This window comes from Prionailurus viverrinus, chromosome E2 (genome assembly GCF_022837055.1).
Source record: "Prionailurus viverrinus isolate Anna chromosome E2, UM_Priviv_1.0, whole genome shotgun sequence".
Taxonomy (NCBI): domain Eukaryota; kingdom Metazoa; phylum Chordata; class Mammalia; order Carnivora; family Felidae; genus Prionailurus; species Prionailurus viverrinus.
The window spans coordinates 34,123,726-34,192,751 of record NC_062575.1 but is presented as its reverse complement, the minus strand read 5'-3'; the positions used below and the strand labels follow the sequence as shown (position 1 = coordinate 34,192,751).

At 52.0% G+C, this 69,026-nt stretch overlaps 2 protein-coding genes across 19 annotated transcripts; one reads left to right on the top strand and one right to left on the bottom strand.

Moving 5' to 3' along the window:
• Positions 1–14,303: 14,303 nt before the first annotated feature.
• On the bottom strand, positions 14,304–24,725 carry SNX20 (sorting nexin 20). Of its 12 annotated transcripts, none has more exons than XM_047836668.1 (7): positions 24,625–24,725; positions 23,787–23,899; positions 22,565–22,692; positions 20,047–20,189; positions 19,174–19,254; positions 18,466–18,617; positions 14,304–16,363 (listed from the first exon to the last, which is right to left on the bottom strand). In XM_047836668.1, the coding sequence occupies exons 4-7, from the start codon at positions 20,174–20,176 to the stop codon at positions 15,695–15,697; spliced, it is 1,032 nt and encodes a 343-aa protein (XP_047692624.1). In that variant the 5' UTR covers positions 20,177–20,189; positions 22,565–22,692; positions 23,787–23,899; positions 24,625–24,725; the 3' UTR covers positions 14,304–15,694. The 12 variants fall into 12 exon arrangements, with proteins under 12 accessions (XP_047692624.1, XP_047692625.1, XP_047692622.1 ...); XM_047836669.1 differs by having other exon boundaries at positions 20,047–20,186; XM_047836666.1 differs by lacking the exon at positions 22,565–22,692 and having other exon boundaries at positions 24,625–24,724.
• Positions 24,726–29,648: 4,923 nt separating this feature from the next.
• Positions 29,649–68,727, top strand: NOD2 (nucleotide binding oligomerization domain containing 2). 7 transcript variants are annotated; one of them, XM_047836112.1, is made up of 13 exons: positions 29,649–29,740; positions 31,065–31,141; positions 39,097–39,563; positions 45,364–45,469; positions 48,329–50,147; positions 54,322–54,405; positions 54,616–54,699; positions 57,172–57,255; positions 59,100–59,183; positions 59,925–60,008; positions 62,231–62,314; positions 65,659–65,742; positions 67,403–68,727. In XM_047836112.1, the coding sequence occupies exons 3-13, from the start codon at positions 39,105–39,107 to the stop codon at positions 67,473–67,475; spliced, it is 3,045 nt and encodes a 1,014-aa protein (XP_047692068.1). In that variant the 5' UTR covers positions 29,649–29,740; positions 31,065–31,141; positions 39,097–39,104; the 3' UTR covers positions 67,476–68,727. The 7 variants fall into 7 exon arrangements, with proteins under 7 accessions (XP_047692068.1, XP_047692064.1, XP_047692067.1 ...); XM_047836108.1 differs by lacking the exon at positions 29,649–29,740 and adding an exon at positions 37,703–37,767 and having other exon boundaries at positions 31,089–31,141; XM_047836109.1 differs by lacking the exons at positions 29,649–29,740; positions 31,065–31,141 and adding exons at positions 32,635–32,705; positions 37,703–37,767.
• The last annotated feature ends 299 nt before the right edge of the window (positions 68,728–69,026 follow it).

The following is a 69,026-nucleotide window of genomic DNA, read 5'->3' as shown; positions in this document are numbered from 1 at the left end:
TTGGGGGGCAGGTGTTCTATCATGTCCATTTTACAGATGAGGAAGGCGAGGCTCTCTCTCCCCCGCCTCCGCCCCTTCCCCCCGGCCCCCACTGATTTAAATCCAGTCCAGACCCTGGCTCCAGCTTGACCAGCCGTCCCGGGCTCACTTCCACCACCGTTCTTGGTGGCCTCAGACAACCCAGTGGAATTCTCTGGAAGCCCGCAGTGGCTTCCCATATCATGGTGGAAGGTGGGGTGGGCGGTGGGGAGGGGGTGGGGGCTGTCGAGACGGCCAGAGGACAGGCAGGCCTTCCCATAAACGGCCAAGGATCCTGTGCCAACCCGCCAACGTTGGTGGGGGGGGGGGGGGGGCGCGCTTCAGATGCAAGGATTATGGAAAGCGAGAATACAATTTCCTGATAAAATAGAAGAGGCGATTAAGTTAATGAAGGATCATTTTGCTGGTTTGAAAACTATAATTAATAGGCATTAATTGTATATTTAGAAGTTTAGCGTGGCGTGGGCTCGGGGAGCCATCGTCAAACACAATGACGCCGTAGGTGCTGCATAATAAAGACAGGGCCCAGATGGTCCTCAAAGCCCCTAACGAGAGCTTTGCGAGGGGCTGCTATAATGATAAAAGATGCCACTCGCTGTTCTGCTCTTCCTTTAACGACATCCTTTCCGAGATGATGCTTATCATTGGTACTTTCATCTTCAGTTAAATAGCATATGGCCCCGGCTGATTAAAACCCCCTCCTGGTTTTAATCAGCGACTCGGGATCAGGTTTCTAATGGTGGCCGTGGTGGCCTTGCTGGTCCCGTGGTACGCTTTTCAACTACATCTACGTCTGGAGAAAGGGGGGGGGGGGTGCGTGGAGCTGGCCCTGTCCGCGTCCTGGGTGGCAGGACAGTCGCTCGGGCCCTCCTGGAATGACCTGAGCCGGGAGCCAGTTCCACGGATGCCTCAGAGATCAGGCTGGGCTGGCTCAAGCGGTCTTCAGGGGACCGGGTTGGCTGGAGGCCGGGCCCGGTTACCCTCGGCTGTGGCAGGGAGGTGGGCTGTCAGATCCCCTCATTCTTATAGAAAGCTTAAAAGGTTGAGAGAAACTGTAGGGGCTGCTGACCCCAGGAGGAAGAGGAAGAACCACTTAGGGGACTCGAAGATGAGAATCAGACGGATGGCATCCGAATCCCAGCCCCACTGCCCAGAGCTGTGAGCACCCACCAATCTCAGACTCACTCTTCTCACTGCTGTTGGATGATTTCTGTTAGTCTCTTATTAACCCCATTGCATAGATGGCAAAACTGAGCCTCAATCAAGGGTTGAAAGCTGACAAAACTTAGTTGGTGAGTCAGGAAGGAGGGGGGTCTGGAGAACATTCAGGAGGATCTGTCTGTTCTTCCACCATGCCGCCCTCCATCCATGAGCCCCCGAAGGACTGGGACCATGTCTGTCCTGCTCATGTCTGCCCACTCCAGGCACAGTGTCTACCTCTGTCAATCCTTAGTCGGTGTTTGGAGGAAACGAGGGATCCCACTGGAGGGGGCAGAGTGGACATCTGCCATGGGTATTTGGCAGGTAGGCAGGAGAGACTTCCATCGATCACCAACACTCTACATGCTTCCCCTGGGTCCCAGCCCCCTCGAAGTTTCTTGGGGCCACAAGATTAGTTTTGGCCAATGGACTACACATGGGAGCGACTTGGGTGGAAGTGTTAAGAGCCTTTGCTTGTCTTTCCAGTTCTTTCTGCCCCTGAAGGCTTGTACTGAGACAGCAGAGCCGCAAGAGCAAAGCGGCCTGGTCTGCTGAGACATCGCGTTGTCCTGGAAAGTCACCCGACTTGCTCTGGACTTCGTGACAGCCAGGAAGCCATGGAGATGTCAGATAAGTTTGTTACTGCCGCATAACACAGCCTTATACTGACTACCTTGGGGCAGAGTTACTGAACTTGAGTCCAGGGCAGGGCTGCAGTCAAGGATCTGGCCAGCATGGGATCCTCGCTTGTCAGGGTAAAGTCACCTGGTCAACCTCTGCCCGCCTCTTGCCTGGCTCTCTTGCCTGGTGTGGGCCCGTGGAAGAGGCATGGAGATCACTGTACCAGCCTCTGTAGCTCCTGAAGTCCCGAGAGACTTGTGAACAGGAAATATCAATAGATAATGATTGATATCTATCCAGGCTCTGGGCTCCCCACATCGCTTAAGAGTAAATACTGTACTCTCCTCACCGAGTATACTTAACTTACTTAAATGTCTAAACCAGTGGTGTTCAAATTGTATTCAGCATCAGAATCACCTGGAAGGCTTGTGAAATCACAGATCGCTGGCCCTCCATCCAGGTTCTGATGCAGTAAGTCTGAGGCAGAGCCTGAGAATATGCATTTCTGACAAGTTCCCAGGTGCCCCTGAAGCTGCTGGTCCAGAGACCACACTTTGAGAACCATTGGTCTGGGGCATCTATGGCCCTGTTCCTGGAAGACCAGGCCCTCTCCCAGGGGCATTTTGCCCTGGCATTTGTGTCCGTCCTATGCATGCTGGTTCCTACCCTGTTTCCACATTGCCAACCTTCACTCCCATGGCTTCCAGGAGCTCTCACCCACCTAGATAACTGAGGAGGTCTATGGAATGCTTGAGCTTTCTATGACGGATCTTCCTGACCTCTGGGGGATGACTGGGTATGGTTGTTTTGCTTTGTCCCATGACACGTGGCCCCTCAGAAACTCGAATGCAGCTATATAATCAGGATTCTTTTGGTTGCAAGTGAAAAATCCTGAAAGAAATCTTGAAGGAAGATATTGGCTCTCGAAAGATCCAAGAGCTAGCTCTAGGGCCAGGCATGGCTGGATCCAGGAGCACAATCAATGCTGTCGGTGCTCAGTCTCCCTCTCTCCTGGCTGCAAGGTGAAGTGTGTCAAAATAAGGAGATGGGAGTGGGAATATCACGTGTTCCTTGTCCCTTCTGCCTCAGTCCCTGAGCCTATAAAATGGGACTGTTAAGTCCAGGGAGAGTGATATCGGTTGCAGGAGTCCCAGGGCTATGAGGACTTTTGATCCATTTCTAGGCTGTCTCTTGGGTGGGAAGATACCCAGGCAGAGACAACCCCAGAGGTGCGACTTATCCTAGGAACTCTCTGTGTGGTACCCCACTGGAGCGAGCCTCCGTTTCCCCGTCTGAACCTGTGCCCTCCAACAGGGACTCTTCCATTGCTGGTGTGCAATGAGCCTGGATTAGTCAGAAGGGCTGTCCTCTCTTCTAGCACTGGGTCCTTTTGGAGGCCCCCAAGATTCCTTCTCTGTGGTTCTGATTGGCTCACGTACCCATCTCAAAACCAATCACCATGGCCAAAAGAATATAAGATTCCACCGGGCCAGGTCTGAGTCACATGCACAGCCCATAGCTGGGCCCAGAGCTACACCTAGTAAACCAGATGATGGTGGAGGAAAAGGTGATTATTCGAAAGCAAGATTGGGATGCTCTGCCCAGCAGAAGGGGAAATGCATGCTGGGGGGCCCACTCAACTGATGTCAACCACTGGCGCCAAATTATCAGCCTGCCTGAGACCCCCTCCTTCACCCCTGCCCCAGCCGCTACCCTTATCTCTCCCCTGCTTAAATCCTAAAGCCACCCAGCCCAAGACGCTCTGCCCTGTGATCCTCCTTCTTCCCGGAGAAAGGAAGGGGGCGGCAACCACATTCTCTCATTAGTCTTTCTGACATCTTTTGTCACCTATCAGGGGAACAAGCAAGTCCTTTGATCACAGCAAAAGGAGAAAGAGTATTTAAAACACGGCCTGTGAAGATTTGCTGAGCAGAAGGTGGGAAAGGCAGTCAGTGGCAGTTTTCAAAGCAGAAACATGATTTCCAGCCTCCAGACTTGCTTGTCTGAGGATTGCTAAGGAGGATTCGCCCGCAGCCTGGGTCTTTAAATGGGCCAAGGAGCCCTGATGTCGGGGGCGGGGGTCCCCGAGGGACTTGGTGAAGGGGGTTTCTGGGAGGAAAGTGGGAGGCCAGACTTTGATTCATCATGAATCACAGACGTTAAGGCTGAATGGTCAGCTGGGGGAGAGCACTGGCCTGGGGACCTGGAGAACTGGCGTCACCACTGGCCCTGTGTGGGACTCCGGACACGTCCCCTCCCCGCTCGGAGCCTCAGTGCCCTTTCTGTATGAGGGCCGGGACCTAGTTCAGAATTCCCCCCTTTCTCTCAGGATCCCCTACCCTTGCCGTCCCATCTACCATCGCCTTGCCGTAATTTACAAAGATTCCCTTTTCCCAACTTAATTTAATCAGGAACATTTATGTCACCAGCATAAATGGGGAACCAAGGAAGGAACATCAGGTCCGTAATAAGAAAGATAACCATGAAAATAAACACGATGGAGAGCAGCATGGCATTAAATTCCAGCTAGATCATGTTTTGACGATTCCGGGAGCGACAAAAGGAGAAGAGCTCCCTCTGTAAAAATCAGAGATCGGCAAGAGGGAGGTGGCTTTCCGGGGAGGCTTTCTCCTGGCCACGCTTAGGAGAGAAAGGGGCCGACATCTCACTCTGGGGTTCAGGTGGTCTAAGGAATGAAGTCACCGGGTGGGCTGCACCCTACTCTGGGCTAAACTGGACCCGATGAGCTGGAGGCCCCTCCCAGCGCTGGTCGTGCAGGCAGGCGCCTGGCCATCCAGGCGTGCCCTGCAGAACGAGTGAGTTCGTCCTGACGGTTCCTCAGGGGCCAGAGGGAACATCAGGGAGGTTCCCGCAGCCTGTCGCCTCCTCCCCTGGCCCCACAGCCCCCTCCTGCTTGCAGGGCTCTGCTACTGCTGTTTCTCAGGTGTCTTCGGGGACCCAGGGACAGAGGCAGTGATTCAAAGGGTTGGCTTTGTCTCCTTCTCTGTTCCCTACTCCATCCTCCCCAGAAATCTCTCCCTTTCTGTTTCTCTGCTTGAGCTCGGGTAGGGTCTAGGCCCAGCCTCTCAGAAGGAGATGGGGGGTGGGCAGGGCACAAAGTCTGCTCTCTACCCACCCCCCCCCCCTTCACCAAGGGATACCTGTGACACCATTCAATAATTATCTATTGAGTACATTCTATCTACCATCCACTGGGAGAGGCTATGTAATTTGTAAGGCCTGGTGCAAAATGAAAATATGGGACCCTTGTTCAAAAAGTACTGAGAATTCTGGGGTGTCTGCATGGCTCAGTTAAGCCTCTAAGTCCTGATTTCCACTCAGGTCATGACCTCAAGGTCGTGAGGTCAGGCCCTACGTGGGGCTCTGTGTTGAGCATGAAGCCTGCCTGGGATTCTCTCTCTCTCTCTCTCTCTCTCTCAAAAAAAAAAAAAATGTATATATATATATATATATATATATATATATATAGGTTCAAAGCTCTGTTGCCACTGTGAGAATTCTCACTGTATATATATATATATATATATATATATAAAATTTTTTTTTTTGAGAGAGGCAATTAGTGAGAATTTAGTGAGAATTCTGACAGTGGGAACAGAGCCTTGAACCAAGGCTGGGGCCCTTCTAGGTAGGGGCCTGTGGGATTGCAGAGGTCAACCACCTATGACACAGGTCCTCTAGGTACCAAGGGCAAATGCCTGGTGAGCTGTGTGCTAGAGGGTCTCACAACGGAGAGAGAGAGACAGTGAGCAGACTCCAAGCTGATTTCCCAAGGGGATACGGGCCTCTAAAGAAGTAAGTGGTAGATCAGCGGGGTCTCAAGACAAAGGGGTAGACTTGGAGCCGGGAGGTGAGATGATCCGTTTCCGTTTGGAAAGTTCTCTCCGATGGCTGGGTGCAGAGAGCGCAGGGGCAGGGGTGGGTGGGGGGAGGCAAGTCAGAAATCCAGAAGGTGCCAGAGGTGTCGGGGGGCTGCTGGGGCCAGGCAGGAATTGTGGGGGCAGAGCAGGGGTGGGGTCCAGGGCATGTTTGGAGGGCCAACCAAAAGGATTCCCAGATAGATTCAAGGCCCGCCGTCCGCTCGCTCACCCCCCAGGAGTGGCCGCGGGTGCCCAGGGTGAGACAAGGAGGAGACAGAACCATCCCCACCACCGAAGAGAACAGTGTAAAGGACTAGAAACCTGCTTTTAGGGGGGCCCATGCAGGGTGCTGTGGGGTTCCGCGATAGGACCAGAGGGGATGACGGTGATAAACTGTCATTTGGTTCAGTCCTGGACACATTCTTTCACAACATCCCGGCTGCCACCACCCAGTGTGCACACAACCCACTCGTGCTGGGGGTTGAGCTGTGTCCCCTGTAAAGATCTGTTCCAGTCCTAAGCCCCGGTACCTGGGAACACGCCCTTGTTCAGAAACTGGGTCTTTGCAGATGTGACCAAGTTGAGATGAGTATATCCTGGATGGAATGTGCCAGAATCCGATGACTGGTGTCCTTCTAAGAAGAGGGGGCATTGGGACACAGACACACACGGAAGGGACAGGGCCACGGAAGGATGGAGACACAGATTGGAGTGGCGTATCTATAAACCAAGGAACCCCAAAGATTGCCACGGGAAGCCAGGAGACAGGCATTGTGCGGGTCCCTCCCTACAGCCTCAGAGGGAGTGTGGCCCCGCTGACGCGTCGATTTCAGACTTCTGGCCTCCAGAACTACAAGAGAATCAATTTCTGTTGTTTTTACCCTCTAGTTTGTGGTGATTTGTTATAGCATCCTTAGGAAGTGAATACAACTTACAAGCGGAGAAACTGAACCCCAATAAATGGAGGAGGGGGCTCAGGGCAGCCGGTGCTCCAGCCCCTCCCAACGACATGGGCTGGAATCCGGGAGGGGCCGCTCCCCAGAGGAGAAGAACCAGCTGCTGTTTCCAGAAGGAGCCAGGAGGCGAAACCCAGAAACACCCAATGCCCGACTCCCACGCCTGGACTTCTCTGGCTCCCTCTGGAGCATCGTGTCACATCTGCAGACACCTGCATCCCATCTGTCACCCTAGGAGGTAGAGGAGGCTGTGAAGACGCCAGGGAAAACTGCTGGGGTGGGGGGAAGAGGGGGGAGCAGCTCTGCAGGAAGCTAGCCACACGAGGACTGTGCAGTGAGGTGAGAGGGCAAGAGTCAAGGGAGATGATCCCAGGGAAAAGAGTCCAGGGTCCCAGTGGACCCCCAGCTAAACACAGCAAATTGATAAACACGGTCTGGAAATCTAATGACTGAACAATCCTATCCTAGTGGCTAGGTGAGAAGCCAAGAGCACCATTTTGAAAAATGGACGTTAAAAAACATCAGGTTTATGCCTTCTTTTAAAAAAAAATTTTTTTTAGTGTTTATTTATTTTTGAGAGAGAACAGAGACAGAACATGGGCGGGGGGAGGGACAGAGAGAGAGGGAGACACAGAATCCGAAGCAGGCTTCAGGCTCTGAGCTGTCAGCACAGAGCCCCATGTGGGGCCCGAACCCACAAACTGGGAGGCCATGAGCTGAGGCGAAGTCAGATGGTTAACTAACTGGCTGAGCCAGCCGGGCGCCCCAGGTTTCTGCCTTCTTTTTGGAATGAGTGTTTTTTTACTCATCTGAGTTTTTTACTCATTTTTTCACTCCTTGAGCAAGCCCAGGGATGGGAGGCAGGAGATCTGGGTTCAAGGCTTGGCTCTTCTACGTGAGGGCTCTGTGACCTTGAGATTATATCCCATCAGCAAAATGACCTGACCAGCTCAGCAAAGCAGTTCTCAAATAGTGCTCCTTGGAGCCCCAGGGGTACCTTAGCGGAAGAGGTACCTGAGGCAGAGGAAGAGGTATCTGAGCCCCCTGGCCTCCCGGCCTGAAAAGCTTGGCTCTGGTCTTTCCTGTGCATTGGGTTTCTGTATCAAATTTCATCTGAAAAAGACTCAGCGGCTTTAAAAGACTCTGAAACCTGAACTGGATTCGCTCTGGAGTCCCTTCCAACCCAAATATTCCAAGAGTCTCTGTCAAAATGACAAACTCTATTCCCATGCACTTCATTCTGTTTAGGAGTTATTGCAAAGCATCCCTTCTGCTGACTGCTTCCTGTCGTCTGGCATCTCGTTCATCCATAGGAACCATGTGCTTCTGGGACACGCTTGCTACTGAACGTGGTCTTCAGGCTGGGGAACTGGGTGGCCCTGAGGGAGAGGAGGAGGCAAGCAGAGGGCTAAAGCGAGGGTGATAATAGCACCTACCTCATAAGGCTGTTGTAAGGGGTAAGTGTGTAAGGGGATAGGTGTGTAAGGTGCTACACCGAGGGCCTGGCATGAGCGCTGTCTGCATACTATGCATCAGTAGCCTCAGCAGCAACAGTGACGTGGAGACTGCTTGGAACCTGAAAAGGAATCCAGCAAAGGCCAGGGTGTGGGGCAGACTGGCGTTGCTCACTTCCCAGCCTGGGCCTCTCCTTTCAGGAAATTCTTCCAGCAAGTCCCCAGAACACCCCCCCCCCCACCCCCCACCAGCTATCTACAGGCAGTGTATCAGCTAGCTACTTCTACGTAACAAACAGCACCCAAATTCAGTGGTTTAAAACAACGATTTGTTATTCAAGTTCACAAATCACATGTCTGAGGGTTGGCTGATCTCGACTGAGTTTGCCCACCTGTCTGGGAGCAGCTGGCTGTCATTTGGTCTCGGCTGCCCTTGGCTCTGCATCTTGAATCTTGCAGCCTCCAGTAAGATACCCTAAGCATATTCTTCTAATGACAACAGCAGAAGCTCAAAAGCACAAGTGAAACACCCAAGGTCTCTTGAGGCCAAGGCTTGGAACTGGCACACTGTCCCTTGTGCCACATCATATTGGCCAGAGCAAGTGTCTGAGACAGCCCAGGCTCAAAGGCTGGGGAAATAGACCCTGCGTCTGCAGTGAGGACAGCTGCAATGTCACATGGTAATGGCATGGAGACAGGGAGAGGGGAAGAACTGGCACCATCTCAATGTATCAAGCACGATTATTTTAACGAGGCACCCGTAGGGACCTCTCTGCCCCCCTGGCTGATCGTTATTCCTGAGTATCCACCTTTCACAACTCCTCCCTGTGGTTTCGGGAAAGTGTGGACCTAAGGTCAGAGTGCCACGCTAGCTGGGTGGGTGTAAAGTGTCTTAGTCTGCACCGTTCACTAGTCGGAGCCCTGAAGTTCAAGTAATCACCCCACCCCCTACTCCGTGCCCAGTGGTTTAGCACAGGCTGGGGGCCGGAGCCTTGCGTTCAAATTCCAGCCCTGAGTGCCACCACACGTGGTGCATAATAAACCCTGAATTCCTATTTGCTGCATCTAACCATTCTTTTATTGAAATCCTTTTACTGTGAAATATAACGCAAAGCCCAGAGATATAAGTGCACAGCTTAACCAATTATCACAAAGCAAATACCCTTGTAACCATGTGGCTCGGCCCCTGAGGGTACCTGCGCCCCCTCCTTCGATACTTGTGAAAGGGCCCTGCCCCCATACCGAGGGAGACTGACTCCAGCCCCCTCCCTCAGAAGCCAGCAGGTTAAAGGTCTGACCACAGGAGGCGGGACCCTGGGCCCGCCAGCTCCTGGAGCTTCTTCATGCCCGCCCTTTATTTTGTGCGCCTTGTTTGCAGTTATTGTGTTTGCCTGCTTCCTTCTGATAGCCCCTGGAGGTGGGGGGTGGGGGGATGCGGCTACAAGTAGACCTCCTTCCGCCCCTATGCGTCTCGGTGCTGCGGGGCGAGGATGCGGGAACAGAAACGAGAAGTGAGGTCCTGAACTCCAAGCCCCCCCCCCCCCCCCGGGGACCTCCCAACAAACATCGGCGGAGCGGAGCGGGGCGGGGCGGGGCGGGGCGGGGCGGGGGGGGGGGGCAGTAAAGGAGGCAGCGAAACGTCGGCGCCTTCCCAGCTCACCACTTGCTTAGCGTTATTTCAAGCCCCTTTGAACAGTTTTTCAAAGTTTTTTTTTTTTTTTTTTTTTTTTCCTTTTTGGAGAAATGCTCAATTTCTCTTTGGTTTCATTCCTCTTCTCCAGCACCGCGCGGAAGCTCTCGGAGCCGTCAGGGTGGCAGCGCCATCTGCCGGCCGCTTTGTAAATTGCGGGATTCGGTCCCGCCTCCCTCCGGAAGAGTGTGATGCAAAGCGGGGGGGAAAGAACATTTCAATAACCTCCAGTACAATACGAGTGAGCAATAAGCCCATGAAAAGTGTTCATACTTACTAAGAACAATTAAGCCACGGATACCTCTTCTCATCTTTCACACCGGAAATAGTTTAAAACTGCTAACGTCCCAATGCTGTGCGGAGTGCGTTAGCACAGACTCTCTGGAGGGAATGTAATATTATCAAAACCATTAAAAGTGCTTATGATTCAGAAACGCCACAGTCAGAAATTGCCTTAGGAGCGTACAAATACGAAAAGACATTGGACCCGGGCACATGCTGCAGTATTGCCTTTAGTGAGGAAAATTTGGAACATTTCAAGATGGTTAAAATAAATTAAAAATAACGTGGAAGAATATGATATATTCCAGGAAAATGCTCATGATAGACCGACAAAATTTAATCATACTGCAACCATGCTTTAATTTTAAGATACATGTCCATGGTGGTTACATTTGTCTCACCCCCTGGAAAGCGCAACACCAAGAGTGAGCCCTGGTGAAAACTGTGGGCTCTGGGTGATCATGATGTGTTCACGCAGGCTCATCAGTTGTCACACATGTACCACTCTGGTGAAGGATGTGACCACGGGGGAGGCTCTGCGTGTGTGGGGACAGGGGCTCTATGGAAAATCTCTGTATCTGCCACTCAGTTTTGCTGTGAAAAGAAAACTGATCTAAAAAAAAACAAAGTCTATTTTAAAATTTGGAAAACAGATTACAAAACAATATGTTAAGACTTATTTCTGTTGAAGGCTGGGCAAGCTAATTGTGGTCGTGGCACTTGGGGACAGGATCTGCCCTGCCTGGCTCCTCAGGAAAGGACATGTGGGTGTTTCGTCCATATCCTACCGGCCAGGGACTTCACAAGGCCCTGGAGGGGGATCCACTGGGATTGCCCAGAGGGAAGCATATGAGCCTGGTGTCGCTCCAGCCATCCTGTCACCAGGAGGAGAGCCCAAGGGAGAGGCAAAGCAGGGGAAGCAGAAGGAAGAGAGACAGAAAGTGAAAGTTAGAGAGAGACCAGATGACGAGCTTTGATTGTTGGGATCCAACTTGGCTTGAAGCTAGTCTATTCCTGGATTTTTTGGATAATAAATTCCTCCCCTGCTAAATTACCCAGGGTTTCTGTTGCTTGTAACCAAAAGGGTCTGTGCGTCCTAAACACAAGCTCCCAGCTTGTCCACTTTGCAATGAGCCAGTCACTGGAGGTGGATAATGGCACAGATGTGGCTTGCCAGGCATATTTGTCAGCACTTGGAGCCCTTCCTCGAAGTGGGTACCACCAGGGTGGTGCATCGGAGAAAGGGCATCTCGGGCCCTTTCTGGGCCCAGGCCTCAACCAAGGGTCCCCAGGGATGGAGTTTCCTGCCTCGAGGGTGCTTCTGCTTTTCTTCTGCCTAAAATTCTCCCCTCCCTACCCTGTAGTGCCTCCTTAGCTTCTCCTGTGGCTCCCTTAAATACCTCTTCCTCTGAGAAGCCTTCCCTGACTATCTGGCTGAGGGAGATTATTTGGTCTCAGGTTCCATTTGCTCTGTGAGTGACTCCCTTCTAACCTCAGTGTGGTTAGAGACTGGGGCTGTGCCCTTCACTGCTGTGTCCCCAGGTCTTGGCAGGGTCTGGCAAATAGTGGGAGCATTGTCAATCACTGTTTACTGAGAAAATGAGAATGTGCACAGATAGATGGATAAGGCTGGTGGGAACCTATTCTGGGAGCAGACTATGAGGCCAGGGCTCTGTGCAGGGCCTCTTTGGGGGAACAGCATTTTCTTGCTCATACTGGGGGGCAGGGCACAGCGACACGAACCAGAGGACGTGTTGCAGATCTGAGTTTTGACTGAGCTAGAATTTTCCTTCCAATTGAGGGTCTTACCTGAAATCAGGTATGAAGCCAGGACCTGAAGCCTAGGTACCACCTCCCAAGTGGGGTGTTGAAAGCCAAGGATGTCAACCAAAGTCAAAACCAGGCCCACGACTGAGTTGCTGGGGAGCCAGCAGGGCTGAATACAGGGCTGAGGGTGGGGGACCAAGGCCATAGGCCAGGCAGCGGGGAGTAGGACCCCAGATGGTAGGGGACCATGCACAGACAACATCGAACGATCCAGCCTACGTGGTCGGAAACTTACTTCCGTTGGCAGGATTTTCCAGTTCTTCTGAGTAAATCGAAGAGAAGTCTCAACCTGGTGTCTCTGTCTCTTTTCACAAAGAGCCTCTGGCGGCCTCACATTCAAGGCCTGTCTCAGACAAAGGCCTGTGAAGTGTATTAACAGCAATAGGTTTCACTGTGTTTATTTTTACGCTACCTTTCTAATTATAGCAAGCGATTCTGATTTTCCATTTATAGCGGTAATAAGAAGTTTCTTTTTCAGGCAAATTTACATAAGTAAAAGGAGACTGCTAAAAGGAAAATGGTAAGCGAATGTTAGAACAGGTGGTGGCATTGTGGGGCCCCAAAGAGGGGGGTGTGCGGGGCCGAGCAGGAGGATTCTGGGAAGGCAGCTCTTTGCAGTTGCTGCAGGAGGGACAGGAAGCATCTGGAGAGCCCCTGAGCAGGTGCCCCTCCCCCACCAGCAGGTGGCATGGGAACTGGCCTTGCAGCTCCAGGGCAGAGTTGCAGCCAAGCGGACATCCAGGGCCAAGGCCACGTGGACCAGAGCCTACTCTGACCTGAGCCTCCCGGCCGGCCGGCCCCCGGCCCAAGCCTCAAGACTGGCCCTGCGCCCCCAGGTTCAGCTGGGTGACCCCCAAGGGCCTCTTCGAAGGGATCGTTCTCTCTGCCCTGCCTGCCAGACCATATGACTTTGATGTGGACACCCCAGGTCTGGTCCCGGAGCTATCCCTGTCTCACTGTGTGACCTTGAGTGAGCCAGATTCTCCAGGCTGTGTCCCACCTAGAAACAGAGGTGAGTGAAATGACCTTTAAGGGTCCTTAAGGATAAGAGGACCAGGGACATATCCCTACCGTCTCTTCTCACTGCTCCCCTCTGAAGTAGGGCTCAGTGGGGAACAGGCCTGAGTTTAATTTCCTGCTGTACCTGTCATTAGTGGTGGGACCTTGGGCAAGTCACTTAAGCTATGTGTCTGTGTGCTCATGTGTAAAATGGGATAAGAATATCTCCGGGGCAGAGCCGGACCGGCAGTGCTGAGGAAAGCCTTGGACACACAGTCGGGCTCCAAAAATGCTCTGCTTTTTAGCCCATGGGCAGCCATTAGAGATGCCATCTTCCCAGCCTGGCTTGGGGCAGGGTAAGACACCTGCTGCCTTCCCAAGCAGCCTGACCCCTGCGGATGGGAGGGAGGGGCTGCTGGAGCAGGCTTCCGTGGGAATGAGCCCCCAGCCCACTCAGGCTTAGGGGCCGAGTGCCCAGAATGGGTTCCTGGGTGTGGGTGAGGCTGGCATGATGCTCCCACCGGGAGCTCCCTGAGTCCTGGGACTGTGTCCAGGGGGAAGACAGGTGGGGTTCATGGTCTTGTAAGTTCCTTCCACCCCATATAGGCTTTAGAAAAATTTGCAGGGCACCTGGGTGGCTCAGTCGGTGAAGGGTCCGACTTCAGCTCCGGTCATGATCTCGCGGTTCGTGGGTTCGAGCCCCACGTCGGGCTCTGTGCTGACAGCTCGGAGCCTGGAGCCTGCTTCGGATTCTGCGTCTCCCTCTCTCTCTGCCCCTCCCCCACTGCACTCTGTCTCTCTCTGTCTCTCAAATATAAATAAAACGTTAAAAAATTTTTTTTTCAATTTCTCCGTCTATACTACACACATATATATGTGATTTTGAGACACATTCTGCCCCCCATCCCACATTTCAGCACCTCTGGTCAATGGCACCTTACACTCTCTGTTGGCCTGACTCGATGTTGACTTCCCTCAGAGAGAACCTGCTTTCTGAGGTGTCGGGGACCTAGAGCACCTGCCTCTGAGGCCACTTCACGGTGACCTCTCTGCATGAAGTATTTTGGACCACACTGTATGTGTTCAGACCCTAACGCTCACAGTTCAAGTTCTAGGAGGAAGACTGCCACCCCCCACCTGGTGCCAAATTTGATTCTCGCATTTCCTGATCGTCCTTTCTCCCTAGAAGATTTCTTACATTGGGAGCTAAGTCTTTGCTCTCCCAGCTTCTTGCTGGAAACTCCTATCACACTCCCCGTGTTGGCCATATTTTCCTTCTGAGTGAATATCTGGTGCACCTTATAGTTGATGGCATTTCCCATTGGATGAAATGACTCACGACATCAGTACGGTCTTCTTCACCACAACAAGTAGAGTCACGGCCCTTTGTATTTCCACTTAACACTGTAATTTCCCACACGCCCAGATTTTCAAGAAGCCTGGCATCTCCCATTCAAAGTGTCCTCCCTGCGTAAATTGAGGGACTTGAAGCTTTCTCTGTCCCCAGGTATCATCAGATGTTTCTAGCCTCGAGGCCAGAGCCTGATCGGGCCGCTACAGCTGCCGCCACACGGTGTCGCGGTTGAACACGTTCCGGTGCAGCTTGGCGGATGCCCGTCCACGGCCACTGTGATCCCCGTGCTGAGCCAGATCCTCACACAGGCCAGGCTGGTGCCCCACATTACGGGTCCAGGTTACAGCCTCTTTATTTTGCTCTGATAAGTTCAAGCAGATGGTTTAGGTCTCCAGGGACTTCTAGCCGCAAACACACATTGGCCCAAACCAGCCTGCACCATCAGCTTCAGGACCAGTGTCGAGCCTGGGTTATGGGTCCAGACTCCCCTCAACTCTGGGCTCTCGGTGTCCTTTCCTGAAAGCAGACTTCGGCCAAGGGCATCCCCATCCGGCACAGAGGTTCCAAGAACATTGTTCCTCAATGCGGAGGTGTTAAGCATTCAATCAGTGTCCTACCCAGAGGTCCCACCGTGTATCACCCCACCTCCCTTCAGGGCTGTGTCTACATAACTCAGGGAGCCTATTTGGGGGCCAGCTGCCCATAAATGAAAACCCAACCCGGCAATGAGTTGCGTAATCCTAACCAGAGAATCGTGGGCAACTTCCCTTCCTAAAAATGCCTCGTTTCACAGAATCTTATGACATGATTATGTTCTAGCCCAGTGTCCCTCCGCCCTTCAAAGGGTCCCATACACCCCATCTTAGGGACAAAGTTGGCCTTGAGGAGCAGCGGATGAGCTTTTGTTTTGCCGAGTCAGGTTTACACGCTAAGAGGGAAGAGCTGGAATATTTAGGATAACGGTGGGGATATCTGCAGGCAAGGTCAAGGGAGAAGGAGCAGAGAGGAAAGAGAGGACGGCTGGAGAGAGCTGTCTGTACGAGATGGGTTAAGCTCTGTCCGTGGCGTGCAATGTCAACCTCCCCTCCAGCCACCTGCAAAAACACCAGAAAGATGGATCTCACTCTCTGGCATTTTGGCAGCTGGGTTCGTGGTTTTGAGATGAGGTGAACCTGGCATCGAAGGGACACAGGACTCGAGCGGAGGCTTCCAAGGATGCCCCGAGGGACCTCTGTTCAACAGAGATGGGGAAACGGAGGGCCAGAGGAAGGACTTGTCCAGGGTCACCCAGCAACCTAGGGTCCAACGTGGCTCTGCCCACTAAACGTGAACCCCAAACCGCCCACCGAGCAGCGGTGACCCCAAGTCTCCAGCCCGCCTGCCAGAGGGGCTCAGTACAGATATTCCCGCACGGCGAGTTCCTTCAGGGTGAGGCCCCAGGGGGTGGGCTTCCGGAGCTGGCTCTCCTGCAGCCTTTTCTGCAGCGAAACGAAGTCTCTGCCCAGCGTGTAGGCCAGGCGGATCATGGCGTCCAGCAGGGGGGCGTAGTAGCGATGGCCCTCCCGGGCTTGCAGGCACTGGAGGGCCCTCTCACCCACCGCAAAGGCTTCAGCAGGGCGTTCAAGGTCACGGTGGCACACCAGCATGGCACAGAGGGCGGGGACCACCATTACGGGGCAGTGGGCCGTCAGCTTCTCCTGCAGGGGCACCACGCGCACCAGGATGTCCAGGGCCCTGGTGTACTGGCCGCCTCGCAGGCAGCCAAAGGCCTCCCTGAGCTCCGGCCGGGTTAGGAAATCGATGAACTCGCGGGACCGCCGCACACAGCGGATGGCGTAGAGCAGGCTCAGGTACTCCTTGAAGGCCAACTTGCGCTCGGAGATCATCTCCTCCGTGAAGTTGCCCATCAGGTGCTTCTTGGGGAAGACGACATCCTCGATCTCTTCCCTGAACGTCTTGAGGAGGTTTTTCTGGAGCGTCTCAAAGTCTGAATAGCGCCGCTCCAGCACGGCCTTGTTGCTGTCAAAACTCCCTGTCTGGATGACGACGATTTGGTACATCTACGGCGCAAAGAGAGAGAGAGTGTTTGACTACCTCTGAACAGGAGGTTTTAACTGACAGAGTGAGCCCCGGCAAATAAAAAATAATGATGATCACAATTTCAAGCATACCCTGAAAATGGGTTATCGTTATACGCAATTCTGTTTTCAATTGCCATCAGCATCTGCTGAGCTATAAAAGCGAATCATGACAAGAGTCAACCCGAGAATAACAAACACGGCAGCATGGAGGCGTCTTGTGGGACAAAGAGCACAGGAAATGGGGGGGGGGGAGGGGGAGGGGACAGGGAGCCTGGGGGTGCTCCCCACCCATATCGTCAAAACCCGGCCCCAGGTTCCTAAACCGGGGAGCCTGGATTAGATCCACTTGAGAGGTGGTTTTAGGCGGTATGCTGGCGGTGATGTTATACGGTAAGAAAATTACTGCTTCTCGATTCTCTCTCGTTCAGCTAGAGCATACTGATTAAGGGCACAGGCTGCCTGGGTTGCAAACCCAGCTCCACCGCGCTCTAGCTGTGTGGTCTTAGGTAGGTACTTGACCCTCTCTCTCCAAGCCTCAGTTTTCCCATGCATGAAACGAGGATAGTGGTAGCGCCTCCCTCGCTGGGTGAGGATGAAATGAGTTAATGCACTGCAGGGACGGGGGCCTGTGTTCAACACTCAGTCAGTGCTCAGTGTCCCCGTTGTTATTATCCCAGTCCCAATTAAGGGGGCAAGACAGGGAGAAGGGTTGAATATGGCTCCTACTTGGACACTAACGTAGCCCCCAACACAGGCAAAAACTCCATTTTATTTATTTATTTATTTATTTATTTATTTATTTATTTATCTATTAAAATTTTTTTTCTTAATGTTTATTCATTTTTTTGACAGAGAGAGACAGAGCGAGAGTGGGGGAGGGGCAGAGAGAGAGGGAGACACAGAATCCAAAGCAGGCTCCAGGCTCTGAGCCATCAGCACAGAGCCTGATGCGGGTCTCAAACTCGTGAACCGTGAGATCATGACCTGAGCCAAAGTCAGACGCTTAACCAACTGAGCCACCCAGGCGCCCCTTATTTATCTAGTTTAATGTTTTGTTTTATTTTTGAGAGAGAGAGACAGAGAGTGTGTGTGTGTGCGTGTGTGTGTAGGTGCAAGTGGGGGAGGGGCAGAAAGAGGGGGGCAGAGGATCCCAAGCAGGCTCTGTACTGACAGCAGTGAGCCTGATGTGGGAGTCGAACTCACCAACCTCGAGATCGTGACCCGAGCTCAAGTCGGACACTTAACCGACTGAGCCACCCGGGCGCCCCTAAAATTCCATTTTAACAAAACGAGCAACAACCCCTAACCCCAGAGCCTCCCGCCAGCCATGGCATGACCAGCTAGAATCTAATAATAGCACTTAGCTCTCCTTGTAGTTACTTTTATAATTATCTTTTCTTTATGCTAGGTGATATTGGTTCCCCTTTGAAAGCTATTTAGTGGTTTTTAAACAAAATTTAAATTTATTTTAGAGAGAGAGAGAGAGCAAGCCCAGAGAAGGGCACAGAGAGACGGAGGGAGAGAATCCCAAGCAGGTTCCACACTCAGTGCAGAGCCCTATGGGGGGCTTGATCCCAGAACTCTGGATCATGATCTGAGCTGAAATCAAGAGCCGGGCCACCCAGGCGCCCCTTGTTTAGTGTTTTTAAAAAGTAATCTAATTTAAAGAAAATAGAGTAATTACGATGATGATATATCATTATTTTATAGGATATACAATTATTAATAATACACCTAGTTATTAATAATAACATAAATGACGGGGGTGGGGAGCCAAGACTGGCGAAGAGACACAGGTGGTTAGTTGTGGGCGGCACGGCCTTAATCTGGGCCAGTTCCTCCTCAGGATCAGGAACCGTGACTCACATCTACAGTTCTCACACTTCTGAGCACAATGCTGAGCGCAAGATCTGGCTCTTTGCCCCCCCCCCCCACCCCCCCACCCCTTAGAACCCTGTGAGTCAAAGTGCGAGGGCCCATTTCATCCTCGGGAGAGTTGAGGCCCCACCGACTTGCGCGGGGGCCGGGAAGGAGGTGGTGAAAGGCGGGCCGTCGCTGCCGGATCTCGGAGGTGCACTTACCACGAACTTGGAGACTTTTCTCTCCTCGATGCGGGCCGACGCGACCTCAAAGAGCAGCTTGACGCGCCTCCAGCCGCGCTTCTCCTTCCGCCAGTACTCCTGCAGCTCCCCGGTGGTCATGCTGGAGTTGGGGCTGGGGCCGCCGGGGGTGTCTGGAGGGACGGCACCCTTAAGCACTTGCACCGGCTCGGTGCACTGTGGGGAGATGGCTGGGTCTGTCTGGGGTGGGATGTCCGAATCCGGAAGAGAGAGCCCTGTGCATCCCCCTCCCCGGCCCCCCCTGCCCAGACTCCGGGCCCACCCCGGCTGCGTCCAGCCCGCCCCCCCCCCCAGCCTGACACGGCACCCCTCCTCCTCCCCCCACCCGCACCGCCAGCTGGTGTCTCCGTTGTGAAACGGCACGCTTCCGTTGCACCATCCACTTCCCGCCTGCAGGTTGGCTACGGGCGCCCGAGGCCCTTGCTCCTGACAAGCAGGGACAGTGGCTTGTTGGCTTCTGCACTCCCTCCAGCGCTGACGCCCGTGCAGTTGCCCCGGCCCCTGAGCTCACACTGGGCGACCAGCGGAGGGAGCGATTGAGGATGCCGGGCTCCAGGCTCAGCCCGGTGGGCCGCTCCAGACTCTTCCCTCTCTGGCTTCCCACATTCCGCGCCTTTGCTTGCACCTGCCACTCCTTCCGCCTGACAAGCAACCCTCCCGTTTGCCTACCTGCAAACCGAACAGTGTGTCTTCGACCTCCCTTGGGCGGTGAGCCCTTCTGAGGATCTTGGGAACGATGAGAATCCTTCCCTGCCGAGATGCACAGATCGCTGTGCATTTTATTTCAAGGGATATGGGGCTCCGGTGCCCTTCAAGACCCAGCCCAGATGTCACTTCAGCTGTCCCCTTGCATCAGAGTAAGAGCCTCCCACCTCGTCCCTACAGCCTATTTTGGTGACATCTCAAATTATTTTTCACAGATCTGTTTCCCTACCACACTGGAGGGCTTGCGGTGCTTGATTCGCTCTTGTTTTCCCCAGGGCCCCGCACAGGGCCAAGGACAGGGCAGACGGTCCATGGGTGCATACTGAGGGAATGCACGAGTGAGTAAATAAATTTGCTCCAGGACATGACACTATAGCGGTGCTGGGCACTCACTGTTCCAGAATGTCCCACTGGCTTCTACTGGAAGCACCTAGGACTCTCACACTGAGGGCTTCCTTCAGCTAAAGCGGTATGTTCTGGAACTTTCCTTGGCTGATGAAGGATGGGACTGGTCCCCTCACCTCTTGGATGGGATGACTCTGAGATGTGTTCCATATGTCTTGCAGAGGACCCCCTCTGGGACTGAGCCCAGTTGCCTCCAGCAGTAATCTCTCCATCAACATCCTGTCCTGGCTTCCTGCCCTTCCTTTCCTCAGTTTACCGCTCCCCTGCTATGACTCCTGGAACCATCTCCCAGAAAGATGACTGGCACCAAATTCTTGTTGTCAACCTAGGAAAGCTGCCCCCTCTCCCGCGGCATCTGTCGAAGGGCCCACATTTGTATTTCAGATGTCTTCAGACCTCTATCTCTGATCAAGCCCCAAGCCTCAAGCTCACCTAAGTGTTCATCGGGTCCTGGACATGGGAGGTCTGGGCCAGTGGCTGCTGCTTCCTGCTCGGTCCCTGTGGCGCACTGGGCGATGGGTCCCATCCATCCAGGGCTTCCAGGGTGCTCAGGACTGGCCATGACTCCAAGGCTGCTAGGGGGACAAAGAGGGCAGTGAGTTCCCACTCGTGTTGGGGTTCCTAGTGGGCCCTGGGGTGCTATGATCTGTGGCATAGTCCCCACTGCCCACCCAGCTGTCCACCCAGCTGCCACATGAGAGGCCTGGGTCTGCCCCTTTGCTGAACTGATTGGTCCAAGCCCTCTCTTGTTGTCACGATGCTTCCATTATCGAGCTGCTCTGAATCTGATTTCAAGCAAAGTCAGGATTACTTGGGAGCAAGATGCTGTCTTGTCCGGAAGCACATCCCCATACTCCATTTTCTGTTCATTTGTAACTAGAATTGCAGCGTCCAAAGCAGGGATACTGGTATGTATCCCTCCCATCTCTCTCTCCCTCCGTCTCTAGACACACACTTAGGACTTACGGAACACGCTTCGTATGCTCCTAACTTCTTCACATCCACTTACTTAACGCCCACAAAAATCTGTCGTGACTCCCAGTAACAGAAGAGGAAACTGAGGTTTAGCCCAAGGTTCTGCGGCTGGTGAGCGTACCCAACGAGCAAAGCTGAATGTTTTGTGACGGGCCAGGTCGAGTGCTCTGTACTCAACACCCACTCTCTCACTTAACTGATTCTGTGTGCAGAAGGAGTTTAAGCTGCATTTTCTGATAAAGGAACTGAGAGAGTTGCCTACGATCAAGGCTAGTATGTGGTGGGCAGGACCCAGATGCCTCTCCACCTTCTTCAGGGCGTGGGGGCGGGCAGACAGTGGGAGTGCTGGGGGCTAGTTTACGCAGTAAGATCTGTGACTCAGATCAGTGAACAAGATGACCTCGTGCCTGGACTTCTCTGTGCCTCAGTTTCCTATAAATCGGGTATAAGAGCAGAGCTTGGCTTCACGATGCTGGTGTGAGGGTTAAGTCAACAGCTCAGGGCTCCCCACATACCTGGCCCTGCATAATAGTCCCTGTTATTTATTATTATCATCATTTTAGAGTTTATTTATTTGAGAGAGAGAGAGAGCACACATGTGAGCAGGGGAGGGGCAGAGAGAGGGAGAGAGGGAATCCTAAGCAGGCTCCCCACGGTCTGTGCAGATGCAGGGCTCCAGCTCACAAACTGTGAGATCATGACCTGAGCCAAAACCAAGAGTTAGCCGCTCAACCACCTGAGCCATCCAGGTGCCCCTATTTTTTAAAAGATTTAAAAAAAATTTTTTTTAACATTTATTTATTTTTGAGAGACAGAGACAGAGCATGAGTGGAGGAGGGGCAGAGAGAGAGGGAACCACAATCCGAAGCAGGCTCCAGGCTCTGAGCTGTCAGCACAGATGGGGGGCCTGAACTCACGAACTGTGAGCCGAAGTCAGACGCTTAACTGAGCCACCCAGGTACCCCTAAAGATTTTATTTTTAAGTAATCTCTACATCCAACATGGGGCTTGAACTCATGACCCTGAGATCAAGAGATGCACGCTCTACCAACGGAGCCAGCCAGGCACCCAAGTCCCTGTTATGAATATCTGACACATGATAATACTTTGAAAAATATTTGGAAAGTCAATGACTCTAAATTGAAATGTAAGTTGGAATAGAATTTAACATGTCTGAGACAAACTAGAAAAAAGAGGACTAAAACATTAGCTCAGATGGAGCGAGGAGCTGGGCCACCACTTTGGCACAGAGATCCAAAATCAGAAGGGTGCAAGTAACCTTACCTCCTTCTTCCCAAGATCTGAGGGAGCTGTAAGGGGCACATGGGGACGAGACTCTGGTCTGCGTTCCGGGCCCCGTGTCTGAATCCTCACACTGATTATGGCCTAGAGAGGGGTGGGGTTACAGCTTTTTCCCCGCAAGTGGCCAGAGCCCATCCTGACTCCAGGGCTGAAGGCCTTCTGGAAAGGCCTGGCCTGGGGAGACCTGAGGTCATCTGGGGCCGGGGTGGGGAGCCCTCCTTCGGGGGGCAACTCTTCTCCAGTTAGATGGAAGGAATTCTGGTCCATTCTCCAGGTGGCTCTGTGCAGTTGCCCAGTGAATGTCTCTCCAGGACCCTCTGTCCAACCTTACCTTATATGGTGGGAAACTGAGGCACAGAGCAAGGGCATGGCTTGCGCCTGCCAGAGCCTGCACACCTCATTTGCCTCTTCTCCCCTTAAGGAGACAGGCCTTCTATCATGACCAATTGTGGGTCTGAATGCAAATTGTTTACTATCTCTAGGCCTCAGTTTCCCCACCTCAGAAGTGTGGCCACAAGCCCTGTCCTGCTGACAAGAACACCGATGGTGAAGGACGGACTCTCTATATTCTCGCAGGTGCCCAGGCAAGGTGGTGAGTGGTCTCCATGTTTTCTTAGTGGACTCTGGGTCCACCCTGGGAAGCCCAGTATTTCCTGTGGGCGCTCCTACGTACCTGCCTCAGTTAGCTCCTCGGTAAAGCGGGTGATGGCAAGCCTCAATGGCTCCAGCCCTTCCAGCCCTGCTGTCCTGATCAGGCAGCTGGCACCAGGTCAAAAGCAGGACACGATTTGCCCAGAGACCCTGTGAGAGCCCAGAAATAATGGCCTTGGCTGAACACGTCCATGAAGACCCGGGAAAGCTGAGCATGAACCCAGGGCTTTGAATAAAAATCAAATTCAGCAAGCAAAGCCAGTTCCCTTATGTTTTCTCTTATAGGGTTGGCTGGGAGTCACTATGAGAGGAGTGAGAAGGAGAAAGTCAGGCATTGGTGCGTGTGCAAGGAGTCTTGGACAGCTTCCCGGTCCTCTCCAGGCCTCAGTTTCCTCATCTGTGAAATGGGGAAAGCAGCCTGTCACTCCCAAAGCTCTGTGGGGACAACCATGCATGGGGTTCTCTGGGGGCTTCTCTCCCGTCCCCATCCCCTGTCTAGCAAAGATTTCTCGATTTTATAAGAAAACCCTGCAAAAGCTGGTGCCGGTGGCTTGGGGTCCTGTGCTTGGCTGAGGGGGTGCAGAACAGCTTCCAAGCCCCCGCCCCGTCCAGCTGTGTGTGCAGCCATTCTCCTGCATCCCTCCCAGGCCCTGAGTACCACTCCTCCCTCCGAGGGCTGCCCCGTCCTATCCAGGCCTTCTTCTGCTGGCTACAGTGGGCCACCTTCAGAGCCCGTGCTGCCTCCCTGAGGAGCTGCAGAGGACTTTCCATCGGACTGAGGCTCCAATACAGCAGGGTAAAGCCCGACCCAGGGGACAGAGGGTCCTGGACGTTGGGTGGGCACACTCACATTTGGCAATCTCCCAGGGGGACGGGTGGGGGTCCGGGGAGCCTGTAACAGCAGGTTTCCTGGTTCTTCCCATCAGAGAGTCCCTTCCGGCAGGCTTGGGGGTAGGCCCTGGCTTCTGCATTTTGCCCCAGTCCTCAAGGTTGCCTGGCACCACTTTCTGTGTGGTGACTTATTCTCCAGGCTCAAGACGGGCTGTAGAGGTACCTCAAAAGAATGGGGGTGGTGGAGGGTTGGGGATCTGCTTCCTGTTCTACCCCAATGAGCTAAGGGGAGCCCCACACGTAGAGGCTCTGCCCCACACTGCCCCCAGCAGGTACTGGGGGAGGCCCATAGGAGGAGGGGGCTCAGGCCACAGGAGGGCAGAGCCCCACCGAGGTGGGGATCAAGCACTGACCTGAGGCCTCTGGTTCCTGTGTGGGTCCAGGGGGGCCAGGAGGAGTGTCACATGGTCCCCTTCAGCTCTCCTCTGTTCTAGGCTCTAGCGAGGCCGCCGCATCTGAGTTCCCCCTTAGAAAACAGGAAATAGGCTGTGTGACCTACTCCTGGTCGCCCCAGCCCATTGGCTGATGACAGATAGTATATTGAACCCCGCTGACAGGCAGCCCCGCAGGGAAGGGGCGAGCAGGACAAGGCGAGGCAGGGCCAGCCTTGAGGGATCTACTTCTGAGGGATCTAGCTGGGCCTCACACAGCCTTGCAGCGGGCTGGGCTGTCCCTCAGAGCCCCAGATAATCTCTGGCATTCAAGCAGCACTTCCCACTTAACATTCCTTATTCTAGCCTATGAGCCAGGCCTGGTGGGCGCCACTGTGCCCCATTAACAGATGGGGAAAGTGAGGCTTGGAGCACAGAGCTGGTGGGATGCAGGGCCAATGCCTGACATGGAAGGGAAATGGGGTAAATTCACAGTTCTGTCTGGGGCCTTCCTCTGGGCAAAGCTGCATCCGACACTCCCGACAGAAAGTACAGGGGAAGGCAGACCTGTGGCTGTGATGTGATTCATGGCCACTAGCACTTGTGGCCTCGGGGGCAAGAGACGGGGACAAAACCAAGAGAATAGAGCCTCACCAGTCCCCAAGGAGGCCACCACGTGTCTCTTCCCAGCTATGATCCCCTCCTTCCCCATTAGAAATCGTCACACTCCTAATTCTGAGGAGGGTCACTTCTTTGCTTTTCTTTGCAAATTTAGCACCTATGAATAGACCCCAAAACAATAGAGCTTCATTTTACCTACTTTGGAATTTTATGTAAATCGAGCCATGCGCGCGCGCGGTTTGTCTGCTTTGGTGTTTTGCTTCCTTTATTCAACATTTCTGTGTATTGCAGTCATCAATTTGTGTGTGTGTGGCTGCAGCCTTTTCATTTTTTGTTGTTGTGTCGCTACATTATTTGAATACCTCATTGTTTCTCTCTCTCTCTCTCTTTTTTTATCTGTCAACACACATTGAGGTTGTTTCTAGTTTGGGCCACTGTGGCCCGTGCAGCTGGGCATATTCTTGCACATTCATCCAAGTGCACACGCACACGTGAGATGAAATCCCCGGGTTTTAGAGAACGAACAGCCGAAGAGCTTCATCTGGGCTGGATTATAGCAAACATGCCCCCAAGTGGCTGTGTCTCTTTGTGCCCCCACCCACCACCCGCAGGGCGCATGAGTCCTAGGTGCTCCACATTGATGCGGTTGGTATATTTTTATTGCCATCATTCCAGTGGGGAGCGGGCTCTCATGGTTTTACATTGCATTTCCTAAGGAGAAGTGATGTGGAGCATCTTTTCATGGGATGATTTTCTACCCATATAGCCTCCGTTCAAGTCCATTGCTTGTTTTCTTGTTTGTTTGTTTGTTTGTTTGTTTGTTTTTTTGATTGGCTTATTTTCTGAGTGGTTTGTAGGGGCTCTTCATGAGTTCGTTTGGGTCTTTGTGCTTTCCAATATTCTTTCCAACCCTGCGGTTTGCATTGTACTCTCTAAAAATAGGGTGTTCAGGGGGCGCTGGGGTCATTCAGTCGGTTAAGCGCCTGACTTCAGCTTAGGACATGATCTTGTGGTCCGTGAGTTCAAGCCCCGCATCGGGCTCTGTGCTGATGGCTGAGAACCTGGAGCCTGCTTGAGATTCTATGTCTCCCTCTGTCTCTCTGCCCCTCCTCTGCTCATGCTCCGTCTCTCTGAAAAGTAAATAACAAAATAAAAAAAATAAAAAAAATAAAAATAGGGTGTTTGGATGAATAGAAGTTGCCAAGCTTAAAGTAGTCAACCCTATCAATCTTGGCTTTCACAGCCCATGTCGTACATTAAGACCACAGAGATTTCTCTGTTATTGTTCTTTCTCGCTGCTTCTGCAACAACTTTGCCAGCCACTGTGAGGCTGAAACTGAGTTAACATGTGCAAAACACATAGAACAGCGCTGGTCCCTCATAAGCACTGCACAAGTGCTGGCAGTCCCCGCTGTTCTCAACACCTTTCCAGTTTGCCATTCTTCTCTGGGATTCTCTAATGCCCTTACAGTCGATTTTCACATACGGTGTGAGGTAGGGGACCCAGTGTTTTCTCCCTAAGTGTCTGCCTACTGGTCTTGTTTATTGAAGCGGTCATCCAATGCCATGGCACAGTCATGCTGTCATTGTTAAAAGAGAACGTCAGGGTCTTGGGACCTTGAGGGGAACACCCCAAACAGTGTGCTTCTGGCCTGCCGGCCAGTGAGAACCCATAACCCATTCACCTCCACCCCACACTGCCCTGCAGAGGGCCTGGCATGGCTGGAGATGCTGGCTCTATGTTGAGTGAGGCTGGAAGTCCCCCTCCCATCCTTTCCCTAGGTCCCTTCTGCAGCTTTCCAGTTTTCTCCCTGTCTCTATCTAGGCCTAGAGTCTTTGAGACACCGGTGTAGACTCTATGCCTCTCACCCAGCAGCCAGCGCATGGGGGGATGGGTACGTGGAAGCTACTGCTTCCTCTTCTGGGGGTAGGAGGTGATCTTTGGAAACCCCCGAACATGCAGGGGTGTCTAGCTGGTGCGGGAAGGACCTAGATGGACCAGAGTGGCTATGGATGGCCACCTGCCAGGACTTGGCTTTTCTTTGCAACACAGAGCTGTGTATGGTAGGAGAGAACAGGCAAGGACAGGCAAGGCCCCGCTGACGTGGGAGGCACAGGCTGGGTGTCCCTACGCTGCCGGGGTGAAACCACAGGGTGAGCGGTGGGCACCAAGAGGCCTCGGAGAGTCAGAAAGGGAAATGTTGGCATCTTTGAGTCTGGTGTCTGTTCTAGAATTCAAATGGCTGGGACCTTTCAGTGACTTCCTCCTTCTCCTCCTGCCCCCAGCACAGTCAGAGTAAGTCCAGACTCCCTCGGGAGGCCTCCTGTCCAGCCGCCAGCTGCCTCCCTCACCTCACTCTTGGACTCGCCCGCCAGCCTGGGCTGCTTTCTATGCCTCCGCCTGCCTCACGGCCTGTGCTCATAGTCTCTTCAACCGGCAACGCCTTTACCTTGGTTCTTTCCACAACTGGCTCTCTCTCATCCTGCAGCTTGGCTGTCTGTCCTCAGTGTGGCCCTCCCCGGCCCCTCTGTTGACACCTATCATGGTTTTGCTTACTTGTTTACTTGTTCACTGCCAGTCTCAAATGCCGCCACGACAGGGACCTTGCCTGGGTCAGCATTCTGTCCCCGCTGCCTACCACCGTACCTGCCCCAGAGCGGGTGCTCGGCAATCGTGCGGTGCGCTATTGAGGGGGTGAACGCAGAAGAAGTGCCGATTGGGCGCACGACTCACTGTGTGACCTGGGCAGGCCGCCGCCCCTCTCTGAATCTTGGTTTCCCCAATTGCAACATGAGACTAAGTCAAGGATCCTCCGAGCACCCCCAGGCAAATAGCTGAACGCTGCAAACGACCGCTCACCGCCACTCTGGGTGTCTTTCAAGCCTGAGACTCCAACGCTGACACACTTCCTGTGATACATTCAAGAATTGATCACTCACAGGTATGTCCCCACAAGGGTGGCAAAGAAAACCCAAACTGGCGAGGTGTGTTTGTTCGTAGGTGATGCAAAACCTGGTCGTTGTCGATCTTGTTTTTCCACAGCTGGGTGTATACACGTAAACCTTTTAAAACTCTCAAAGGTCCTGCTACGGTATGATCCAGCAAGCCCACTCCTGGGTATTTATCTGAAGACAGTGCAAACACGGGCTTAAAAAAATATTTGAACGCCCATGTTCACCGCAGCATTAACTACAACGCCCAAGACATGGAAACAGCCTAGGTACCCACGATGGATGAATGTAAAGGAAATGTGGTGTCTAGGTAGGATGGACTACTACTCAGCCACAAAAAAAGAATGACATCTTGCCATTTGCGACAATACGGGTGGACCTTTCACATGCCGCGTGAAATAAGCCAGACAGACACTGCGCGAGCTCGCTTACATGTGGAATTAACAAGGGGAAAAAAAAAAAAGCTCCTGGATACAGACAATGGATTGGTGGTTACCAGAGCCGGGGGTTGGGAGGGTGGGTGAAATGAGTGAAGGGGGTCGGAAGGTATAAACTTCCGGTTATAACAGAAATAAATCATGAGGTTGTAACATACAGCGTGGCGACTGCAGGTAATAATACTGTAGTGTATATTTGAAAGTTGCTAAGAGAGTGGATCTTAAAAGTTTCTCATCACAAGAAAAACAAGTCTTTTTGTTCTGTGACTATTGTGTTCTATGACTAGTCTTACTGGGGTATATATTATATATATGTATATATTATATATATATTATATATATAAATATTATATCATTTCATAATATATACAAGCATTGAATCATTATGTTGCACACCTGAAACTAATCTTGATGTAAAAAATTAAAAAAAAACTCTTTAAGTTTCTTAATGGGATTTTAAAAAGTTTATTTTTTTAGTAATCTCTACATCCACTGTGGGGCTCGAACTCATGACTAGGAGATCAGGAGTCACATGCTCCTCTGACTGAGCCCGCCAGGCACCCCAATACTGTGGGATTTAAAAAAAAAAATTTTTTTTAATGTTTATTTATTTATTTTTGAGACAGAGAGAGACAGAGCATGAACGGGGGAGGAGCAGAGAGCGAGGGAGACACAGAATCGGAAGCAGGCTCCAGGCTCCGAGCCATCAGCCCAGAGCCCGATGCGGGGCTCGAACCCACGGGCCGCGAGATTGTGACCTGAGCTGAAGTCGGACGCTTAACCGACTGAGCCACCCAGGCGCCACTGTGGGATTTTAAAACTGGGGCCACAGACAGAATGCGCTGAGGGCACTGCTGTGGTTGTGCAGAGGTATAACAGATCATGAAGATTCATGCCTATACTTCCAAGAGATTTATATTTTAGGTCTTATTTTTAGGTCTTTGATCCATTTTGAATTGATTTTTGTATATATGAAGAAGGGTACCAAATTTATTCTTTTGCATGTGGCTATCCAATTTTCCCAGCACCATTTGGTGAAAAGACATTTCCCCCTTAACTTGTCTTGGCATTCTTGCTGAAAGGCAACCTACTTTTGAAATTTAGCCATATATTACGGGGTCTTACCAGGCTAAAAAGCATACCTCTGGAGCATCTTTTAAAAATAAATTTCTAGGGACGCCTGGGTGGCTCAGTCGGTTAAGCATCCGACTTCGGCTCAGGTCATGATCTCACGGTCCGTGAGTTCGAGCCCCGCGTCGGGCTCTGTGCCGACAGCTCAGAGCCTGGAGCCCGTTTCGGATTCTGTGTCTCCCTCTCTCTCTGCCCCTCCCCTGTTCATGCTCTGTCTCTCTCTGTCTCAAAAATAAATAAACGTTAAAAAAAAATAAATTTCTATTGATAATATAACAAGGGTAAAGGGAAAATGCAAATATCATAGGTGTTTAGCTTGATCAGTTTTCACAAAGTATTCACACCCATGTAACCACCACTCAGATAAAAAATTAGAACATTACTAGCACCCTAGAAATCCCCTCTGTCCCCTGTCCTGGTCACAACCTCCAACCTCTTTCCCAGTTGTAACCTCTATCCTGGCTCCTATCACTGGCACTTAGTCTTTCCTGCTTTTGAACTTTATACAAATGACATCAGACAGTATTAAGCTTTTGTATCCGGATTCTTTCACCCAACACGATGTTTATGAGACTGTGATTCTTGTGGACTACGGTAGTTCATTCATTTTCCTTGCTTATTAGAATTATGGTGTCATTTTCGGTGCACTCACTTGACAAATATTTATTGCATTTCAGGTCCCGTTCTAGGCCCTGGGATAAGACAGGAGCCAAGACAGGTTTCTGCTGCCTTGGAGCTTGTGTTCTTTGGGGTGAGAGACTGACATCAAAGATAATACATAAGGAAATATATACAGTACGTGATATACAGATAAGTGCACTCTAGAAAAACACAAAATAAAACAGGGAAAAGGATGCTGGGAGAGGGGCACAGTTGTACATAGGATGGTCAGGGAAGGCCTTACTGAGAAAGTCCCATTTAAATTAAAACATTTTTCTTTACATGTTTTATTTATTTCTGAGAGACAGAGACTGAACGTGAGCGAGGGAGGGGCAGAGAGAGAGGGATACCCAGAATCCGAAGCAGGCTCCAGGCTCTGAGCTATCAGCACAGAGCCTGACAAGGGGCTCGAGCTCACAAGCAATTGAGATCATGACCCGTGTCGAAGTCAGCCGCTTAACTGACTGAACCACCCAGGCGCCCCCTCTGAACATTTTTTTTTAACGTTTATTTACTGTTGAGAGAGACAGAGTGCGAATGGGGGAGGGGAAGACAGAGACAGAGACATAGAATCTGAAGCAGCCTCCGTGCTCTGAGCTGTCAGCATAGAGCCCGACCCAGGGCCCCAACTCACGGACCTTGAGATCATGACCTGAGCCGAAGTCGGACGCTCAACTGACTGAACCACCCAGGTGCCCCATTTAAGCAAAGGCCAATGGATAAAGAAATTGTGGTTTATATACACAATGGAATACTACATGGCAATGAGAAAGAATGAAATATGGCCTTTGTAGCAACATGGATGGAACTGGAGAGGGTTATGCTAAGTGAAATAAGTCATACAGAGAAAGACAGATACCATATGTTTTCACTCTTATGTGGATCCTGAGAAACTTAACAGAAGACCATGGGGGAGGGGAAGGGGAAAAAAAAAAGAGGTTGGAGAGGGAGGGAGCCAAAACATAAGAGACTCCTAAAAACTGAGAACAAACTGAGGGTTGATGGGGGGGTGGGAGGGAGAGGAGGGTGGTTGATGGGTATTGAGGAGGGCACCTGTTGGGATGAGCACTAGGTGTTGTATGGAAACCAATTTGACAATAGATTTCATATTTAAAAAAAATTAAAAATAGAAATAAAAATTAAAAAATAAGCATAGGCCTGAAAGAGGTGAAGGAGGGAGCCATGTAGATTTCTAGAGGAAAAGCATTCCAGGTGGAAGGAATAGCAAATGCAAAGGCCGCAGGCCTTGCATATTCCAGGAACAGCCAGGAGACCAGTGTGATCAGTGCAGCATGAATGAGGGGATAGCTTGGAGAGGGCACTGGGTGCAAACAGCATTCGTAAGGGCCTCCTGGCTCTTACTCTGAAATGGGCCTCATTGCGGGGGTTTTAGCAGAGAAGTGATATAATTGGACTCTTTAAAAAATTTTTTATTTTATTTTTTATTTTTTTTTAACAGACTCGCTGCTGTTGCCGTGTTGAAGACTGTAGCTGGAAAATCATGGAGAAAGGCTGGGAGCTGTTGCCATAACCCAGGTGAGACACGATGGTGATTTGGACCTGGGTGGTCATGGTGGATGTGGTAAGAAGTGGCTGCATTCTGAATATATTTTGAAGGTCAAGCTGGAAAGTTTGCTCCCAGGTTGGATATGGGGTATGAGAGAAGATGAGTCCGTTCAGTTTTTCAAGTTCAGTTGCTCTGTCAGTTTTCTCAAGTAATCTGCTATTACGGGGCATTAGGAAGCTTCCAGCTTTTCACTCTTACAGAGAAAATGGTGGCGCACCTTCCTCTAGATAGATCTGTGCCCCATCTGGAATGATTTCCCTGGGGTAGAGGCAGTCTGTCTAATAACTCAGCATCGCAGGTATTTACCTGGAGGCAGTGTGGTCCAGTGGGTAGAGCCACAACTTTGGTGCCAGACGCCTGGGGGGCAAATCTTGGTTCTTCTTGTTAGTTAACTTTTCTGTGCCTCAGTTTCTCCCCCTATAAATTGGAAATCATAACCAATACCCAATAGCTGGGATGACTTGGGTTAATGTGTGTAAAGCCTGGCACACAGTAAGCACCATGTGAATGTCCCTTATTTTCTTCTACGTTAAAAAAATGTCCAAATACCAGTGTTTTAAAAGGAACGTTTATATTAATACCTTCAATGGAAAGCCAGTGTCACCTGCTCAGACGAATAGGAAACCATACAATAAAATAAATTTACTACACTGGAAACAACAACAGTACCGTTAAATTCTGGTTAGGTATGGTGGCAGAACCAAGTAGAGCGGGCAGTGTTAGAGAGGCTCAAGCCCCATTAGTACCAAACAGAGCCGGCTTGCCTCAACTGAAACGGAAGGCTGGCAAGACAAAGGAAAAAAGAGGAATTTAAATGCCCTGTCCACGCTCACCTGACAGGTAACCCATCACACTCTGGAAAACTCTTCTGGGACTTCACAATATTAAGGCCTTAGATGACTGTGGACACAAAGGGCGCATACCGGCTGGGACAGCTTTCTTAGCTTTTCCTGCCACAGGCTATCTGGGGCGTGTGTGTCTGGAGGGGGCCTTGTCCTGAGAGACTCTCTGGTTCCCTGTTGTAGAAAGTTGGTTCACTGGGCCCTTGCGGGGATGAGCACTGGGTGTGACACATAAGTGATGAATCACTAAATTCTACTCCTGAAACCATTATTACACTGTATGTTAACTAACTTGGATTTAAATTAAAAAATTTTAAAAAAGGAAAAAAAAGAAAGAAAGACAGCTCACTCAGTAGGAGACACTTGGCGGGGGTCCCGTTCCTGCCCGCCCACCTGCCCAGTCCCGGTAGAGCTCTGAGCGCTCAGAGGTGGGAGCCGGCCGGAGGGGGGTGGGGGGGCGAGAGCCTGGACCGGAGGGGCGGGGCCCACCAGGCAGGGTGGGTGGGCAGGGCGCAGGGGCGGGGCGTCCGGACTGGAGGGGCGGGGCCCGCCGGGTAGGGTGGCTAGGGAGAGTGCGGGGGGGTGGGGCACCCGGACCGGAGGGGCGGGGCGAGCGGAAAGGGTGTAAGAGTCAGAGCTTGGAGTTTTGGGCCAGACGGCGGGGAGGACTTGGGGCGCAGGTGACTGCGCGGTGAGTGTTCCCGGATCCGGCACCTGAGCGCGGGGAGGGGCTGGGCGCTCAGAGTCCGGTCCCTCGGACTCGGACATCTGGCTTTCCAGCCGGGCTCGGGGAGGCCTTGCCCTGGTTTTCCGTTCGGGTGTCCCGGCCTCTAAATAGGAGGTAGAAGGAAAGGGGGCTTCTGGAGGTAGGGGAGCCCCCTGGCGGGCAGTGTCTACAGAGGATAGGGAGGTTTGGGGGGCGTGAGCAGAACTTCCGGGCCCCGGGCCCAGGAGCTTTTGCTGTCTGAAGAGAAGTTGTGTCTGGCCTTCCTGGTGGGTGTGGAGGGAGAACTTGCAGGATGAGAAGTCCTGAGGCGCAGGGCTGGCCTGGGAATTAGGAGGCCAGATTTCGGGTCTTAAAGGAGGCTACCCTCTCTCCGGGCCTCAGTTTCCCCCTCTTCAGCATGCCTGTGAGGGGGTGGGTGTAGGTGAGAGAGGGCCGGGGTGATCTCTAACCCTGCTTGGGGACTTGAAACTCTTAGGGGAGACTTCTGCCTCCTCCCCTCCCTTGGTGGGTGTGGAGACCCCTGCTCATCCCCAGCCCTTCCCACCCAGGCCCCCACACCAGGGCCTGCCCAGCCTTGCATCCTGTGTGCCTTCCGCCTTCTCCTTTAGTGCTCATGTTGGGGAGCAGCCATCTGGTCCTACTTGCTTTTGAGCAAACTAAAAAGCCTCCCCAAATCTTCTCTGGGAGGGCCTCCCCCAGCGGGACCCCAGGCTGTGTGTCTGCTCTTGGCTTCTTCCCCTCTTTCTGAGCCCTTAGGCTTGTCCCTCTTGTGGCCTCCGTCTCCCCATGGGCTGGTCTTGTCTGCCTGGTCCTGTCCCCTTGGGGACACCAGAGTGTCATTTCCATTGCCTCTGCTCTCAGATTCTCTTTGCCAATTTGGGATCTGAGGCTGGGAGGGACTCCTATCTGGCCCAGCCACCTCCCACTGAGTGCAAGATCCCTCTGCTGGGTATGCCCAGTGACAGTGACTTACGAGGTGCCCGTTCAGTGTCCTACAGCTCTTGTAACAATTAGCTAAAATCTATGACTTGCAGATTTCCCCTGCTTGGTTCCACTTCTGCCTCCTGGAACCATGCAGAGTAAATGCATTCTTTTTTATTTTGAAAGAGAGAGAGACAGAGAGACAGAGAGAGAGAGAGACAGCGTGAGTTGGGGAGGGGCAGAGAGTGAGGGAAAGAGAGAATCCCAAGCAGACTGTGCCCTGTCAGCACAGAGCCCTGTGCGGGGCTTGAACCCATGAACCACGAGATCATGACCTGAGCCGAAATCAAGTGTTGGACACTTAACCAACTAAGCCACCCAGGCGCCCCAGAGTAAATTCATTCTTTTATTCATTCAAATGATCTTTATTGATACACTGGGTAAGACAGTGGGGCTATAGTGGTAAAAAAAAAAAAATCAGACAAAACTCCCTGCCTCATGGAGTTGGTATTCTAGAAAGGAGGAGGACAGCAATCAAATAAGAACATACGTGATATATCAGGCTGTGAGCGGTGCTGCGGAGAAAAACAAAGCAGGCACGGGGGATGAGGGCTGGGGTTGGGTATTGCAATTGTATATAGCATAATCAGGGAGGGCCTCCCTGAGGTGGTGACAATTGAGCAAAGCCTTGAAGGAGGTGAAGGGTGAGCTATGTGAATATCTGACGGGAAGGACAGTTCACCTGTAGAGGGAAGAGCACAGAGCATGTGCAAAGGCCCTCAGGTAGAGGCATGCCTGGTGGGAGCAGGTCCAGCTTGTTCTGGAAACAAGGAAGAAGTCTGTGTGGCTGGAGCAGGGTGGGTGAGGTGCCCGTGGGGGATTAGTAGGACATGAGTACAGAGAGGTAAGGGGTGAGGAGGTGGGTGTCTGTTGCATGGGGCCTTGAAGGCCACTGTGAGGACTTTGGTTTTTACTCTGAATGCATTGGGATCCACTGGAGGACTTTGAAGGCAGGAGTCACCTGCTCTGACTCAGGAGTTAGCAGACTAAGACTGTAGAGAGGTGAGGGCAGAAAGCGTGGAGTAGGGGGACAGCGAGGGGAACACTGTTGTCATTCTGGGAAGAGACCCTGGGGGCTTGTACCCATGATATAGAGGCCGTGGGAAAATACCAGATTTTCCAATTTGAGGTATAGTTTGAAGGTAGAGTCAGGGAGATCAGGATGGGAGAGAAAGGTAGAGTCCAGGATGGGTCGGAGGTTTTTGGCTGGTGAGTCTGGAAATTTGGCCCTGCTGTCACCCGAGATGGGGGCTGTCTAGGGGATCTGGAGTGTTACGCTTTTTAAGTGTGAGATGCCCATTAGGCAGTCAGATAAGTTTAGTGGGGAGGTTGGAGCCAGAAGGAAAGTTGGGGGCTGGCATTTCAAGCCAGAAGAGCAGGTGAGCTCATTTAGGGAGGGAGACACAACTCTGGGGCTCCCAGCATCAGGAACTAGCCAAGGAGACAGAAGGAGCAGCCGGTAGGATGGGAGGAGAAGTCAGAATTGGGGGAGTGTTTCAAGGAGAGAGAGAGAGAGAGAGAGTATTCTGATAGATGCCTTTGCAGAGCTAGCCAGTCCAGAGCTGAGAGCCCAGCAATGTGCACGACACTGGTGGCCATCTGGGGGGCCCAGGAGGACGTGCCCGGAGGGCATGGGAGGGGAGGACTGGAGGAAAGCAGTATGGGCAAGAGACAAGGGCTCCTGCTTTGAAGGGAGTCACAGAATTGGGGTGGGAGCCGGCAGAGGAAGAGGGCTCTTATTCTCCTGATGGAGAGACTGCAGTCTGTGTGCAGGAGGGAAATGGTCTCCCAGAGAGAAGCTCGGGGAAGGGGGGCAGAACACAAGAGGGTTGCAGGAGGGGCAGGGCTGGGTCCAAGGCCCCAGGGAAGGCCTGGGCCCCGCTGAGATAGAGGAGCCAAGGTTCCCTGGGCCTCCCTCCTCTGGCCTGCACGGGCCCAGGGGGCTGAAATTTCAACCCTTAAGCAAATCAGTGGGCTCAGAGCTCTGGAGAAAGTCGGCTGGCTGCGGTCTCAGGAAGGAAGGAGGTGTCAGGTCCTGGGCCTGGGCCCCGGGCCAGAGGGTCAGGGGAGGCCCACGTGGGTTGCCCCTTTTACTTGACTCTGTTTCATGCCTCTTTCTTTTCATGGGCCTCACCTTCCTCAAGGGAAGACTGTGAAGGACTCCAAACTTGCAGTAACTCAAGTAGAGAAGAAAAGACAGTGGAGATAGATTTAGTTCGTCTGAAGGGGAAGTCTGAACAGGTGATAAGGAGGCAAGAAGCGGGATTTTCGGGACGGTTTTTATGCAATAAGGGTTGACTGGCCATCTGTTTTCTCTTGCTCCCAATTTAAGCTAAAGCAAGAAAAACTTAAGTTGGACATGAAGAAATTCCTGAGCTGGCAGCAAGGCCAGGTTTTCTCCCCGGATGTTTACAAGGATGTTAGGAGAACAATGCCTGCTCAGAGGCAGGGGTCTGACCAAATTGGTCCTTGGGGATTCCACCTGCTCTGAGGTTTCTGGAAGGAGGCCAGGGAAGAGTTGGGACTTTCCAGCTGCTGGTGGGGGACCAGAGCCCCAACCCTTAGGGCTGGGGCCTGTCTCTCCCTGCAGGTGTCCACAAATCCTTGATATCACCAGTTGGGTGTGTGTGGCTCAAGCATTCTTGGGATGTTTGGGAAGGGCCCCTGCTTGTCCCCTTGTGGGTGAGCACAGTTGTGGGTGTGTCTCAGGTCTGGGGGGGGGGGGTCTGTCAGTGCAGGTCATGGTGGACGCACAGGGCTTTCCACCAGAGCGGATGAAAATTACCTACTTCTGCACAGTGGCTTGGCCAGCTCTGGCCTCCAGACCATCCTTTCAGGATTTCCCCGGGAGCTGGGGTCTGTGGGGAAATCTAGACCCGCCGGTCCTGTGTCAGGCAGCCTTTGCCTTCGTGCCCAAGGCCTGCCCCCAGGGGACTTGGCCATGCCCACCAAGCCTAATGATCTCTGCAGGGGGAGAGGGTGGCCTAGGCTCTCCCGATGCAGAAGAGTGGGCTGCTGTTCATTCCCACGCATCCTCTGGGTAAGAGGATGTCAGCAAGGAATGTCAGGTCTCCTGTTTTTGATTCCTGGTCTCACACGTACCCGCCAGGCATTGGGTCAGAGGGAGAGCACCCACCCCATTTCTGGGCTGTTCTCAGAGGGAGGTGGTTCTTTGCCCCAGGTCCTGGACAGGTGTGGCGGCGGGTCTGGCGTTTCCACAGCTGAGAGCCATGCCAGGGCCAAGCCCAGACCTCTTCCTACCTGTCCTGTTCTCTCCTTTCCCCGCGTCCCATCTCTACCCTCCTGACTCCTCTGCTTGGCAGTGGACACAGGGCGGAGGCCTGCTTGTCCAGAGAGATCTATTTCAGTTCCTGACTTGCAGCAGCCGCTGCACTGGGGATGCCCTCGCAAGCTGCCAGACCTGCAGGTAACCTTGCTGCCTCAGTCTCCTCATGTGGCCAGCCCAAGGATTTCCATCCTAAGTGTTGGCAGCAGTCTGGGTTGGAGACGTCTCCTGTCCCTTCCTTTGGCTGGCATACGTGGACCGGCGTAGAATGTTCCAGCCCCTCCCCTTCCTCGGTGGAGTTTTGATTCATAAGCATTCCCCCCACCGTCCCCCACGCCTCCCCGGGGCTCAGCCCTGTGCCAAGCTTATGGATGCCAGGATGAGTAAGACCCAGGCTTCTGCTTGGGCCAAGAAGGACGGGAGACACATAAACAGTAACGAGGAAAGTTGCAAAATCTCTAGGCACCTTGGCATCTGCTCCCTCGAGTATCTCAGAATGTCTCTGTTTTGTAAAAACAAGGAGGTGTTGCCCTTCCTTTTCCCTTTCCCTTTCCCTTTCACTTTCTCTGGGCACTGTACCAGTCCGCGTCCCTGGTCCCTGTGACAGTCGCACAATGGAGCCCGCTGAGAGATTTTCCCTGCTGCTTGGGGACCCTCCCAGGGCTTGGAGCTCAGAGAAATCTCTTCCCCTCAGATTCCCAGAACCCAGAGTCTGAAGGCGGAGCCCAGAGCAAGCCACTGACAGAGGCATGACGGCATGTAATGTGTGGTGCGGTGGCGGGAGTGAAAGGGAAGGGAGGGCCTGGGGGCAGTTGGGAAGGAGGCGGTGGTAAGTGGGGTCCGTGCTCTCCTAGGCTTTGAAATGACTTAGTTTGCGCTATGATTTTTGCTTCACCTGGGGCTAAGATTTTTTTTTTAATGTTTATTTTTTAGAGAGAAAGAGAGACAGAGTGCTAGTGGGGGAGGGGCAGAGAGAGAGAGGGGGACACAGAATCTGAAGCAGGCTCCAGGCTCCGAGCTGTCAGCACAGAGCCCGACGCGGGGCTTGAACTTATCATAAATGGTGTGAGATAATGACCTGAGCTGAAGTCGGACACTTAAGCAACTGAGCCACCCAGGTGCCCCTGAGATTTTTTTTTAAGCTTATTTATTTTGAAAGAGACAGACAGACAGACAGACAGACAGAGTAAGCATGCATGTGTGAGCAGGGGAGGGGCAGAGAGAGAGGGAGTCCCGAGCGGGCTCCGCTCTGTCAGCACAGAGCTCGATGCCAGGCTTGAACTCACGAACCCATGAGATCATGACCTGAGCCGAAATCGAGTAGGACATTTAACCGACTGAGCCACCCAGGTGTCCCTGGGTTGGGATCTTGACAGCAGTATTCTGTCCTGTCCCTTGGAATCGCAGTGGGTTACCTACCAGGCATGGGCTCGGGCCCCTGTGTGGAACCCAAATATGGAGGGGATTGAAGGCATGCTTTCTGGAATTGCACTGCTTACGTTCAAACCCCAGCCCTACCTCATCTGTCTGTGAATTCTTGTCTAAGTCACTTGGCCTTCCCGTGCCTCAATTTCTTCGTCTGTAAAATGGGGCCGACATAGCATCTACTTCAGAGTGCTGACGAATTCACATGTGAAAGCATTTAGTATGGTGCCAGCATTTTGCCTGTGCTTAGTAGCTATTAGCTGTCATTGGAGAGAGTGCTGCTGTCCGCCTGAATCCAGCCGGCAGGGCATAGCCCCCTCCTAAGATCTCAAAGAGTGTTCATTTCCAGGTCCCTTGAGAACATTGCTCATAATATCAGCACAAGCCTTACTAAACTTCTTAAGGCAGGGAGGAAGTGCAGATGTGGAAACCAGGGGTCTTGATTTAACTCCTGGCTGCTTCGAACTCTCTGTGGGACCTTGGACCAATTTCTTGCCTTCTCTGGGCCCCAGTCTGTACATCTGTATAATGGAGAGTGTGGACTGGGTGATATCCGAGCAGATCTGTGGCCTCTCCGGACTTGGGGTGGGACCGACTTGCCCCCTCCACTGCCCCCTGCCTGCCTCCAGAGGAGTCCTGTGCTGATCTCACTCTCCTTCCCAGGTTATGAGATGTGCACACAGGAGGCTCTCCAGGCGCAGAGGAGCCAGCTGGTGGGGCTGCTGGTCTCGGGGTCCCTGGAGGGCTTCGAGAGCATCCTGGACTGGCTGCTTTCCTGGGAAGTCCTCTCCTGGGAAGACTACGAGGGCCTCAGCCTCCTGGGCCAGCCCCTCTCCCAGTTGGCCAGGCGCCTCCTGGACACTGTCTGGAAGAAGGGTGCTTGGGGCTGTGAACAGCTCATTGCAGCTGTCCGGGAGGCCCAGACCGGCTGTCAGGCTCCGGAGCTTTCCTGCCGCTGGGATCCCCACTCAACCCACCCAGCGCATGACCTGCAGAGTCACCGGCCCGCCATCGTCAGGAGACTCTACAGCCACGTGGAGGGCGTGCTGGACCTGGCACAGGAGCGGGGTTTCATCAGCCGGTATGAATGTGATGAAATCAGGCTGCCTGTTTTCACGTCATCCCAGCAGGTAAGGCACTTCCGTTTTGGGCGATCAGAATTCATAGGAAAAGGGTGTTTAGTCACCGAGACTAAGTGGCCTTTGTGGAGTCAGCCCTCTGGGGAGAAAGGTGATGGGATGCTCCCTAACAAGGCAGCCAGGCAGGTAAAAGTTGTTCAGGGCCTGCTTTGTGCGACTGTGGGCTTCTCTCTGGGGACTCTCCATCCTTAATCTCCCCTGTCTCCTTTCCTCATCTGTAAAGCATCAGTAAAGCTCTCGGGAGAAGTCACTGAGTTCATCTGCATGATGCTTAGAATGGTTTCTAGCAGATTCACTGCTCGTTTCCATTGGCTGCTCTCAGCTCTGTTCTCAATGCTATTCTGTACTCGTATGCTTTTTGGCTCTCTTGAGTTAACAGCCCAACAGATGATGAAAATTCGTTGGATTGTATCTGTATTTAATAATTTTTACGTTGCACTTAGTACATCATTTAACTTCATAGTTAATTGTTAATTATTAGTAAGAGCCTGCTATGGACTAATGTAGCCTAAATGTCCACGTTGGATTTCTGATACGGACTTGCATTGGCTCGTGGACCTTCAGAGCTGGGGTGCAACTCCCTCCGAGGATGCCATTCCACGAGACCAGAAAAGTGTCTTGGAAACTCTTTAACACTTTTCCCCAGACAGTGACCCTCAGGGCTCTTGTGGTACAGATGGAACAGTAGCTGACATTCCATTTTATATATTGGAAAATTGATGCCCAGAAAAGGGGTTTGGTGGCATGAGAGTGCCATGTTGGACCGAGTACCTTGACTCGTTTCTTCATTGTTAATTTATTCATTCATTTATTTGGCCAGAATATAGGTAGATGCCTACTATGTGCCAGATTCTTGAATCTTATTGGGCTCGATAAGCAGGCACTCAATAAATACTTGTTGATGAAGCACATGGGTTATTGAATGAATTACAGCTAAATTGCAGCATTAGGATGGGCTGAATTGGGGGACTTTCTAGTTTTTATTTGACTATTAAAAAAAGTGGATTTGGCATTTAGGTAAGTGGTTGAGACTGATAGGATAAGCCAGTCTGTCCTCAAGACTGTTTTAAAGCTAGCTCAAGGTGGCTGAGTATTTACAGAGCAGATGTGATGTGGTCCCCTCTCGTTACTCTTTAGTTCACATGAAACCTACAATTGTCCCCTGAGTACTAGCTCCTTGATCCTGGCCCTGTGGGGATTACAGAAGACATGTTAGTTGTTGCACCTACCTTGGTGTCTTTTGTGATCTATTGAGGGGATCAAATCAGCCCACACGGGAAGTTAAAGAATTGTGTCTTGTCATTTTTGATGGCGTGTTCAACAGTGTGGTCTGGTCTGCATGCTCTGAGGGGTTTAGAGAAGGTAGCCTCGGGTCTAGAGAAAACAGGGCACTAAGAGAGGAGGTAATTGGATTGATGAAAAAAGAAAATAGGAGAACTCATGGGCCAAAGAAGAAATCGTAATGGAAATCAGAAAATATTCGGAACCAAACAATAATGAGAACCTGGTTTATAAAAAATTTATGGGGGACAGTGAAAGCAGAACATAGAAGGAAATTTGTAACCTTAAATACTGATATTAGGAAAGAAGAAAGGCTGCATTTTAACAAGCTAAGAATCCATCTGAAGAAAGGGCTCTGTGGGCAGCAGAAGCAGGGAGGGCTGGGACTGAGCTGAGTAGCTGACAAGAGATCTGCAGGTGGTAGGAGTTTACAAAGGGACTGGGCTGCCTGAGGTTGAAGTTTTTAGAATCCAGTTCTCTCTGAGCCTGTTTTGAGCTCTGGAATGCTATTGTTCTCGAACTTGGTGGCTTTCCTTCAGTGGCTGCATTTCTGACAAGTGTGGGTGGCTCTTGTGGTGTGTCCCACTAACCTTATCTCCCCAATCCAGGACTGCCTTGTATACTCTCATATACTGACCTTATAATTTCCTGTAAAGACGTGGTTGTCATAGATTGCAGGTTGGGGGCTGAAAAATGCTATGGAACGAATCCAAATGTAAGGTAAAGAACCATATCCTTAAATACCCAATGCTACTATTCACTGAGTGCCTACCATGTGCCGGGCACTGTCCTTCGCCTCTATATTTATTGTCTCTAAGCCACACTGCTACCTTCCAAGGGTGTAGTGTTGGCTATACTCTTTCTTAACAGTGAACACTACTACCCAAACTACCCATTTGAGAAGTGGCCCAGCTAGAGTTCAAATCCAGGCCTGACTGTCTCCAGAGCTTATGGTCTTTACTCTCTGACATGAAATATGGGGCTTCGTGGGGTGAACTCGCACAGGTGAGCATAACAGTTGTTAGCAAACCTGAGGCTGTAATACCAGCTGTCCATCTGACTCGTGCACCTGCTAAGGTGGCTAGGGCCAGGGTGTCAGACTGAATCGCTTGACTCTTTTACAATATTAACTCCAAGACCTTTGACTTGGGAAATGTAGCATGCCAGCAGAGAAACGTATAATGCCCTATATGGTGGTATAAACATGTTCCCATTCACCCATGCGAAGGCATAGAATGTTACCAGTACTTTCCGCGATCGCAACCGCTAGCCTGACTTCTGTGTTAAATCAATTCTTTGCTTTTCTTTATAGTTTTAACACCTTATGCAATGATTCTCCAAGCAATGTGTTTCGTTTTGAAAAACATGTAGCAAGCACAAGCATAGCGGTGTCTGGAAAGGGTAGTGCTGCCTCGCTTTCTTGGATGCAGGCTCCCAGGAGCAGGGATGCCGAACAGGGTCTCAGGGACATGGTCTGGCTTCACCTTCTCAAGTTTGTATGGGCTCCTGCTGAGAAATCAGTGGGCAAGGTCATGAGTGAGTCCTGAGAAATACAGATTCACTACAGCTGGAGGATCTGGTAGGGCGGATATGAGTCAGGGGCCGGATGTCCAGCTGGAATATGGTCAGAGGAAGTGGGCTCTCTGTGTGTTCATTTGTAAGCTTGTCAAAGGCTCTTCCAGCTCCCAGGAATAGGGCCAGGCCAAACACTTCTGTGGGATGAAATGGGTGTCCTCAGCTGACCCAGGCAACAGGGGGCGAGAGAAAGAATGATATTAGCCTGTGACGCAGACACGCCAGATATAGATAAGGATTAGAGCCAGGCCTGCCTGGACATTTAGGATATAATTACCCTCAACAGGTCTGAGTTTTAAGTCACACTGCTCCAATCTTCCTCGACTAGTAGTCTTCTGCTTACAGTGCAGAGCCGTCATCCCAAGATCTCCCTTTATGGTCCTCTTGTGTTGGTTTTCCTAAATCCTGATTACTAGGTCTTCCTTTTCATGGTTTGTTCTATTCTGGGAGATCAGGTCTCACCTCTGCTTTAAAATGAGTATATAGGAGTTAAATTTTAAGCTCTTCTATATCACAGACTTTCCTCATATTTGGTCAGTAATTTGGCTGGGTATAGAATTCTGGGTTGGTCATCATTTTTCTTCAGAATTTGGAGATGACTACTCCCTTATCTGCTGTCTTCCAGAGAAGAATTGCTAGAATTCCAAAACTATTTTATAACTCGTTCTGGAAGCATGTAAAATTTTCTTTTGGCCCTTAACATTCTGAAATTTCACAATGATGTGCCTTAGTGTTTTTGCCATTGTGCTGGACACTCAAGGGGCACTTTGAACCGAAAACTCATGTCTTTATTGTCTGGAAAATTTTCTTGGTTACTTCATTGGTGATTTCTTTCTGTTTTCTCTCTTCTCTCTTTATGGAACTACTATTTGAATTTTAGGACTCCTGGACTGATCCCCTAATTTTCTTCTCCTTCTTTTCTGTTTTCCATCTCTGTGTGCTTTTGTACTACTTCCCCTATGATATCTTCAACTTATCTTTAAAACCTTGCATTTTTCATTTTTGCTATCACTTTTAATTTCCAAGAGCTATTTAAAAATGTTTCTTATTATAGCATCCTGTTTTTGTTTTATGGATGCAATTTCTTGTCTTACTTAAGGATCATAATGATACGGTGTGGGTTTTTTGGTGTTGTTGTTATTGTCATTGTTTGTTTGTTTTGGGGGGGGCAGATTTTATTTTTTCACCCTGCGTAACCTTTTTATCCTACAAGTTGCTTTTCCCTTCTCCACTTATTTGGGCTCAGTCTCCCATATTAGATGCTTTCTTTGGGCATATGATGATCCTTAGTTGTCTTCTCATGACTGAAATAGACTCTCTAAAACTCACTGGAAACTCAGAGGCTGCAGGTGATACTTGTCTACCTTGAGTTTCACTGTAGACATTTTGGGAAGTGGTTCTACTTGTATCTTGAGACCTTTCCCCCTAGGTTGGTCAAGTTACCAGTGTAGACGTCACAGACCTCCTGCCTGGAAGTTAAGGTCTGACCACCAGAGTTGTGGGAACCCAGTGAGTTAGAGGGCTGAGGGCTGGGTGGTTATAGTGTTGGGGAGAGGTATCAGCATTCAATACTCATTTTGCACGTGGTCATTTAAACCTTCTTTTAGGGTATGACACCCACTTCCATTATTGTACCTGGTACCTCCCAGTCCAAGGACCCTGTTTGAGCCTTTCCAGAATGTAAATCTCCGCACTTTGCCATGGCAGGGCAGGGATGGTTGCTGTTGACTTGGAGTGGGTAAAGGAAATTGGAGATCTGTTTTATAAACCACTTTGACTTAGCCCTCCTTAATTTGACCATTTCCTTTGGTTCTCAAGGTACCTGATGCTTTTTTTTTTTTTTACATGATAAGATTTTTTAAAGTTCGTCATTTATTTCTTTTTATTTATTTTTTTTGACAGAGAGATAGCAAGCAGGGAAGGGGCAGAGAGAGAGGGAGAAAAAATCCCAAGCAGGCTCCACCCTGCCAGTGCAGAGCCCTACGCGGGGCTGGAACTCACGAACTGCGAGATCACGACCTGATCCAAAATCAAAAGTCAGATGCTTAACCGACTGAGCCACCCAGGTGTCCCTGTACCTGATGCTTTTAATTCCAGAGACCTTTATAGATTCTGAGATGTACATTGTGTGCTTTTCAACCTGCCTGTTGTTGGATGAGGATTTGGCCTTCGGGGCTCTTCTAAGTCTATTACTATTTATTCATTTGGCAAGTCCTTAAGTGCGTGCTCTGTGCCAGCACTGTTCTAGGTGTTGAGGATATATCGGTGAACAAAACAGACAAAAACCCTTGTCCTGGAAATACTCACATTCCAGTGCAGGGAGATGGGCAATAAGCAAAGGGAGGAAATGGCAGAACATCCCGGGAGGTGATATGGGCTGTGGAAGAGAAGTAGAATGTGTCCCAGGGTTCAGAGTTACAGAGTTGCACCTGTAGGTGTGGGGGTGGGTGTAGATTAGGGGTTTTGTTTTGGGTATGTTAAGCCGGAGGTGTTTATGGAACATGTAAGTGGAGACAGCAGGGAGGTAGTTTGAGATGTGCCCAGCGAAGGTTCAGGGGAGCAGTTCAGGTTGGCGATGAAAATGTGGGAGGTCATACTCAGAGATGGGATTTCAAGCCTCAGGGCTCCATGAAATCGCCTCTCTTCCAAATGATTTGCAGCTTCCAGAACTGTTTTTCCTATCCTTGCAGGTTTATAGATTTATGTCTTTTTTTTTTCCCTTTCCTTTTTTTATGTTATTCACTCTTATTCGGGGCCAGATTGGCTGTGTGTTCGCTCTGCCACATAATACCGTGTCTCGCTGTTGTGGCTGTTTTACTGGCCTTTTATTGTGGTGGGGGGAGAGACGTCTATGAAATTGGAGTAATCCGCGGAAACCTTCACACACCCGTCCGTCGGCTTTCTGGAAAGACACCGACTTTTGCTTTCCCCACAGGCAAGAAGGCTGCTGGATCTTGCGACCGTGAAGGCGAATGGGTTGGCCGCCTTCCTTCTACGACATGTTCAGGAATTGCCAGTCCCGGTGGCCCTGCCTTTCGGTGGTATGTATATGTTCTTCTCCGTTCATCAGAAAGGGAAAGAAAGGCTATACAGATTGAAGGTTAAGAGCGAAACTCCAGAGCGAGACATCCGTTAGATTTCTCCTCACTGGCTGTGCAGGCCTCCCTTAGGCTCAGTTTCCTGATTTCAAGGATAACACCACCACCGACTCACCGGGCTAGTGGAAAGATCGAAAGGGTTCCCATGTGTAATACTAGGGTTAGCTTTTATTCGTGAGCTGCAGCGTGAAAACTGGAGCTACCACGCGTTGAAGCTAAAAACAGGTGTCCCATACTGGCCAAACTCTTATTATCTGCACTGAAAAGGAGACACTTTTGAGATAGGGCTGTTATCTCTTGATTTCTGCAGTCGCTATCAGAAACCCCAGGACCGAGTGGATTTAGATAATGTGGTATCTCTCATTGCACACAGTTCACCGACCCATCTCTGGAACGGGAGGGGCTCAGATAAGTCAGCTGCAACAGCTCAGGCGTCCTCCCGGGTGCTTTGTTGGCGACAGTCTTAAGAAATGGCTATTATTTTTTCCACTTTACAGAGGTGAAAACTGGGGCAGGGAGGGCGAGTGACGGGCTGGGGAGCACAGTGCCCCGACGGGCCCTTGGTTAATGTGTGCCATTGACATCATCAAGCACAGCTGGCTTTCATGCGTTTTGCCACTATGACATGGTGCAAGATCCCCCAGGGTGACAATTCCGAAGTTGATGATGGACATGTATTTGGGTTTCAAATGAGAGATACCTTTTTTTTTTTTTTTTTTTTTTCCTTTCTCCCCCTGGAGAATTTTATATTGTTGGTGGCTGGAAAACCTGCCTTAGAAATCAGGGTATTAGAGGGGCACCTAGGTGGCTCAGTCGGTTGAGCGTCTGACTTCGGCTCAGGTCACGATCTCACAGTTCTTGGGTTTGAGCCCCGCGTCGGGCTCTGTGCTGACAGCACAGAGCCTGGAGCCTGCTTTAGGTTCTGGGTCTCCCTCTTCCTCTGACCCTCCCCTGTTTGCGCTCTGTCTCTCTCTCTTTCAAAAATAAACGTTAAAAAAAAAAAATCAGGATATTAGAGAAAAAGGTGTATATCTTCTGGTATCCATTCAGGGCTCCTGGTATATCCAGAGGGCATTAAGAGCAGTGATAATCATCAGCTCTGGGAGCAGAAGAGGAGACACAAACACAGGGCATCTCCTTCGGATGCATAAATACAGCTTTGGTATTCCAAGGGTGCTCTATGAGAATTTCTTGTTCCCTTCTGAGTTGAGAACAAATGGGCCAGTATTTGGTTGGGAGCAGTGAGGCCATGATGCTCTAAGGTCCCCCCACCCTGGGGCCTCTGGACCAGCACTTCCTCATTCCCTAAAAGGGAACTGCCCCCCGACACAGGAAGTGGTTTGTTCGCATTGGCTACTGGGATAATAAAGGAAAAGCAGCAGTCCTGTGGGCACACCCTGTGTTGCAGAGGGCCCGCGAAGAAGATGGGGAAGTGAGTCTTGATTAAAGAATCTCATCCACGTGCTTGACCCGGGCACCCTAGTGACGCCGAGACCATTCAGTGCCAGGTCCACTTGGATCATCCAGGATAATCTCCCCATCTCGGTGTCTTTAGTTCAGTCACATTTATTGAGTCCTTCTTAAATATAATTTGATTTGTTTTAATTTATGTTTTTATTTGAGAGAGAGAGAGAGAGAGTGGGGGAGGGACAGAATATCTCAGGCAGGCTCCATGCTTAGCAGGGCTCCATCCCATGACTCTGGGATCATGATCCGAGCTGAAATCAAGAGTTGGACGCTCAACCAACTGAGCCACCCAGGCGCCCCTGGCTAGTCCCTTTTTTTTTTATTAAAAAAAAAAATTAATATTTATTTTTGAGAGAGAGAGAGAGAGATACAGAGTATGATTGGGGGGGGGGGGTGGCGAGCAGAGAAAGAGGGAGGCCCAGAATCTGAAGAAAGCTCCAGGCTCTGAGCTGTCAGCACAGATCCCGATGTGGGGCTCAAACCCACGAACCGTGAGACCATGACCCGAGCTGAAGTCGGACGCCCAACCGACTGAGCCACCCAGGTGCTCCTCTGTCTAGTCCCTTTGTAGCAAGTCCAGTAACGTGTTCATAGATCATACGGATTAGGACATGGGTGCCGCTGGTGTGCCTACCAAATCCTTTAGTAATAATGATAATAAATACCATCTTCTGAGAATTTGTCATACGTCAGACATTCTTCCAAACTATTTTATCTCATTTCCTCCTGTAACAATCCTTCAAGGTGTGGATTGTCCCTAATTCGGGGGATAAGTATACTGAGGCCAGAAAGGTTGAGTGGCTTGTGCAAGCTAATGGTGGACCCAGCTTTCAAAGTCAGGTGTATCTGGCTTTAGAAACTGTGCTCCTAGGCTCTTACACCGTTTGTCTTTAGAAAGACACAACCGAGGTTGAGTGGTGAAGGCTATCTGACCAGTATGGCGGGACAGGCATTGGAATGCCAGTCTTCTGATCCCAGCCCAATGCTCCTTCTAATCTACAGATCTTCCCAATGTCAGTAATAATAATACCACTCGCTAATATCCTTTGAGCATTTTGTGTTGGACACTGAATGGAAGCACTTGACTTGAATTATCTTAATTGGTCCGTGTAAACCCTGTAAGGTAGGGACCACCATTTTCCTCCTTCACAGGGGGGGAGACCCGGGTTAAGGAAGGTTACGTGACTATCATCAAAGCCCGTAGCTTGCAAGGGGACAGCCAGGACTGGCCTGCGCCAGCTAGTGTCTCCACGCAGAACATCACATTCCCCCATGCACCTGCTCTGTCAGATGGCGTCTTCCCCACCAGCCTGCCTCACTTGCCTCTTCTTCCAGATGCCGCGTGTGAGAAGTACATGTCCAAGCTGAGGACCACGCTATCTGCTCAGTCTCATTTCCTGAGCACCTATGATGGGGCAGACAATCTTTGCCTGGAGGAAGTATACACAGAGAATGTTCTGGAAATCCGGACAGAGCTGGGCGTGGCCGGCCCCCCGCCGAAAAGCCCCGCCACCCTGGGCCTGGAGGAACTCTTCAGCACCTGTGGCCACCTGAACGAGGACGCTGACACCGTGCTGGTGGTGGGCGAGGCGGGCAGTGGCAAGAGCACTTTGCTGCAGCGGGTGCACTTGCTGTGGGCCACGGGGCGCCACTTCCGGGAATTCCTCTTTGTCTTCCCATTCAGCTGCCGGCAGCTGCAGCGTGTGGCAAAGCCGCTGTCCGTGCAGACGCTGCTCTTTGAACACTGCTGTTGGCCCGACGTCGGCCGCCAGGACGTCTTCCAGTTCCTCCTTGACCACCCCAACCGCGTCCTCTTAACCTTCGACGGCTTCGACGAGTTCAGGTTCAGGTTCACGGATCGCGGCGAGCGCCACTGCTCTCCGACTGACCCCACGTCGGTCCAGAATCTGCTGTTCAACCTACTGCAGGGCAACCTGCTGAAGAACGCCCGCAAGGTGTTGACCAGCCGTCCGGACGCGGTGTCGGCTCTCCTCAGGAAGTACCTGCGCGTGGAACTCAACCTGAAGGGCTTCTCGGAAGAGGGCATCGAACTGTACCTGAGGAAGCGCCACCGCGAGCCGGGGGTGGCCGACCGCCTCATCCGCATGCTCAGAGCGACCTCAGCCCTGCACGGCTTGTGCCACCTTCCCGTCATCACGTGGATGGTGTCCAAATGCCACCAGGAACTGTTGCTGCCGGGCGGGGGGTCCCCAAGGACCACCACGGGTATGTACCTGCTGATCGTGCAGCATTTTCTGCTGCGCGCCTCCCCGCCCGACGCGGCCCCCCGCAGCCCGGGGCCCGGGCTGCTTCGAGGCAGGCTCCCCGCCCTTCTGCACCTCGGCTGGCTGGCTCTCTGGGGCCTGGGCACGTGCTGCTACGTGTTCTCCTCCAGGCAGCTCCAGGCGGCACACGTCGACGGCGACGATGTCTCTCTCGGCTTCCTGGTGCGTGCCAAGAGCGTCGCGCCCGGGAGCGTCGCCCCCCTGGAATTCCTGCACATCACCTTCCAGTGCTTCTTCGCCGCCATCTACCTCGTGCTCAGCGCCGACGTGCCACCGTCCTCGCTCAGACGCCTCTTCCGCTGTCACACGCCGGGCGGCTCGCTCCTGGCCAGGCTGCTGCCCGCGGCGTGCGTGCGGCGCCCGGGGCGCGAGGAGGGCGGCGTGGCGGCGTTGCTCCAGGAGGCCGAGCCGCACAACCTCCAGATCACGGCGGCCTTCCTGGCGGGGCTGCTGTCCCGGGAGCACAGGGGCCTGCTGGCCGAGGGCCAGGCGTCTGAGAAGGCCCTGCTCCGGCGCCAGGTCTGCGCCCGGTGGTGTCTGTCGCGCAGCCTCCACAAACACTTTCACGCCATCCCCCCGGCCGTGCCCGGGGAGGCCAAGAGCATGCACGCCATGCCCGGGTTCGTCTGGCTCAGCCGCAGCCTGTACGAGATGCAGGAGGAGCGACTGGCGCGGGAGGCTGTGCGAGGCCTGAAGGTCGGGCACCTCAAGCTGACCTTTTGCGGCGTGGGCCCCGCGGAATGTGCCGCCCTGGCGTTCGTGCTGCGGCACCTGCGGCGGCCCGTGGCCCTGCAGCTGGACCACAACTCTGTAGGTGATGTTGGTGTGGAGCAGCTGCTGCCTTGTCTCGATGTGTGCAAGGCTCTTTAGTGAGTGTTGCTGGGCGCTGCCTGCTGTGCACGGGTTGGCGCGGGGGGGGGGGGGGGGGGTAGGGGGGGAAGGGATGCCACTCCGGAGATGCTGGTGTGGGAGCACCGATCTGGGACCCAGGAGTCGGGGCCCAGCACCAGTCTGCCACCCCTTCTGTGCAACCCCCAACCCAGCCCCTTCCCCGGTCCGAGCCTTCGTTACAACGTAGGAGAACGACAGCCATGCTTATTGAATGTCCTGGGTGTCAGGCACTGTGTTACACGCTTCCTGGAATTAATTCCTTTAATCTCCGTGACCACCCTGGGCAGTAGGCAGGGACATTATTATCCCCCTTAGCCTCAAAATTTTTTAATGTTTACTAATTTTTGAGAGAGAGAGAGAGAGCGTGAGCGGGGGACTGATAGAGGGTCTGAAGCAGGCTGTGTGATCCAAGACGCAAGCTCACGAACTGTGAGATCGTGACCTAACCTGAAGTTGGACACTCAACCCCCTGAGCCACCCAGACGCTCCCCATTATCCTCAAATCGAGGCTCAGAGAAGCAAAGTGACTGGTCTCGAGTGACCCAGGAAATGGTAGAGCTGGGGTTCACAGATCACACCTTTCCGGGGACAGGTCTGTGCTCCCCACAAGCAGCCTATCTATGGACAGCGTTCAGGGGCTCCATGAGAACCTTGAAGTGATGTGCAAAGTTTTGTGTGCTAAGTGTCTGTATTAGGAATGAGCCGGAATTTAGAGGTGACTTGTGCCCCACGAGAGATTTTAAAATCCCAATGAGATGAGGATTTCAGGATCCGAGAGCTGGAAAGTGGCCACGGACTGCCACCTGCCCTCATAGCCCGCATGCTGTGCAGGGTCCAGATGAGATTTTCGCCACCACCTGTACTGCTCCCAGCACCCTCCCCCTGCCCCCTCTGAGGGCGTGAGCTTTCCCCCTTGGGACTGTCTGTTCCAGCACCCGTGGGCCAGGTGAGAGCAGAGGGCATGCCCGGGTCTCGTGGCCAGCGTTCTGCAGACCCCCCAACTTCCCTTCCATCCTTGAAAGGGGATGTCCTGCGCCCTGTTTAAAACCACTGAAAAAGCAGAAGGTAGCTTCAAGTTAAAATCGACTCACAGCCTTCCAGGGCTTTTGGTCTATCCCAGGTGACTTTATTTGCCCCGAAGCAAGGGACAAGCCTCTCCTTGAATATATTACGATGGCCTACTTCCTCTGGGCTACAGCATTAAGACTTTTTTTCTCTTTGGAGCAAACATATGGATATCTCTTAGAAATTGTAGGGTGGCCTGCGTTATCCTTTCCATAGGGACCACGGTCATAAGTTTGTTCGCATAATGTAATAATAATATAACGTTAGCATATTTTATGCAGCTCACGTGTGCATTATAGGTAATGTATGTTGTGAATATATCAGGAGGAAACAGATGACACATTGAAATTGGGTGGTTTGCGGACTGTTTAGAAGGGACTGGGCAGCAGTTAGGAAGAGCGAGAAGGGAAAGTGCAGGGTCCTGGGGCCAGTGACTGTGGCGGTGGGGGTGGGGACGGGGCTGTCACCGTCCTCAAGCCTGGAGGGGCAGGGCTGGGGGAGAGGTGTGGACAAGGCTGCCCGATAGAAACTGAGGCTACAGAAAGCTGGAAGGGTGGGGTCTGGGGGAATAAACCCTGGCTCTTCCTCCCCTTCTTGTTCTTGCCTTGACCCCCAGACGGGAAGCCAACACAGGGTGCCTGCTGCTGTAGTCCATGGGCATCAGCCCCTCAGGACCGAGAGCCAGGTAGAAAGAGGAAAGCGGATCTGGCCAGGGAAATGGAAAGATGGCCAGTACACTACTCGATCTCCCCAGGAAGGAGGAACCGCCATATTTTCACTCAAAAAGTCCGAGACCCATCTGTGGGAGTCATTTACCTGATAGAATTACGAGTCCATTCTTGTGGATAATGAGCCCATAGTTCTCAAAGGGGTCCTCGAGCCCCGGGAGGTCAGGAACCGCTGGCTGGGATGATCCTTCTAGACCAGTCCATCCCTAGAATGAATGGATCCTCTCTCCTCAGGAAAGCCATGCCACTCCCAGGATGTGTCCAAGGGCTGAGGGGGGGCTAGAGGTCTCTCTCCATTTTCGGAGGAAGATGAGGATGGTCTGGTAACCATGCTCAGCCTAGAGGTGCAGAGAAGCATGTAGAAATGCAGATTCGGAAGCCTACCCCCAGCGATTCTTGCTCCCTCGGTCTGGGGGGGGTGGGGGGTGCGGCCAGGGATCTATGTTTTCTAACTGACATCCCTGGTGATACTGCTCCAAGGAGTCCAGAGCCACCCTGTGAAAACAGCTGGTCTGTGGGAACCAGCTTGATTTTCCATGAGCAATAAAAGACCTTGACTAAGGTCTACTGCTCTTTACTCTCCACACAGAAATTGCCAGCATTATGTGGGAGGGGAAATGATCTGGAGGTCAGGTATTTCCTGTGTGTGTGTGTGTGTGTGTGTGTGTGAGAGAGAGAGACAGAGAGACAGAGAGACAGACAGAGACAGAGACAGACAGAGAGAGACAGAGGCTGGCGAGGAGGTGCTCCTCTCCCCCAGAGCCATACTGTATCTCTCCCACTTGAAATGTTTCCATGCCAACAGAAACAAACCCTCAGCCTCCAGGAAGCCTGTCTACAAAGTGCCCCCATATAGCTTTCTTTAGGCCCTGGATCTGACTCTAGGGTTCTGGCTTTCAAAATTTTTTGTCTGTGACCTACAGTGAGAGAGAAGGTGCAAATGCACCTTTAGATGCACAGGCGTCCAAACCTGAAACAAAAACTTCACAGAATGACTTTCCCGTGCGAACTCTGATGCACGCTGCAGTCTTTCATTCTTTTCCTCTTTTCAAAACGCCGCTCAGGACCTTTGAAGTTGGTTTCGTGCTCACCAACGGGTCACAACCTGCAGCCTGGAAATCACGGTTCTAGGAGCCCACAGGGGGCCTTGGGACAGAGGCGTACAAGGTCATGCTTAACGGTGGGCTTTAGAGCCAGACCGCCTGGGGCCCAGATCCTTTAGGTGCTGTGCAACCTTGGCAAAGTCACTTCACTTGTCTGTGCCTCATCTGCCTTCCCTCTAACGGACATCATAATGGTACCTACATCGTGGACTTTTGTGAGGATTAAACACCTTTACTATTGGGAAGCGCTTGGGTCGGTGCTGGCACATCAGATGCCCCATGGGTGCGAGCAGCCTTGATTACAGCTACCTTCTGCCTGCGCCAGGCACTCACAGGGCTTTGTGTGTGCTGTCTCTTTAAATCCTCTCTCAGCCAGGTGAGGCTGGGAATACCATCTCCCCCCCCCCCCGCCCTTTTTCTTTTTTTTTACAGCAAATAGCTACTAAGTGGCTGCTGAGGATGAGAGTTTCCATGGAGGGAAGATTCCAGATCCCCAAGCTGTTAGTCTTTAAGTCAGGGTCTCCCAGATCTGCCCGAGGATGAAGAATCCTAGGCACGGTTGTTAATATACACAGATCCCTGGGCCCCAACCCCCCACCCCACCCCCACTCCCAGAATTGCCAGCTCCAGGGGAGGGGCCCCAGAGTCTGTATTTTAGGGATGCTTTCTGAAGATCTTGTGATCAGGTGAGTTTGGGGGCGCCACCCCGAGAGGAGTGTCAGAGGGGGCTTTCTGGGCAGGGTCTGACGACAGGAGTGATGTCACTGGGGTGAAGTGCTGGACGGCAGGGCCTCCCTAACCACGGCTCACTTGCTGGTTTTCCAGAATCTTGGCCACTCTTGTCTGACTGGTCTGCCGTCTGGTACCCACTGTCACCCCCAGGGTGGCCTGGCTAGTTCCCACCACACCCTCCCAGCTAGGAACCTTCTGTGAGGCTGCTATGGTGATCATTTCTGTTTTACAAGCATAGAAACAGTGCCTCAGCCTAGGACTCCAGTGACCCGCCGGGACTCCAGCGTTCTTTAGCAGGAGCTCTGGGGCCCCACCTCCTGAGCGGTCCCCCACATGGTGCATGACGTCAGCACCCTGACCAGGGATGGGGGCGTCTCCTCTTTCTTGGGGTGCTCAGCCCTTGCGGTGTTTCCCAGAAACACAGATGCTGGCACTTTGGGCACGAGCAGAAGTCTCTTTTGGGGTCTTGTTTATTTCTCTTTTATCAGCTCCATTTTCCAAATCTATTTGTCTTTTTTTCTTAGCTTGCGAGATAACAATATCTCAGACCGAGGCATCTGCAAGCTCGTCGAACATGCTCTTCACTGTGAGCAGCTGCAGAAGTTAGCGTAAGTCGGGCTCGAGTGGTGGACATCGTGTCCCCGGCCACGCTCCGGGTCGTGCCGTTTGGGCAGCAGCCGTGAGCTGCGGCGAGGGTGTTGGCATATTTGGAGGGTGCAGGTGACTCCTGGGTCGCGGGAACAGGCTACCCTGGGCTTGGGGTGGTCCCTGACTGCTGTGCTAGGTCTTCATGTCTCCTCTCCTCTGGAACGTTCCAGTCTCTTCAACAACAAACTGACCGATGGCTGTGCACACTCCGTGGCGAGGCTTCTTGCGTGCAGGCAGAACTTCTTGGCTTTGAGGTGAGCCCAGGGCTTTCCTATTCTGTGGAAATTGCTTTTCTTCTTCAGAGCTGAGTCAGTTCGGTCTGGTCCTGGCCCTGGTTCGGCCCCTACTGGGCTCGTGATCTGCTGACTGAATCAGGGGCAGTGTCTCCTTTGAGCAGGGTTTCGCTAATGCTGTGACCTCCCCAGCAAACCCAGGATTGGCTCTGCTGAGGGCTGCCTGCCCTTTGACCTTTGGCCCCCCAGGGCTGAAGACGGTTTCTGGGACCCTTTCCTTCCCTGTGTCTAAGAGTGTCACAAGCTGTCTGGGGTTACCGGGTTCCCTGGTGTTCACTGAGCACGTGTTGTGGGGGGAGGCACGTGGAGTCACCTGCCACCACAGCTGTGACAGCCAGTTGCTGAAAAGCTCTCAGAAGGTCCTTGCCCAGCTCGGTGGGTGCCGGCTTTGCGCTTCAGTCTTTGATGTCTGCCTTTCTGCTGCTCCTGACCTTCCTGGCTCAGTGGGGGTCTCTCTCCCATCTGACACCATTCAGTCACCTCTCCTGCTGGTCCCCGGGTCAGCCTGGCTTCTCTTTCTCCCTGGAGTCTTCTTGCTCCCTGGATTTATGTGGCAGTAAAAGAAGACAAAGTAAACCATCGCTTTTGTCCATTCTTCGTACCTGCTGGGCTGGGTTTGGTGTTCGAATCCGCCATGTTGAAATTACTAACCATGTGGCCCAGTCTCAGGCAGGGCTGCTGAAGCCAGCCCCAGTGGTGCTGTTCTGTACAAAGGACTCTCTTCTTCTTTTTGTTTTAACTTTTTAAAATTCAATTCCTTTTGAGAGAAAGAGAGCGAGCAGGGGAGGGGCAGAGACAGAGGGAGACAGAATCCCAAGCAGGTTCCGCGCTGTCAGCACAGAGCCTGATACGGGGCTTGAACTCACGAACTGCGAGATCATGGCCTGAGCCCAAGTCAAGAGTTGGTCGCCCGGGCTCCCCACAAAGGACTCTCTTCTGTTGCTACCACCTGCTCCCCCAGACTCAGGATGCTGAGAGCGGCTGTGGCCAGAGCGGGAGGCTGGCCTATCCCCCAGGGAAGGCTGTGGGGTAGTGGGAAGGTACTATGCTCAGAATTTGAAGCCTGGGTTTTGGGCTGGTATAGCAGAATAGTTGAGAGAGCATGGGGTTCTGGGGCCAGACCAACTAAGGTTTGGATCTAGGATCCCTGAGATTTGAATCCTCATTTGCTATGTGACCTTGGGTCAGCCCAATGCCTCTGTGACTCTGTTTCCCCCTCTGTAAAATGTAGATAATAATTACAGCTTCCTCCTAGGTTGTTGTAATGGTTAAATGAGTTAGGATACATAGAAAGCTGGCGTGATATGGTCAGTGCTTTATGGAGGGAGCTTAGTGGCTAAAAGGTGGTGGGTAATCATGTAAATTCTCAGTGTGTTTATCCTACCGTAGTTCAGCCCTCCCAGAAGGGATTAGATGCGGAACTGTTTGTTGGGAAAAATGCCTCCGAGGGGAAACAGGGAAGGGGGCTGGGGGAGGCTGGGAGAGTCAGCTCACTACAGCGCAAGTCTGACCCTGAGAGACGGGGAGAAGGAAGGAAGGAAGGCTGGGAGGAAGCCTCTAGACCTTGGGGCAGTTCTGAGAGCACAGAAGGCTGTGGGGGAGTCCTCCAGCCAGATTTGCCCAGCAGAGTCTTGTGTTTCCCAGGCACTGGCTGGGAGCAGCCTGTGGGAAGCGACCTTGAATTTCCCGGCACAGCAGCCTGTGGTCAGAGGTGTGGGAGGGCACCCTGCCCCTTCTCAAAGAGGATAATAGCGCCTGCTCTGCAGGGTAGTTGTCAGCCAGAGTGGCTTCAAGGGCGTGAAAGTTCTCTAAAAAGAGGAAAAGTGTGTTGTTAATTCCAGGAAGCCTGGGGTCGTGAGTAAGAGTTCTGGGGACCTCTCCAAAGTTCTCTGAGGTATCTGGATACGGCTGAACCCTCCCTCCTCCAACCCCCCAACCCCCCAGCAGAATCCCTTGCCCTTTCCCAGCAGCTTGGGCGGAACAGGTGACAGCCACCTGCAGCAACAAGGGACCCAGGAAAGCTGCAAGGGGCATGGAGTCTGGCACCAGCTGGTGGCTGAGACAGGAGGAAAAGGTGTGACAGTGAGTCACCCTCCCTCCCTTGGGGAAACCACCTCCTAGAACAGCTGACAATAGTGCCTCCTGCCCATACCTGTCACACTCCTTTGCAAAACAGGTTTCCCCCCACTTTTTTCCCTTTGCAGCTGGAGAATGAACTAGCGGGAGTCACGGTTGAGTAAGGTTGGCCAAGCAGGAATAGACTAGCACCCGGGCAGTCTGCTCGACAGGCAGGAAGAAGTCGGGCTGCCTCAAAGCTTTTCTCCATGTTTCTGTGTCTGGGACACACTTCCTCCACCAGCCCCGGGTGCTTCTGGGCACTAACACCCCCACGTCCGTCCCACACTCCTTCAGCCTCCCTGCCTTCTTTTCCAGGCTGGGCAATAACCACATCACTGCCTCGGGAGCCCAGGTGCTGGCTGAGGGGCTCAGAGCCAACGCCTCCTTGCAGTTCTTGGGGTAGGTTGGATTCTGGGGCAGAGGGGCCCCCGAGGGGGTGGGTTGGGGGACTTAGCAGGTACAATTTTTCAGCTGGAAGGCCCCAGAGGCAGCGGGAGAGAGCGGGTGGCCCCTGGCTGCCTCAGTACTTGCCTTTCACTCAATAAACAGGAAGTTCAGGATGTGGGGGGTGGGCAGTGCCCATGAGTGGGTGGCAGGAAGCCCTCTGGTCCTCACTGGTGCTAGGGCTGTGCCTCTCACCTTTGGGAGCTTCTGAAGAGTGCCATTGCCTGGGCCCCACCCAAGGGGTAAGAATCAAGGGAAGAGAAGTAAGTGGACCAGGCTGGAGACGGGACCCAGGACAGGAGGGGGCTTCGCCGGGTCCTTCTGAGCGTTTGCGGCTGCAGGGTCGTGCGGAGCCTTCCAGTGAGGGGAGAGGAGTCAGGCACAGGCTGGGAGGGCAGTCCCACAGACCACAGGTCCCCAGAGTATGTGTGTGGGGGGGAGGGGCTTCCTCTGGCGGCTGAGTGACTACCCCCCCCCCCGCCCCCAGGGTTGCAACCGGGCAGTCCCCTGTAGCCCCGCTGCTGTCCTGCCTTACCTGGTGTGAGCTGGCATCCATTTGATGAGAAATGGGAGTCTGAGAACCCAAGACTGTAGGAAGAGACAGTAACCTTAGGGCCCAACCCATTTCCTCAGCAGGCAAGCTGCCCACAAGCTCAGCCGGAGCTAAGGGCGGAACCGGGTTGCTTGAGAGATCAGCACCTTTTCCACGCTGCATTACCAGGAGCACAGAGTCCAGTACAAGGGTGGCCCCAGCCCCACCAAGCTCTCTCCTGCTCGAGGTCACAACCAGCGTATGCTGGCTGTTCTCTTTCAACACCTCTTTGTTAAGGCACCTGTCTGCACTCACCAAGCACTGTGCTAACCCCCGCCCCTATCATATGACACAAACCGTTCTGAATATTGGTTTTTGTTTTTGTGTGTGGTTTTTTTTTTTGCCTGCTTAACAATATATCTTTTGTACCACAACAACTTCATTTTTAAAAGACTAGCTGGTTGGTATTCCACTAGCTGGATGTCTGTAATCTATGTAACTGGCCCCATGTCGGTGCGCCCTCACGTTATTCCAGGTTTTTCGCTATGACGTAGTTTTTTGCTCTCTCCCCAGGGGCGCAGAGCAGTGCTGGCACACAGCCAGAGCTCAATAAATATTAACCGGATGAATGAAAGCGTGGTGAACATCCTAGCTCGGCTAGCTTTGTTCACATGTGCACAGACAGGTCTGGGCTAGCTTCCCATATGTAAAACAGCCAGGTCATAAGGAACAAGTTGGGCTCCACCTTGGAAAAGGGAAGTTTCTCAATTTCTGTGGGTCTGAGGGGGATGACCCAGGAGGTGAAGGAGTATGACACCGTGACGAAATGGGGGACATTAGGGAAGAACAAGAGAGAGAGCTGGCTTGCGGGAGAAGAGTGAGACTTGTTTTGGGTGCTCCCAGAGGGTAGTTGAGGACCTGTGGGTAGCAGGCACCAGGAAGCAGATCTGACCTAAATATCAGGGAAAATGTCACCACGCTGTGAATTGACTTTGAGAGTGAGTGACTGAGTTCCTTGTCCCTGAGGACATGTGCTGGGTGGGCCTCTACTATTCTGTAAGTCTGACTGAAAAATGAATTCAGTTTCACCATCCCTCCCAAAAGGTGGAGGCAGATCCACTTTTCTGGGGCCTAGGAGCCCCCCTGAGATCTTTCTGGAAGGTCCCAGAGGGGCAGAACCATGGAGAGGAAGGACACCGTTCACGCATGTCTAGAACACATAGCAGTTACTCCCTGACCAAATGACGCAATCTGTTGGCCTTTTTAGGTTCTGGGGCAACAAGGTGGGTGACGAAGGGGCCCAGGCCTTGGCTGAAGCCTTGGGTGATCACCAGAGCTTGAAGTGGCTCAGGTAAGCTTTGGGGTCTGCATGGTCACAGGGAGCCAGGATGAGGAAGGGAGGGGCCTGGGCCAGTTTTGAGGGTCCTTTATTTGATTGAACTTTGTTCTTAGCCCCCTGTGTTAGGCAGTGGGATGTGAAGAAGAGACCCTTGGGTTTGGAGTCAGGACGCTTGAGTCTTTCTGGGTGACTTTGGAGGTGTTCCTTCTCCCCTTAAGGGTCTTGATTCCCTATCTGTTAATTGAAGGTTTGGGGCTGAATCAAATATATTTAAAAAAATTTTTTTTAGGTTTATTTTGAGAGAGAGAGAGTGTGTGTGCATACACCTGCGCATGAGCAGGGGAAGGGGAGAGAGGGAGGGAGGGAGAATTCCGAGCAGGCTGCACGCTTACACAGCGCAGAGCCCCCCATCACAGGGCTTGAACCCACAAACTGTGAGATCGTGACCTGAGCCGAAATCAAGTCTGATGTCCCAATGACTGAGCCACCCAGGCGCCCCTGGATCGGATATATTTTATCTCAGGGACCAACTGCAGTCCACGAATAATGGCTACCCAGGACATCACGTTGGAAAGAGTTCTAAGGCTGCTTCTTAGCTTAATGAAAATGAGCACTGTAGTCAGTTGGTAATGTCTGAACGCAGCAGACCAGGATGTGGGGCTACGTGCGTCATGCATTTTGCCCTTCCCGGGTTACCTTATCTCTGAGGTCCCTCCCTGCTCTGATGTGTTTTTGTTCCTTGATTCCGTCCAGCCTGGTGGGAAACAACATCGGCAGTGTGGGGGCTCAGGCCTTAGCCTTAATGTTGGAAAAGAACGTGACACTGGAAGAACTCTGGTGAGTTGAGGGGTTCCCTGCTTTGAGGAGGCCTCATTCATTCCCTGGCCTCCTCTATGGAAGCGGGTAAAACAGAGGTGGATAACCGAGTGGTTGGGCTGTTGGGTTTGTCCTTCTGTGTGCTGGGTGCATGAAGCTGATAGAGCCTGGCACGTAGGTGCTAGTTCTTTTAATGGAATTATATTTCCTGGTTTGTCGGCTTGTATACTGCCTCCGTGTGGCCTAATGGTTGAGGCCCGAGACTCTGGAGTCAAGCAGGCTGAGCTTCAAGGCCTGCTGTGATCTCAGGCGAGTTAAATAATAAGCTCTGAATCCCAGGTTTCTTACCTGGAAAATGAGGGGGCTGACTGCTTCCAACTGTGAAGCGTACATTGTTACATGCATAAAGTCTTTTTTAAACACAGGTGTTCCTTTCCCAGGTTTTATTTTATTTTTAAAAAATGTTTATTTTTGAGAGAGAGAGAGCGTGCGTGGGAGAGGGGCAGAGGGAGGGAGACAGAGGCTCGGGAGCGGGCCGTGCACAGTGCAGAGCCCAACGTGGGGCGTGAACTCACAAACCTCGAGATCGTGCCTTGAGCCAAAGTCAGAAGCTTAACCAAATGAGCCACCGAGGCACCCCACGTTTTGTGGATTCTAAGGGAGGCTGAGTGCCTAAGAACGCAGGAGAAGTAGAGTGAAGGTCACCCTGGAAGGTGGAGTGGGGTTTGGGGCAAGTTAAAAGGTGAGCCATAAACTGTGCTCCCACTGTTGACCTGAAGCTGATTCTAAGCCTCCCGTCCTTTAGATGCCACTAGCTTGGACTTCTTATGACATGTTCTGGGCAGTTCCCAATTCTATCAGGGAGATAAATATGCTGATTTCTCCAGGAAGCGGAAGGCCTTTGAAACCCATGATCACCGTCACAAAGTGGATATTGTGGTGGGATAGCTCTGCCGGTGTCCCATTGATTATATCCTGATCGGACTTTGCCACTTGGAAATTCTTGTTAGAGGCATGCCTCGCCGTTGAGTGTATCAGTTATGACTACACTAGGCTGCAAGTGAGGGAAGAACTCTAGGTACAGTGGCTCAAACCAGTAAAGGATTTCTTTATTCCGTGTCCAACCCGTTTGGAGGTGGGTGGTGCAGGGCTGGTGTAATGGCTCCATGAGGCCAGCAGGGGTCCCCAGTCAGTGGCTTCGCCTGAAGCCATGGTTGGTTGCCTCATGGTCAGCAGATGGCTGCTATACCTGCAACACTGCTTCCGTGTCCCCAGATTCAGTCTGTGTATCCAGGAAGGACAGGAGGCCCAGGCCAGCTCTCCTTTATTTTATTTTTACTTTTGTTGTTGTTTTCATTTTTAAAGTTTATTTTGAGAGAGAGAGAACACAAGCAGGGGAGGGGCGGGGAGAGCGGGAGAGAGAGAATCCCAAGCAGGCTTCGCACTGTCAGCACACAGCCCGACGCAGGGCTCAAACCCAAGAACTGTGAGATCATGACCCGAGCTGAAACCAAGAGTTGGATGCTTCACCGACTGAGTCACCCAGGTGCCCCAAGCTCTCCATTTTATTTATTTTTTTTATTTTTTTTTTTTTAATTTTTTTTTTCAACGTTTATTTATTTTTGGGACAGAGAGAGACAGAGCATGAACGGGGGAGGGGCAGAGAGAGAGGGAGACACAGAATCGGAAACAGGCTTCAGGCTCTGAGCCATCAGCCCAGAGCCCGACGCGGGGCTCGAACTCGTGGACCGCAAGATCGTGACCTGGCTGAAGTCGGACGCTTAACCCACTGCGCCACCCAGGCGCCCCATCCAAGCTCTCCATTTTAAAGAGAACTTCCCGGAGCCCCATCTGTCAACCTCCCCTTATGTGTCCATGGCCGTGTGGATGTCACTGGCTGTAGTGGAGAGTCAAAAGGTAGTTTTTTTCACCAAGCGCATGCACATGGTTGCCCAAACCGAAGGAGGCTTCCATTAATAAGAAAGGGAAAAGGATATTAGATCACTGGGACGTGAGGGTACCTTTTATATAGAGGAGCCCTGGGGTGAATTCTCTCCCAGAGACGTCCCTGGAGTTGAAAACCCTCATGCTCCTACTATATCTCTTCTTACTTCATCTGCTAAATATAGATTTTCAGATGTTGGATTTTCTAACTGGGGGGCAAGCAGGCTAATCCTTATCGGCATCGTCTTCCGCAACAAATGTTACCATACGAACGGGATTTTCTCTCTTTTTCTTGCCAGCCTGGAGGAGAACCATCTCCAGGATGAAGGTGTGTGTTCTCTTGCCAAAGGACTTCAGAGGAATTCAAGTTTGAAAGTCCTAAAGTAAGGAACCTGTAAGGAGCCGGGATGATAATGACAGGCCTTATAGGGGGCAGCGGCGGGGGAGACGGGGGACAAGGGGTGGATATGGGCAGCTTCCCGCCTCTCTCACTCATGCTAAGGTGGCCTGGCAGAAAACGGCTGGTAGAGTCAGGGTTCCCCCAAACACAGACAGGGATCCCAGGGCAAGTTGTTTGCTTGGGAGGTGGTTCCAGCAAACCCTGGTGAGGGGTCAGGGAAATGAAGCAGGGGAGGGAAGGGAACCCACGGCAAGTGGTCACCAAGCCTGTTTTGGCCCTGGTTATCCCTGAGGGCAACCGCCCCAGACTTGCTGTGGGGCTCCAGGAGCCCCTACCCAACAGAGAAGCGAGGCAGCAGGGGTATTTATCTGCCAACTGCCTGTCCTTCATTTGCGTGCTTGTGGGGATATTAATTTTCTGGCACTTCCGGCTTGCCCTGCGTGAGGATGCTCCTGGGGTCAGGAGAAAGGCCTCAGGCAGAGAGGGGAGGTCTTCCCAGCAGGCAGCCCTCAGAGTTAGAGGTGAAAGCTGAGGGCGTTTGGGTGGGTTGCCGACAGCATCCCTCTCGCGGGGCCGTCTTTGGCTCAGGCGGGAGACCTGTTCTAACGGTCATCGCTAGTGGTTTCTCTTGGGTTATGCAGGCAGGCGTGCTTGCATTTATTCATGTGTGCATTCATTCATTTCGTTGTTGTGCATTCATGCATACATTCACCCACTTATGTATCGATGCAAGAAATATTTCTGGAGCACCTGCTGTGCCAAGTGCTGTTGGAGGCTAGAGGATAGAGCGGTGGAAAGAACAGAGCAGGCCCCAGCCCCCTGAGCTCTTGGATTCTAATGGGAGAGGCATATAATGAACAAGCAGGCCAATACACAAGATTATATATAATAAAGGCTCTAAAGAGTATTCAAGAGGAGATGTGCCAGGGAGTGGCTGGAGAGGGCAGGGTCGCAGCTGCCTGGGGAGAGCCTCTCTGAGAAGGTGACATTGGAGCTGAAACCTGGATAATGAGGAAGGTTATTGTTCTTGCAGCGCTGAGGTCTCAGGAATGTGCATTCCAAGAAGACCAAACAGCAAGTGCAAAGGCCCTGTGGCAGAAACAAGCTTGGTTGTTTTGAGAACAGAGGGCAGGGCCAGCATGGTTGGACTGTAGGGGAAGATACAGGGGGGAAGAGGCAGGGTGAGGGGGCCACGTAGGTCTCAGAGCCATGGGGAGGATTTAGGGCTTTATTCTAGGGGCAATGAGAAACCTTTGGAGGAGTTTAATTAGGACAGTAACATCTGATTTACATCATAACAAGATCGTGCCGGCTGCTCTGTGCGGAACAGATGGAAGACGGGTCAGGGGGAATTAAGGTCCTGCTGTCTTCCAGGTGGGAGATGGAGGGGGCCTGGATCAGGCTGATGGCAGTGGAGAAGGCAGGTGAAAGCGAGCAGGCAGTGGTGGAGGTCCTGCGGAGCATCCAGGACCTGGAGGGCCGGACAGCAGCAGTGGTGGGTGGCTGGAGGCGGTGGGGACCACTGGTGGCGGGCTCAGCGGGCAGGCTCCCACTCCGCGTGGACAGGGAGAGTGGATGCGAGCAGGAGCCCAGCTCGCGATCATCACGACCTTGTGCCGGCGCTCTCCGAGGCTGGTGCCGTGCTGCCGGGGGGTGCCAGAGGTCTCACTGGAGAGGGACGTCCGGGCATCATCAGATGGCTCCTTGTGCTACAGGACGGGGTGGCATCCGCCCTGGCAAATGTGGCCCGTGGAAAACGCTCGCCTTCAGAGGCAGGCAGACAGCTGCCTCCGGGAGAGTGTGTGCTTCGCTGCCAGCCCGCCATCCACTCTGGCAACACTTGTTTGTGTTGCTTTGCAGGGGCGAGCAAGTTGCCAAATGTTTGGGGGAAACACTTCCACTCGTCACTTGGGTGAAACCGGGCTGGGAGGCCCCGGTGATGCCTGGGTGGTCTAAGCTGGGACGCCAGGCTTTGCGCGGTACCTGGTTTCGCATTAACCAGGTGTGGCTGTGGCACGTTTGTCCCCCCTGGTTGTCATGCATTTACCCCAGCCAACCCCAGGGGCTGCAGGGGCTTGTCCCACGCTGCCTCGGCGAGTCTTATAGTTAAGTGCCACCGATCTACATCATCCCTCACTGTTTCCCCATAAAAAGCGAGTTTCTTATGTGTCTTTTTAAAAAAAGCTAGCATCCTTCTTTTTCTGGGCATAGTGACTGCCAAATGCTGGTTCAGTGTGTGGGCTCAGGCACCTGACAGCCTAGGTTTGGACCCCAGTTCCACCGTTACCCGCCGTTTCTCCTTGGCTTTGGTCTCCTGTAGCCTTGGGTGTAAACGGGGTACTAGGTGGACCCCCTCTCAGGGTCATGAGCATTACTGGAGTGATGGAGGTGTTGAGCAGGCTCATGGTAAGAGCCCAGCACATACTGGCCATTGTTATCACTGGCACTGCCTGAGGGTCAGCTTCCCGGATGTTCCTTACTCCGTGGAGGTGGCAGACAGGTGGTGATGCCTCGAAGGCCAAGCTGTGAGCAAAAGGGCAGCATGGGGCGGTGGCTCTTTCCCTGCTGTCTCTGACGGTGTGAGTTCTCCCCTCTCAATTCCCAACCTTGTATTTTCTCGATTCCACGCCCCTCCCCTGCCCACCGCCATACGAAAATATTACTGGTCGTTGATTATTTCCTATCAGTTGGGTATGGTGCCAACTGCCCCGCAGAATATGCCATTCTTTTCATTCTTATGTTTCATGAGGCAGGTGCTCTTTTAGGTCTGCCTTACAGATGAGGAAATTGGGACTGATTTGCTTGAGATTAAAAGGAAGTGGTGTAAGCTGGATGGGAACCCAGGAAGTAAAATGTACATACTTAAAAAAAATTTTTTTAATGCTTATTTATTCTTGAGAGAGAAGGGGGGGGTGGGCAGAGAGAGAGGGAGGCACAGAATCCAAAGCAGGCTCCAGGCTCTGAGCTGTCAGCACAGAGCCCAATGCGAGCCTTGAACTCCCGAACCGTGAGATCGTGACCTGAGTTGAAGTCGAACGCCTAACCAACTGAGCCACCCAGGTGCCCCTAAAATCCACATACTTAACCACCATGCGATATCGCCTTCGGAAGGGAGTAGCTGCTTCATTAGATAAACACATCTGGTGAACAGAGGAGAGAGGGGTGCCTTTCTCTTTAGGCACTGAGTCTTTGTGGAGGGGCTCATTGGAAATCGCAAACACGAGAGGGACATGTCGAGGGGGTCAACTCCCAAAGCCTCTTTTCATTGGACAGGCCCGAGAGGAGAACCAACATTCTTGAAGCTCACCTTTCTGTCTTCCTCTCCAGGCTGTCCAACAACCACATCACCTACCTTGGAGCTGAAGTCCTTCTGCAGGCCCTGGAAAGGAATGATACCATCCTGGAAGTCTGGTAAGGCCCCTTCGGTGGGCCTCGTTATGTCTCCGAGCCTCACTTGTCCAATCTGTAAAATGGGGCCCAGAGGGAGGGGAACTGGGTAATTTTTCCTCCTGGCTCTGACGTTCAATGGCATTCTGTCTACAGTGGATCTGATTTCTTTCTGGGAAAGATGTTTTCACTTCTCCAAGCATGCACCAAGTCATTCATTTTTAAATCCCAGGTATTCAGAAAGGTCTTAGTTACAGGTGTAGTGTAGGAGGATGAAGAATGAAATAGACACAAGAACTCAGGGGCCTTACACCTGCCTTCCCAGGTCGAGGATGTTATATCAGAGCCTCTGGGTGGAGGCTACATTGGCGGTGGGGGTGGGTGGGTACTGTTGCCTAGTGTTTCCAGACCTTTATAATTAAAAGCCACATTCCTTCATGTTTTGTAAAAAGCATCGAGTCACAACTACAGAGATTTATCCTCCTTCTTTCCAGGGACATATTTATAACTCATATAATAAGTACAAAAGCTTCCCCTGACTTTACACGTCATGAGTGAATGTCACTATATGTGTTTCAGGCACTGGTCTAGAAGCCAATCTTTATCTATCTATCTATCTATCTATCTATCTATCTATTGCACAAGCAGGGGAGGGGCAGAGTAAGAGGGAGAGAAAGAATCCCAAGCAGGCTCTGCTCTGTCAGTGCACAGTCCCATGCAGGGCTCGATCTCATGAGCCATGAGATCATAACTTGAGCCAAAATCAAGAGTTGGTGCCCTGAAGCCAATCCAGGTGCCCTGAAGCCAATCTTTTAAAACTAGCGGATCCCCCCATGAAAATCTATATTTCCAAGTTTTCTACCAAAAGCTTCCCTCTCTGGGCCCCCACACAAAATGCCAGGAAGTAAGCAGAGTAGAGAAGGGCTGATCACACTCTCTGTCAGCTGGGCAGATGGGCTCAGGCTGACTGCACCACCCCCCCCCCCCCCCGCCCCAAGCCTGCTGTTTTGGACCAGGCCCCCTGTCTCCCCCCTGCAAACTTGTGGCCCCTGCTTTACATACGCAGACTGACTGGTTACGCCCTCAAAAATCATACCAAGGCAGCAGCACCAATACATATCCAATGATGAGGTTTAAAATACAGATGTCTAGGAATCTGTCCTGTGATAAAGCGCTTTTCCTTTCTGTATGGCTGTGTAATCCCTACAGGCAGTGAGATCCTCAGGCCCCTGGCAGAGTGTGAGTTTTTGTTTTAAACCCTTACACGGTCAGAGGAAATGTCACATTCTGTGTCCGGGAGGAGGAGGCCAGCACCAGGTTGATATTTTAAGGGTTCTGATGTTATTTGCCGCCCGTTGGCAGAACTTGGGAGGGTATCAGGGCTTGCTCATTGCATTCTTGACAGATTCTGCTGTTGCCTTAAAAAGAATCGCCTGCCTTGGGGAGTCAGGGCTGGCTGGGTCTGGTGTGGATTCTCTCTGCAGAGTCACGGAGGCTTGCTTTGTCGCACACAGTGACTCATGAGCTGCCCTGGTGGACAGAGGCTAACACCAGCACAGGAGGGCTGCAGCGGGGCCTTGGGGCCAGCCGTTCAGGCGCAGGTTTGGAAAGGAGCAGCCTCCAGTTAAAAGCACCGCTCTGGCTCAGCGTTCGCCCAGACCTCTCTTTGCTTTATCCTCTTTAGGCTCCGAGGCAACACTTTCTCTCCGGAGGAGACTGAGAGGCTCAGCCAGAGGGACACCAGACTCTTGCTCTGAAGCCCGGAGGCCAACGTTCATCTCAGTTTGTTTGTGAACAGACGGTGGGTTTGGATCCCAGAAGCTGGATTCCGTCTGGCAGCAGTCCATTCACCCAGAGCCGAGTCCTGCCCGGGACAAGCACAATAGGTCACCTTTGTTCTGGCAGAAGAAGGAGCAACCGTGCCCTTTAGAGTAACTCTTCTGCGGCCTGTTTTGCGTCCCGTTCTTCCCAAGAGTCGATCTGTGGAACGTAGAAGAGGAGCAGCTCCCCGCCGCCTCTGGCTGATCCAACGTGGGTCAGTGGGGTGCATAGAGGTTACTGCGTGCCTGGTGCTGTAGAGACCTGGACCCACAGGAGCGGCCCCCCTTCCCACCTGCCTCACAGTGAGGAGGGGGATTCAGGGAGCAGCTTTCTGCCATGTTTTAACTCATGGGTTGTCGCCCATCCAGAAGTTCCCCACATCTGGTCCCTTCCCCCATCCTGGATCCCTGCACGTGGCACTTCCTCTGAGGGTAAAGTTTCAGAATATAGGTGTTCTCAGCTTTGGTATTTCTAGCCTCCCCCCCCCCCCCAAGCCCAGGGTGGGAAGGGCTGCAATTCACCTGCTCTCCTTCCTGATACTTAACACATGATCGAAAGGGGACACATGACAGCCGTTCGTTCCCTAAGATGGGCTAGATTTTCCAAAAAATAAGACGACACTACGGCAAATATCACACGCACAATTTTTTTTTTTTTTTTTTTCAGCGAAGTCAATTACTCTTCAGTTAAGCCTTTGGAAACAACGCCCCACCCAAATGCAGCTTTTTAGAATCAGAATTTTGAATAGGCCCACCAGGTCTCTGGTTGATGCCTGTGAGTTGTGACAGCAGACCCCTGAGATGGTTCAGTGTTATGTGATACAGAGTTATGGATCAAAAGTTTACAGGGGTGAAATCAAAGACTTTTCCTTATAAGGCAGATGTTTTTCTGGATTTTTCAAAATGATGCATTGTTGAAGCCTCCGTAAACCGTCAGGTGTGGTCAGAGTGTTATTACTTAAACGTTACTTTTTGTGCAAACTTGTTACTATTTATAAACCACTTGGTTTGATTCTCTCAAGTTTGTTTTTGTAAAAAACACGACCATGAATTTTATGCTGTAAATAGTCACAGGGGAGGAGAACTGTTGAGTCCTCAAAGCTGGGGGGGTCTCAACAGATGGTGACCAAAATGTTTAAAAGATATTCGTGAATGTTGTCAAATATTAAAGCACAATTTTCTACTTGGAGGGGCAAAAATGATATTTTGACTAGATAGTTTATTGTTTAGGGCAAAAGCAATTCATAGAAATGGGCTTGCAATCAAAGCCCTTTGGGCTTTGGTTTACAAGGGTCTAACCCAGTGTGAAGTTTTTTTTTTTAATTTATTTTTATTTTTTTTACATTTATTCATTTTTGAGAGACAGAGAGAGAGACAGAGCACAAGCAGGGGAGGGGCAGAGGGAGACCCAGAGTCCGAAGCAGGCTCCAGGCTCTGAGCTGTCAGCACAGAGCCTAACGTGGGGCTCAAACTCACAAACCGCGAGAT

What these genes read in the sequence shown, in the direction of transcription:
- SNX20 (XM_047836668.1), bottom strand. Translation starts at nt 20,176, where the DNA reads ATGGCCAGTCCTGAGCACCCTGGAAGCCCTGGATGGATGGGACCCATC. An exon ending in AGGACCCGATGAACACTTAG is followed by an intron (nt 19,255 to 20,046) that starts GTGAGCTTGAGG and finishes GCATCTCGGCAG; the next exon opens with GGAAGGATTCTCATCGTTCC. An exon ending in ACACACTGTTCGGTTTGCAG is followed by an intron (nt 18,618 to 19,173) that starts GTAGGCAAACGG and finishes CCGTCCCTCCAG; the next exon opens with ACACCCCCGGCGGCCCCAGC.
- NOD2 (XM_047836108.1), top strand. An exon ending in TTTTCACGTCATCCCAGCAG is followed by an intron (nt 39,564 to 45,363) that starts GTAAGGCACTTC and finishes CTTTCCCCACAG; the next exon opens with GCAAGAAGGCTGCTGGATCT. An exon ending in TCAAGTTTGAAAGTCCTAAA is followed by an intron (nt 62,315 to 65,658) that starts GTAAGGAACCTG and finishes CTTCCTCTCCAG; the next exon opens with GCTGTCCAACAACCACATCA.